Source organism: Balaenoptera acutorostrata, chromosome 13, assembly GCF_949987535.1.
Source record: "Balaenoptera acutorostrata chromosome 13, mBalAcu1.1, whole genome shotgun sequence".
Lineage (NCBI taxonomy): Eukaryota > Metazoa > Chordata > Mammalia > Artiodactyla > Balaenopteridae > Balaenoptera > Balaenoptera acutorostrata.
In genome coordinates this window covers 54,008,412-54,068,783 of record NC_080076.1, presented here as the reverse complement: position 1 = coordinate 54,068,783, position 60,372 = coordinate 54,008,412, and the positions used below count along the sequence as shown (strand labels likewise).

At 44.1% G+C, this 60,372-nt stretch overlaps 1 protein-coding gene across 2 annotated transcripts; it reads left to right on the top strand.

Moving 5' to 3' along the window:
- Positions 1-1,034: 1,034 nt before the first annotated feature.
- GATA6 (GATA binding protein 6) lies at positions 1,035-31,857 on the top strand. Of its 2 annotated transcripts, none has more exons than XM_057527413.1 (7): positions 1,035-1,286; positions 2,680-3,842; positions 8,168-8,334; positions 12,458-12,583; positions 13,723-13,810; positions 13,903-14,006; positions 30,469-31,857. In XM_057527413.1, exons 2-7 carry the CDS (start codon positions 2,717-2,719, stop codon positions 30,634-30,636), a joined length of 1,779 nt encoding a protein of 592 aa, XP_057383396.1. In that variant the 5' UTR covers positions 1,035-1,286; positions 2,680-2,716; the 3' UTR covers positions 30,637-31,857. The 2 variants fall into 2 exon arrangements, with proteins under 2 accessions (XP_057383396.1, XP_057383397.1); XM_057527414.1 differs by lacking the exon at positions 1,035-1,286 and adding an exon at positions 2,124-2,186.
- Positions 31,858-60,372: the final 28,515 nt, after the last annotated feature.

The window sequence follows — 60,372 nt, the reverse complement described above, 5'->3', positions numbered from 1 at the left end:
ATTTCCAGTCCCTTTGCTGGCTAAGGACCGTATCAGTTTGTACACAGTTGTGATAACCATTTGGAGGGAGCGAAGAAGGGGTGTGTATGTGAGGATGGGGGTGGGGAAGCGGTATTTCGCGCTGGGACCAGGGAAGGTGACCCCCTCCTCTTTCCAACGACTTATCTGAGACTTACCTGAAGTTCTCCAGGGAAAGCTCAGAGCAAACGGGACACCAAAACTCGGAGAGCACCTCCGGGGGTGACCGGCGTGGAAACCCTTTTCCATTCTGCACACTTCATGGACTAAGCTTTACGTACACCGTGACCCCCAAAGTTCCCGAAGGTTAGGTGGGGAGGGCTGACGTGAATCTCCCGAAACTTCCCAGGAATTTAGTACATTTCTAAAAAGCAGGGCAGGGATAGGGAGCTGGGCACTCGAGTTCCTTTTTTCCTAGATCACAGGAGACGAGACCCCCGACGGCCACCACGACCTGAGTGAGCCTCAGGGTCCCGAGAAGAGGTCGGGAAAGTTTAAGGTCGGTCACACACAACTGCGGAGCTAAAAGCTCATTTAATGTGCAGGGAGGAGCGGGGAAGGCCAGCGGAGGAAAGCACTTTCCCCCCTTATTCTGGGGGGCGCGCTGACCAGGGAGCTGGCACGTCTCTCCCGCTGCGGTGGCTGCGTGGGGCTGTGCACGGTCAACTCCTCCAGCGCCACCGCCGCCCCCCCCCCGCCCCCTTGAGCGCGCGTGTAACTGGGGGAGGAGGAATGGGTGTGGGTCGCCAGCCAGGTCAGGCGTTCTGCCACCTCCGCCCCTCCCCCCGGCGTCCCCGGGATCGGCGCCCCCTGGATGGACTCGCCCCTACTCCCAGGACGGTGCTCGCGGCTTAGCCCACACCCGCAGGCTGCGCGGGGCTCATTGTCTGCTCGGGCTGCGCGCTCCCCTCCCCCCGCCGCCCGCCGTCTCCTCCCCACCCTCTTTTCTCTCCTCCCCTAGCTCCCTCCTCCTCTTCTTCCTCCTCCTCTTCACCTCCAGCGCCCAGCTGCTCGCAGAGCGCAGTTCCGACCCACAGCCTGGCACCCTTCGGCGAGCGCTGTTTGTTTAGGGCTCGGTGAGTCCAATCAGGAGCGCAGGCTGCAGTTTTCCGGCAGAGCAGTAAGAGGCGCCTCCTCTCTCCTTTTTATTCACCAGCAACACCGCGCAGACCCCGGACTCGCGCTCGCCTGCCGGCGCCCTCGGCCTCTCTCAGCGCTCTGGAGCCCCCTCCGCCACGGCTGTTCTCCATGCGCAGCGCCCACCCGAGGTTCGGCTGCTTCCTCTCTTGCTCGATCTCTCCTCTTTCCTCCTCTGCACCCCCCACCCGTCGCTGGCCCGTCGGCCTCGGCTCTCCGGCCCTCTGCGGGCCGCGATCGGCTCCGAGGGTTTCTACCTTCTCCACTCCCAGCAGGCACCCAGGTTCCCGGGACACCGCGGACCGACTTCTGGTGTCTTTTCCTCTCCCCGAAGCGCTTATCTGCGCGCAGCCTTATCTCCGAGTTATCTTGGCGCAAAGGGGCGGGAGCCGGCAGTCAGGCGGGCAGAGACTTCTTTCTTGCTATCTAGTCCCGGTCTGTGTGTGGGTATTAATTTTAGTATGGTTATCTGCGATGAGCCCAGGCGATTTGGAAAAGCAGCCCCGAGAAGGCCAGTCCGGCTGTATTTCGCCTCCCTCCTCCACCCCTTCCTTGTCTCCCTGTCATTCTTCCTGCTCTCCCCTTTGGGGTGGCCTCGGGTCCGGGGCGGTCTCGCGTCCCCCCTTACATTTCCCCCTCCTTTTCTCTGCGCTCCGCTCCACCCCGCTACGTCCGATTCCGGAACGGTCTGGCCTTTCCGCGGCTGGGGATGACCGCGGGGTGGGCCGGGGTGGTCTGGCCGGCGTGGCGCGGCCGGCGTGAGTGCACGCGCTGGCGGCTGCAGAGGCGAGCCGTGTCTAAGGTGTGCGGCGACGCGGGGACGCGGGTTGGGCAGGAGACTCCGGCCCCGCGCGCACCCCGAACTGCCTATGTCCCGAATGTCCGAGACTGCAGTCTCCGCCCTGCGGCCCCACCTTCCAGGGCTGGGTTGCATTTGTCTCTGGGGCTCGCGTTCTGTCTCGTCAGCGCAGTCCGGGAAGCTCTGGGAAAGCCAGTATGGGAGAACGCGGCGGTTTCGTTTTCGGTAACAGGTTGCCTTCCCTGTGCTAATGATTTTCACGCGGGCAGCTCTCATACTGAGGCATTCCGGGCGAGCGACACCCGTACAGAGGAATAAGGCAGCGCCGACACGCACTTAAAAAGTTCCTTTGTGTGCCATCGGCCGGGGGGGAGCCACTTCGGGGCGGAAGGAAAACCTCGGCCAGCCTCGCAGTCACCCTTGGGGTCTGGCGCGCGCGCTGATGAAGGATGCTGCGGAGGGGGTGGGAGGGGAGGGCGAAGGGACCCGAGCCGTGCGGGTGAGGGAGAGCTGGTATCCGGGTCCTGGGAAGATCCTGTGGCGGCTGCGCAGGCCCCATGCCCCTCTCCTTACCCACCCTTTGAGCCCGGGGCAGAAACGGGATCTCTGAGGAATCTCATTAGCTAGAGAGGGGAGTGGAGGTGAGATGTTGTGCAGCCTGCGCTTTGGATAACTCCTTTTTTATTTCTCTTCCCGACCCTGTCTCCCTCCCCATCCGGTCTCAGGAGCTAGAAGTCAGCTAGGAGCGGCGCCGGACCGTGGATGGCCTTGACTGACGGCGGCTGGTGCCTGCCGAAGCGCTTCGGGGCCGCGCCTGCGGACGCCAGCGACTCCGGAGCCTTTCCAGCGAGGGAGCCCTCTACGCCGCCTTCCCCCATCTCCTCCTCTTCTTCCTCCTGCTGCTCTCGCGGTGGGGAGCGCGGCCCCGGCGGCGCCAGCAACTGCAGGACACCACAGCTCGACACGGAGGCGGCGGCGGGACCCACGGCCCGCTCGCTGCTGCTTAGTCCCTACGCCTCGCATCCCTTCGGGGCTCCCCACGGACCTTCGGCGCCGGGGATCTCTGGCCCCGGGGGCGCCCTGTCGAGCTGGGAGGACCTATTGCTCTTCACTGACCTCGACCAGGCCGCGACCGCCAGCAAGCTGCTGTGGTCCAGCCGCGGCGCCAAGCTGAGCCCTTTCGCCCCCGAGCAGCCCGAGGAGATGTACCAGACCCTCGCCGCCCTCTCCAGCCAGGGGCCCGCCGCTTACGACGGCGCGCCCGGCGGCTTCGTGCACTCGGCGGCCGCCGCGGCTGCGGCCGCGGCCGCGGCGAGCTCCCCAGTCTACGTTCCCACTACGCGCGTGGGCTCCATGCTGCCCGGCCTGCCGTACCTCCAGGGGGCGGGCGGCGGGCCAGCCAATCACGCGGGCGGCGCGGGCGCGCACCCCGGCTGGCCCCAGGCCTCCGCCGACAGCCCCCCGTACGGCAGCGCAGGCGGCGCGGCGGCCGGCGGGGCCGCGGGGCCCGGCAGCGCCAGCTCAGCCGCGGCGCACGTTTCGGCGCGCTTCCCCTACTCGCCCAGCCCGCCCATGGCCAACGGCGCGGCTCGGGACCCGGGGGGCTACGCGGCGGCCGGCGGCGGGGGCGCGGGCGGCGTGAGCGGTGGAGGCGGCAGTCTGGCGGCCATGGGCGGCCGCGAGCACCAGTATGGCTCGCTGTCGGCCGCGCGGCCTCTGAACGGGACGTACCACCACCATCACCACCACCACCCGAGCGCCTACTCGCCCTACGTGGGTGCACCGCTGACGCCCGCCTGGCCCGCTGGACCCTTCGAGACCCCGGTGCTGCACAGCCTGCAGAGCCGCGCCGGAGCCCCGCTCCCTGTGCCGCGGGGCCCCAGCACAGGTAAGGGTCGCGCCGCGGCATGGGAGTCGGGGCGCGAGGGGGTGTGGAGTAGCTACTTGACTTGGGCCCTGTTTCCAGGGCATTCCTGTCTGGGTGCCCGGAGTCTGGCCGCGTTGTTGTGGTGCTTCTGTTTTGAACGAGAGAGACTAGATGCGCAGATATGCCTCAGTGTCCGGGAGGAGGTCCAGGGACTTGATGGATAGTGACTGCAGTGGGCAGTTGGAAGAAATGAGCCCAGGACGGAACGGACAGGGCCTGAGCTTGGTCGCAGACTCCAGTTTGCGTGGGTGGAAGCGTGAGAGTCCATTTGGAGGGTAACTTCAGGAACGTGTTGGGCATACGATTCACCCTCTCCTCCAATACACACAGTCTCACGCAATTCAACTCTCCCAAGGTCGGGAGTTGCGTGTGTTTTCCTCAAGGAGAGTGTTTAAAGAGGTCCATGGTGGAAAAGGACCTAGTTGGCATCTCCCTGACCCTCAGTGAGAGGGAAAGAAGAGAGGTCAGCCTTGTGACTGTCCCGAGGGAGAGCTGGTGCGGGGCCCTTTTGTTTGGCATCCGCAGGCTGGCGGGGTGTCGGGCTGCTGCTCCCGCCTGCGCCCCCCAGGCTGGGACCAGGGGTCCAGGAGAACTCACACCTATTCTTCCTCCGGAGTTCAGGCCAACAATGTTTCAGTTTCCAATCCCACTCATGCTTTCCATTCCAGTGTCTGGGGGCAGTTTGGAGTGAACTGGGAAAACACAATTGTCAAAATTCCTGCAAATGCCCCATCTTGAAGAGTGTTTGTCCTGCTCTTCAAGGACAAGGGAGGGTGTGAACTGTTGTCTGGCCTGACAGACGCAAGTTGGCTTCTTTCCTCAGCTTCAGCGTTCTGGGTCCTTCTTCATGCTTTCAGAGGTCTCTCTTTGTATTTAACCTGTTTGATATAACCTGACAGTCTCCTAAGACAAAAAATGGGCTTTTTTGGCCGTTGTTTCTTTGAGGGGAGCTGTGGGAGTCAAGAAGTGGCAAAGATAAGGAGGCATATCAGCCTAAGGTACCCTACCTGGCGCTCTCACGCCCCAGGTCTGGGCTTTGCGGGAGAGCCCTTCACTTAGGGACAGCAAGTCTTTTAGGGACCCTAATTAGTGAGGGTCAAGTGAGGCTCTGCCAGCCTTTTGTGCAGAGACAGCCTGGGAATGCTAGTGGCCTGAAGGTGTGAGGGACCTTATTTGAATTGCCCTCTCTCAGTAACATTGGGCTGAAAATCCCCTCTCCTCTCCCTGCAAAGCTGGTCCTGGAGACCATCTTTATGGTCTGTGTTTAGAGTGGGGCGGTGGGGAGGGCTCTGTTGAAGTTTGGAGACTTGAGAGCACAGAGCCCTGTCACCCTTCCTGCTGCATAGGGACCCACATCTGGCTCCCGGGAGCAGAGAGACAGGGAGAAGGATCTTCAAAGGATGGAAGGGGGTGGTGTTTAGGCTGTGAGGTTTCTGTCAGTCAGGAATCCAGCAGGGAATCCGAAAGGTTGTGTGAGTTGGGTAGGGGGCAGCTCTGGCAGCTTGGCGACGCACCTTAGCGTGACCTCCGTTTCCCTTTGCCCTCTTCCAGCATTACACAGGACAGAGAAGCAGCCCAAAAGACATAATCGGAGTCTTTGGATGTTTAAAGTAATTGGTTTTGTGAGAAAAATCCTTTTAGAGGTGGTAGCGTGCAATTACAGACAGGTTGTAAGTTTTTCAATTTAAACTTAGCCTATCCTTTCACTAATTTTTTTCCTTTCTGGGTAGAACACTGCAAAGTTAGAAAAATCTTGTGTAGACTCAGAGCATGTTTCAAAAAAAAAAAAAAAAAAAGGAAAGGGGTTTGGGAACACCCAGCTTTTGCATAAAGAGTCTTTAAAGAAGGCAGGAAGCTGCTGAGAATAAGCCAGTCTGGGGGTGGGGGAGATGAATGACCCTAACTTTGCTTGTCCATTACAGGTGTTCCCATGCTAGAGAGACCTCGACCCCCAGCACCTCTCCTCCCGGCTTCCTAACTGATTCTCTGCTTCTCCACTTTGATTTTTTTTTTTTTAAACAAACCATTTTTGGAGGCACTCTTTTTCGAGCAAATGGGCAGGGCTAAAACCTGAGCCCTGAGCTTTCTCAGCCTGCACAGTGCGGGGTGGAGTAGGGGGCTGTTCTCTGGGAACCTGCTCCATTCACCTCTCCCTGGTGCTGGTGATGGTGGGGAGTTTTGGGGTGAGTTCTGTCTCCAGAGGCCAGTGCCCTCCCAAGCTGCCGCTGAATTGGGTTCCATTCTCGGTCCTGGGATGACATTCGCTGGCTTTGCCCTTCTCCCCTGAGTCTGTCACTGCCCAGGGCCACCCAAAGCAGCCAGGTTAGGAGACACAGGATGAATTGGGGGGAAATGGTGAGAGAGCTTCCAGCACCATCAGATTTCATGATTTATAAAAAGTAGCTTTTTCTTATTTTAGTTATAGGATTGCAGCTGCTGAATGAGGAGTGGGGAAAAGTGTGGAGGCAATGGGAGCTGTAGATTTTACTTTATTAAAAATAAGCAAACTTCCTAAATTTTATTTATCCAAAGTAGACTTGTAAGTTTTGTCTCTGGGTTTTCAGCTGACTAAAGAGATTTACCTGGGGCATTCACACTGTCTTCTCCGGGATGTCTTTATTGTTCCCAGCCGGGGAGAAGGAGGCCAGGCGTAGGGCTGGGTTCTCCAGGGAATGCCCCAGTTCTCCATGGAGAGGGGCTCTGATAGGTAACATTTTAAAGTCAACAACAAAGACAAATACCTTGTTTAACTTCAGTGTCCTTGAAGTCCTGAGCATTTTACTGATTACCGTAGTCAATAGTGGCTTTTAGGGCGGAGAAGAATAAATCTTTGTGATGTGTTCTAAGTTGCAGTATCCCCATGACAACTTTGAACTCGAGTTATGTGGGAGGCTAGTTTCTTTTAAACTTATTTCTTGAGGAGGAAGGAGACTTGTTTTGCAGGGTAAATAATATTAATGGAATGAAAGATTTTTGTATGTCCAAATCGCGTTTAAATATCTTTACAAAAGTTGATGGTAGACACAAGCTGTAAACTGCTCCTGAATAGAAAGGGAAAGAATAGAAAGGCTTGCTAGCATACTCTTCAAATAAACTTTAAAGTGTAATGTTTATTTACTTTAAAAATTGATTCAAAAATGCTCCTTAAAGAAAGCCAAATTGTAACATTTAAATTTTCTATAATATAAATAACTCTAGACTGGAGATATTTTAAAGTCTATTTAAAAAGTGCTTGATAAGAACCTATCTCATTTTAGATAATTATTCATATTTAACTGATTCAAGGGGAAGTAATAAATGTTAAAACCATTTACTCTAAAGGCTTCTTTAGAGTAAATTAGCAGGTTTAGGTTAATTGTGAACTCCGGAAAACTAACCAAGTAGCCAAATGACAAATATAATTTAAATAGATGACATAAGTTGAAATTTTAGCGCAGGAAAATAGGAAAAAATTTATTTAGCATTGGGACAGTCCGAGTAATTTTCTGAATTGGTAAAGCATCAACCATTTGTAGATGTTTTGTAGATTGAAGCAGTAAGACCCACTTTGAAATCATAATATTTTAGTATTTGGTCCTTGTGGCATGAAAATCAAGCTTAACATTTATCTCTGTGTTTATTAATCTCTTAGTGATATCCCCACCCCCTGAGGAGACCTGAGTCATTTCTAATTAATTGGCAAAAGTGCCCAAGAACAGTATTTCTAATTTCACTTGTCTATTTTTTTACTGAGGAAGAGGAAGAGTAGTAGATACAGCAAATACTTTCAAAAAGTTAACTTGAGATAGAAGTAAAGAAGACAGCCTCACTTTGTCCGGGGATATTTGTGGGTTAGGGCAGGGGTCAGTGATCACTGTTAATATTGCAAGGCTTGCTGGGGTTTGGCAAGTGGTATATTGTAATTATGATGGATTTCAGTTTTGAAAAGCTTGGGAACAGCCGGAAAGAAGGGGTCAGAGGACCCAAACCGACCTCCCCGCGGCTCAACTCTGAGGTCCTTGGAGACAGTAGGCAGATGATTCGGGCCGGGCTTCCAGCTCTGTCTCCGACTGCCCTGGGGTTTGCACTGGGCGCGCCCAGGGGTGCAGAAGTATTGGACAAAGTGTTGGTCAACAGGTCGATCGCGATGACATCAACAGCCGGCTCCCGGCCGGGCCGCCGAGCAGAAAGCACGGTGGGGAAGGCCGGCACTGGGGCTCGGGGTGCTGGGGTGTCGGGGAGGCCCGCGGAGACGGACGGACGGACGGGCGGGCGGGCGGGACCTCACCGGCTTCTCGTCCCCGCAGACCTGCTGGAGGACCTGCCTGAGAGCCGCGAGTGCGTGAACTGCGGCTCCATCCAGACGCCACTGTGGCGGCGGGACGGCACCGGCCACTACTTGTGCAACGCCTGCGGCCTCTACAGCAAGATGAACGGCCTCAGCCGGCCCCTCATCAAGCCGCAGAAGCGCGTGGTGAGTGCGAGCGCCGCCCTCCCCTGCGGCCCGGCCCCAAGCGGCGCTCTTCCCCTGGGGCCGGGGTCTCCCCGCCCGGCCCCGCCCGGCCGCACCTGTCCCCGCGGGGGCACCCGGGGCGGGCCGAGCGCCGGCCCGAGCGGTACGCCCGGTTCTCCGGTAGTTTGAGCGTCCACGAGCGCAGGTCCCGAAACCTGAGACCGGGGAACGGAGGCAGCCCTCCCCCCAAATTTACACAAGGAGAGTGACGTCCTTAAATGGAAAAAAAAAAAGAAGGTGTAGTGTGCTACCATCTTTTAAAAGTACCAAAACTCCCTATATTTACAAATTTCTAGATGTACTTGTAAATGCACTGAAATAGTTTTGGAAGGAGATAATAAGGAATGAGTAATGTTAGTAACCTCCAGGGAGAAAAACTGAGGCTACAGCCCCAGGTCAGGTGAAGGAAGGAGATTTTTTTTCACTGTTGACTCTTTGGTCTGGTTTGGAGTTTATTCTTGAAAAAAATCATGCTTCTTTGTAACATGCCCCCTCAAATGGATATGACAACAGCGAACCCACAGTCCCTTTCTCCCCACAGCCTCATCCTCTGGGACCTCTTTGACTCTGTCCCTTCTACCTCTGGGCCCCTTCCACCTCTTCTCGGAGCCAGACTAGTTTTAGCTCCAAATTCCATCCGTCTTTTGGACTGTCCTTGAGTCGGGTGAAAAATTTATTTACTCTAACCTTTGTTATTTTGAAATGTGGCTGTTCAGAGAACTACATAGAACTTGAGAAGAAAATGCAGTCTGCTTGTTTTTTGCAAGTAGAGGATTTTCACCATCCCGACACATTTCACTATGTTTTATTAAAGTGTGGGAATTCTGATTTTCTTCAGGGATTAATCTCTTATTGTCTTGTGTGTTGTTAAGAAGGAAAGGGTATTTACTGCTGTAGTGATTGGAGAAAATACATGAAAGCTTTCACAAGCCCCACCGTAAGGCTAACATTTGTTTAGCCAAGCACTCATACTCTAATACCTTTTAAAGTAAAATATTTTACAGTTAGATGCCAGACATCTTAAGTATCCAAGTAATTTATTTAATTGTTATACTCTAATTAGCAGGAACAAATGCTACACATGTTGTTTGTGTTAAATAGATTAGAGTGAAATTGCATCACAATGTAAGTCTGACACCTTAAAGAGAAGCAATTAGTTTTATGGTTGTTTTGTTTTTAATGCATTTAAAATAAAGTGGCCTAGGTTAATTTAATGAGTGTATGTGTCTTAAACTTGTTACAGTCTCCCACAGCTTAAACTTTTCTTCAAAGGGCATCCTTAACTTCAGTGCCTGACTCCCTGTGGTTTTCATTTTTCTTACTTGCATCATATTTAAAAAGAAAAAGTACTGCCGGAAAATATTCCAAGGAAGTTCCTTGTTTTCATGTATTAGCCAATGTATGAACAATGAAACTGATTATTATTTTTTTGGAAAGGCGCATTGAGCTGAGTCCAGAAGGTAACATTTTCTCAAGATTGAGCAAAAAAAACTGGCAGAATTTAGGTTCTAGTGGCATTTTAAATTTGATCTAGTAACATCCATATTTAGATGGCGGCATTAGTTTTGTGCACTTACCAGTAAAAATAACTGTTAACAGGAAAAAAACCCCAGTTTTTAACATCTCTGAATCTATTAGTTTTCCTTCTGTGTAGCAGGTGTCTTGGCAGTGACCAAGGTCAGCCAATGTGCTTTGTATTTTGTCATAAATGATACCAATTGAAGGGTGTGTCTATCAATTAGTTCTCCTTGTGGGCTTCTTATTTATTGTTTTGCTGGATCTAGTTAGTTCTCAGAATGTTGAACCCAAGTTTGTTTAGCTAGCAGTACAGAACCAATCACTGAATTTGAACTTGTAATACATTGCAAAATAAGAGATTTATGGTGTAACTTGAATTCCTTGTCAGTGATGAATATAGCTGAGATCACTTGTTACAGGAACTTTTATAACCCACTCACCTTCATTTCACATGTTTATGGGGACTGGCTTCACTTATGATCTGCAGTTGACAGTCATAAAGTTCTTTGTTATAATGGCAAATTCTGATAACAAGTTTGCCTCACATTGGCTCCAAATTCCACTGGAAACTGTCATAAATGACCTGTTTATAAAATGAAACTTCCTGTCCCTAGCTTACTGATTTCACATTTATGAAGAGAAAGGAGTGCTCTTCTGGGAAATTATTTTCTTTTAACCATAAAGAAAAAAAAAAAAAGCCCTGATATGTAAGATTTTATGTTTTCATTATTTTAACAAGCAATTTCCCAAACAGTTCTGTCAGCCAAACATATTCATTTCAACCAAAGGTCAAATTGATTCTTTCTTAGCACCGATTTCTTAAAAAGGTGCCAGTACTAAAAGGCTTCCCAGTGTCTCTTTGGTTTTACAACTTGTCTGTAAAGAGTATGCTACAGCAGTACAACAGGATGTGAGTTATAAAAGCAAAATTCAGTTTTAGCTTTTAAATTTGTCAATGAAGATTTTGGAACTCTCTGTCTTTTAATCTGAATATTCAGTGCATGCTCAGTCTGTGTTTTTGTTGTCCATTCTTTATAACTTCTTTTCTTAAATTAATCATCATGGCCAACTTCCCTAATTCTGTATCTTTCAACTTGCTTTGGTCCCTGGATTTTCCCCATAACTTTTTTATTTTTTAACTGAAATCACAGCAGGTTTTTAGTTGCCTATCTAGGTAATTTAAAAGCAAACTTAGATTTTTGTCATTCTAGGCAGGAACTTACACTAGCTTAAATAGCCCCTCTTTATAATTCACACATAATAATTTAGAGGAAATAAATTCCATATAAGGATGTTATGGGTATAAAGGGAACATAGAAATCAGAGTGACAGACTGTTGGCCTTTTCTGATAAATTTAACCCTTTGTATGAAAAAAAGTTGAGTACTATATTGACAGGCTAAATAAAATATAGCAGCATCACCATATATAAGACAATGCCAGCACTAACACAATGTTGTAAAATTTGCTAATCCTTTGTAAAATGGATAATACAAAAATTCACGCAATAGGCAGTCATGATGATAATTAATGAGATGTATTAAAATATATTTCTTGCCAAAATTTTTGTACATTTTCCAAAATCCACTTCTGTGAATATATATAGACCCTTCTGCAGTTTCTGGTTTATTCCTCTGCACAGATCTGAGAAATAGATTGATATCTCAGTTTTCAGGTGAAGCAGAGACTCCCCAAAGCCACTTAACATGTTGGCAGGCGGTTTGTGACTGCATTTCTTTCTTTTCTTTTTTTTAATAAATTTATTTATTTTATTTATTTATTTTTGGCTGCATTGGGTCTTTGTTGCTGCAGGCGGGCTTTCTCTAGTTTTGGTGAGCGGGGGTACTCTTCGTTGCGGGGCGCGGGCTTCTCATTGCGGCGGCTTCTCTTGTTGCAGAGCACGTTCTCTAGGCACGCGGGCTCAGTAGTTGTGGTTCACGGGCTCTAGAGCTCAGGCTTAGTAGTTGTGGAGCATGGGCTTAGTTGCTCCACGGCATGTGAGATCTTCCCGGACCAGGGATTGAACCCATGTCCCCTTCGCTGGCAGGCGGATTCTTAACCACCGTGCCACCAGGGAAGTCCCCTAGAACATCTTTTAAAAACAGAAAAAATCTAGAAGTTTCTCCTCAATGAACAATTTCCTCATTTGGGACCAGGTCTGCCAGAGCCTCTGACAAGACACACAGATAGAAAGCATTTCTTGTCCAGGAAGCTTGGTTTCCCTTGTGCGAGCAGAATTCCAGAGGAGAGGGCACAGAGAAACTCATTTCTTTACTCTTGTGTCTCAGCCCTCTGACAACAGTGAGTGCAGGCATTGGCCAGCATTGTGACTGCTTTAATCTATGCTAATGGGCTGGAGCAAATCAATCTTATGTATTGGATGGAGCACACTTTGGTCCAGGAAGGTCAACCTAATTACACGTCAAAGTTTTTTTCTCAAGGGACCTCTTATTTGTAATAACCAGGTACATGCTTGTTGATGGCAGGGACGTGATACATTGATGTATGTAGCATATGCATAAAAATCACTTATATGTGTACACTTACTTTCTTGTGCTGCTTTCTAGCCTTCCTCCCGCCGGCTTGGATTGTCCTGTGCCAACTGTCACACCACAACCACCACTTTGTGGCGCAGAAACGCCGAGGGTGAACCTGTGTGCAATGCTTGTGGACTCTACATGAAACTCCATGGGGTGAGCCACCTACTCTGCTCATGTGTATACACGTTCAGTGTCTTGTTTGTATATAGTTTCAGTTAAAAAAAATCAGCAAAGGAGAGGGCATAAAAGTGAAAAATCTGATTTTCTATATGTACCTCTGTGACTCGAGGGTCCTGTTAATTATAATAGAAACTTTTATCTTACTAGTAGGAAACAAAAAATACTGCCAATTAAACTGTCACACAAATCCATAGTAAGACATCCCAATTTCAGAAATACTAAAATGTGGGAAAGTGCGTTTTAGAATTGATAAGATGGTAGTAAGCTTTAAAAAAAAAGCTGTAAAGTCGAAGTATAGTTGATTTATAATGTTCTTGTTAGTTTCAGGTGTACAGCACAGTGATTCAGTGATACATATGTGTGTGTATAATATTATATACATATAATATATATGTATTCTTTTTCAGATTCTTTTCCCTCATAGGTTATTACAAAATATTGAGTATAGTTCCCTGTGCTATACAGTAGGTCCTTGTTGGTTATCTATTTTGTATATAGTAGTGTGTATATGTTAAAAAACTGTACACTTAAAGAGAAAAAAAAGCATGGAACCAACTAGAAATTCACACTAACTAGTTTATAGCTTAAAAAATGTGAATGCAATTAAATACATTTATACTATACAAAAGAGGAATAGCTATATTTGATAGCTATAGTTAGATTCTACATTTTAAGGATAGCACAAGATATATATGTCAATTTTAAAAAGAAAATTATCCTTGGTGCATGTAGGGAGAAGAATACATGATCTCTTTGAAATAAAAATATTTATTTTTATTGTATGTATTCAGTGTTTTTACACTGAATGTATTCAGTGTTTTTACTCTGTAATTCAAGTTGTTTAAAACAATAACCATTAAGTTGAAGGAGTAAGTTCTCCCTGGCAAATCACCCTCCCTGTTTTTTTTTCTGGAGGAATCTCTGCATTTGATGGGGAAAGTGTAGTCTTTGTGCAGTTCGAATCTACGAAGTGTGTGCAAAAATTGGATTGACATTTATGCCAAGTTCTTTTAAATGAGGGCTTTCAGTACTGAGGTTGTGTCTTTAGTTAGTTTGGTTTTTCTTCAATATAATATTTATTAAACTCATGGCCTATGTGAACAATTTTTTAGGTGCCTCGACCGCTTGCTATGAAAAAAGAGGGAATTCAAACGAGGAAACGAAAACCTAAGAACATAAATAAGTCAAAAGCTTGCTCTGGTAAATATAACAAAATACTATTTGACTGTCAAGTATTTGCCAAACTTAGCAGAGTATATGTATATTTATGACGTTAATTTTGACTGTTGCAGGTAATAGCAATAATTCTGTTCCCATGACTCCAACTTCCACCTCTTCTAACTCAGATGACTGCAGCAAAAATACTTCCCCTACGACACAACCGACAGCCTCAGGGGTAAGTGTTAAAACAGTATAGACTCCTTCTAGGCTAGTGGGTTGCTCTCCCGGTATATTATCTCAAATTTTATCTTATCTGGTAGTACAATAATCTAAACCAACAGTTCAGTTTTGTTAGCTGATACCTAAGAATAGTTTTTAGAGGAAATTACATTTAAATGTCAACAAAATGACAAACTTAAGTACTTTACAAACCTCTTAATTAAGATCTACATCATTTTTTTATGGTTAAATTAACCCAAGTAAAGGCAAGAAGTTTTGGTTTGAAGTGCTTTAAATTGTTTTATTTCCAGGTTTTTATCTGAGTTTATATATGTATGTATATGTATATACATTTCTAATGTATATACGTGTATTATGTATTTCTAATGTAGATCAGGAAAAGTACCAGCTCAGTGGTTTTATATATCCCAGTGCCCATGGCATTTAAATTGCTTTTGCTTATCTTATCAACTCCAGCCTTCTTTCTTCTCTTCCTTCTTTACATTAAAAAAAAAAAAATCATCCACCCAAAGCAAAGCTCATCACAATTAGTCATGTGATGTGCTGCTGTATTCGCTGATGTTCACCTAACAGTCCTCTGCTGGGCTGGGCAGCCTTGCCATCTTCTAATGCACCTTGATTGTACCCAGGCTTATTTCAGCCTGGTGATCAGCCTGTGAGCAGTTCGGTTTGTGCGTGATTCGCGTCTCTGAGGACAAGGGTGCCTGGGTCTTTGTGAAGATCACAGGCTTCGTTTCAGTAAAGCTGTAATTGAAACTCAGTTTTTCTCAAATGAAGAGCACTTTCCCACCCTAGCGTTTCCCAAATTTACCTGGAATGCCCTTTTAAAATGACCGGGCCGCACCCTGGTCCTCAGCGATCCAGGGCCCGACCTGTGCGGCAGCATTTCACAGCCCCGGGTGAGGATTACACTGAGACTGGTTTAGGACGAAACATTAGCATTAAAATTCCTACTTAGTAATTCTTTTCTACATTTAATTTTGCTTTATTTGGGGTACTTTGAAATACTACAGATTCCTGGGCTCCACCCTGGATTTTCTGAGTCAGCGTCTCTGGGGGTGGGGCTTGGAAATTTGTGTTTTTGAACAATCGCCACAGGTGAAATTGAAACTACTGCCCTCGAGGTGTCTTTGAACCAGGAACCACGGAGCTGGTATTTTTACTGGCTTAAACAAACAAAAATTAAACATTAAAAAAAAGTTGTTAACTGCTTAAAAGTATATTTGATATTTTTCTTTGACTCCTCCAATTCAAACTCTTTTGGACTCTTTTTCTTTAATGAACAAGAAGTTTGTTCAGAGTTTCCAAAGGGAAAAAGCCTTTTTGCTGTTTTTGTTTGTTGCAGACACACGTTCTTAAAGAACGTTTCTAGCCTTTATAAAGGTGAACTCTGGTGAATGACTTTTTTTACAGGAGGGTAAGATGTAACTTCAAGGGTCTAAAGTGGTAAATAGAAGTTGTGAGGAAATGAAAAGGTCAATATTATTTTAAAATATCCTTTATTGTGCCCTAAGTCCTCAGAAGCAATTACGCAGCTTAAATCAGGCGAAAGGATGTTCTGGTTTTCTGAAGCGTTGAGGGATCAGCTAGGGTTTCAGCCTCAGTATCTATCTCCTGGCTAAAAAGTGGATTGCTGCCAGCTCCAACTCACTTTTGTTGGCGCTACAGTCCAAGCTTAGTGTGGCAAAAGCTAAATTTGAATGATAAATGGCACAGAAATAGAGATATTTGCCCAGCAATGGGCTTTGGAACCTTAGTGGGCGGAGTCTGTTTTGCCCTTGTGGTTTTGTGATGTAAAATTTCAAAATTGGCTATTTGCAAGTCCAATCAATTTTGCCCTCCAGGGGAGGAACAGTGCAAAGGCAGTGACAGAGTCAGGCCCAGGCTTGTCTGGAAGAAGGACCTTGGGAGTCCAGCAGCTTGTCCCACGGCATCTTTGGTGTCCCTGCATCTGTCTCTCACTTGGGACCCAGCATGCCAGGGGCGGCTCGTCGGCCAGTGCCTTCGGATGAAAGGCTCCGTTTTCTACCGGAGGCCAGGAGGCAAAGCAATTTTAGTATTAAAAAATATATATTTTAAAAAGTACTTTAGAGATTGGGGGAGTTGGAGAGCAGTTCCTTACAAGGTCTTTTCGCTGCACGCTCCCCATCACTCCCGGCGCCCGGGCAGCCTCTGTGGGAACCAGCGGTGTGAGCTGCAGACCGGGGGGTGGGCAGTTCTCCGAGCCCAGGTGGCCTCAGAAATGCTTCCTGACAGCTTTTGCCGAAGCTGGTGGGGTGAGGTCAGGGCTTGGCGGGGGAGGGGAGGGTGGGGGGGAAGGATTGCCCATCATCCCCTCCTCCCTCCAGGGACCCGCCCTTCCTGGCCTGGGCTGGCACTGGGCTCGTGGGTTTTCCCCGGATGGCCAGCCCATCACGGAGTCTCCCAGCATCGGTGCCTTCCTGATGTGGGTGTTGACTGCCCGGCAAAAGCCAGTAGACTGGCTGCCTTGGGAAACTGTCCCCTCCAAGGATAATTGTAGCAGACTCAGTGGTTTCCCCAGGAGTGCCAGTGTGTGTCCGTTGGTCCCTGGACACTTTTCAGACCCTCCTGGGCCGGCTGGTTCTTCGTGCGCGTGGCTAGCGGCGGTGCCGTGAAGAGCCTGCTGGAGCCGTTATCTGTGAGCAACTGGCAGAAGTATTTGTGAAAGGCGTCTGTGTTGACAAAGACGTGACATTTTCCCATTTTGGTCCCAGTTTATCACGTTGGAGGGCAGCTGGCGTTGTGAATGACTGCTTTATAGGATTTTGTGAGCGCTGTAGGTGAGGGGGATGTTATTATATCCACACAGCAAGGTTGGGTCCTTCTTCGGCTTGGCGTTTAAAACCTCCAATGATGATGGGTCTGCCCCGTGGATCTCCAGCGGCCCCTGTGACTGACGGGGTGGAAATTAGTCATGCAGGGTTGTCCTCGTTTAATAGGGACAGCCAAGCTACAAAACAAAGGACAATCGTAGGCATACTCCCAGTGGAACAAGGAAACGGGCCACAAGCTCTACTTAGAGACGTAAATGGCAACACACCTGCTCCTCCACCTTTCCTTAATGACTGTGATTTAAAGCACAGAGACCGTTGCAGAGACCGTATGAGACTTGCTGTTTTAATTCCCCTCTGAGAAGTCAGCTGTAGGAGATCACCAGTGGGCATTCCTAGAGGACTTCTTTTAAGTTCTGACGGCCCTGCATGTGGGCATATTCAGTGGTGGTACTATTGTGACCTGGCACCTGAGCAAGCCTTGCTGGAGCTGAGTATTCTGGAGCACACGAAAATCATTTTTGCACTGCTCTGAAGCCTCATTTTGTTGACTTTGTGGCATGTCTTAGCTTTCTGTATGTGTTGCTCCTTTGTGTTTTAACTAGACCTCTGTCTCATTTCTTCTGATGGTCATCAGGTTGCTGACCCTGCTCCCTTATGACTCAGTTTCTCTGTTGCAGGCTGTGCAGGTGTGGTGTGTAAGTTCTGGAGGTGGAGGGAGGGCAGTTTGTCTCCTGTATGAGAACAGGAAGACCCGTTGCTGCTGCCGGGCAGCCTGGTATTAAAATAGCCCCTGTCTTGTTCCTTTGGAATTCTTTTTTAAAATTATTGCAATAAATGATTTATTTGCTTTCATTTATATAATATTTACTATTCATTAGACCTTATTATTTTTCATTTTTCTTTTCCTTATTTTCTCTGTATTTAAAATTTTTTTTTAATTATTTATTTTTGGGGGCCTTGCCATGTGGCATGTGGGATCTTCCCCGACCAGGGGTCGAACCCGTGACCCCCTGCGTTCGGAGCGAGGAGTCCTAACCACTCGACCACCAGGGAAGTCCTATCAGAATTTTATAATCAGTTTCTTGTATGGAATTCTTTGTGTTTGTTAAGAAATGTGTTGAACTTAATTTTTGATACAGTTGATTAATTTTGTGACTTTTGAACTTAAAGATAAATTTCCTCCCAATGTTTTGTTTTTTCATTCAGTCTGAAATCTTCTTTATCTGTAGATTTACTGAAAAATGTTTATTTAGTTGACCTAAACAGACATCAGATTTTCTTTGGCATTTATAGGCTCTGTGGATTGTAAGAATATTTAAATTTTTCATTGAATTCCATTTATTGACTGATGTTTTATGTTTGTTGTTATTAGGAGGCAAATATGGTAACATTCTATTTCAGCAGTTCCCAAATAAGATTTAATAAGTAGTCTCTATATATTCTATCCCTCTTAGGACTTGTAACTAAAAATTTATAAAACTGGGGAGGATACTTTACATATATACACACATATATAAAATGCGTATGTATATTGTATATATGTATGTAACATATAATATACAAAAACTTTATAATTCATCCCCCAATTTATAAAGTTATCTCTTAATTTTCTTTGGGACAGAAAGGATTAATTTGATAAAGTGAGCAATAAGACAATGGCTGAGGATGAAAAAATCACTGAACATATTTTGCCTGCCTAAAAGTAGTTCTGTAGATAATTATTTAACAAAAATTAAAGCCTACTTAAGTTTATATTAAAACTGCAAATATAATGTTGAAGTCATCATTAAACATATAATGTTGAAATAAATGGAGATGAACTCCATCTGACTAGCCCTTGCTTTATGGTCATTGTTCCATTTAAGAAGCATTGTGCTACGGGATGCCCTGTTTTCAGTGTAGTAAAACAAGGTCCTGGACATCAGATTGTTGGTAACGTGGTGGTCGTGGTGGGGACACGTGTGTGTAGACAGATCTTCCTGCTGGTCAGATTTGAAAGTGTTTTAAATGAGCAACAAAGTTGGGAGTCGAAAGTAGGGAGCCGTGAGTTCTGACCGCAGGGTTGGAAATGGCTTCTCAGAGGAGAGGAAGTTAGAATTAGTTGTGTAGGATTTTTTGCGGGGGAAAAATCGGGATAGCGGTTTCCAGGAAGAAGAAGAGCATGGTAACTATGATGCTTCAGGGACATAGTTTTAGGAATTCAGTGTGGCTGGAGTGTAGGGTATAAAAAGCCAAAGGCAGGAGCTGAGATGGATAAATTAGGTGGAAGGCAGATATTTAAAACTGTTTCAAGTCAATTTTAAGTCAGCCTTAAGTAGGGTCCACGCTATGTTCATTTCTAAATGATGGACTTTCTCTAACACCCACTGTGGTGTTTCTGTCCAAAAATGTGTTGTTATACTCCAACAACGAAAACATCCTTAACTGGGCACATTTTGATAATTGATGTAAACAAATGCTAGCATGCCTGTTTGTACATTTTACAAGCAGGGTTTCCTTTCACAATTAATAAGGAAAACTACCTCCTTGGAGCTGGTGATGTGTCCTGACCTGAGGGACTCCTTGGGGCAAGATGGTTTCAGGGTGGCTGCCAGGTGACCCTTCCAAATGGAGATGTGTTAAGGATGGTGTGTCTAAGTGTAATTCGTTTCCTCACTTTGTGGTTTGTTGTTGGTGACAGACAGCTTCCACAGAGAGAGAGGCAGGCATCCTTAGACGGAGACAAGGACCACATCTCAGATTCCTCTGCTGGCTGGTTCTCTGCCTTTGGGTGGGCCTTGCCCATGTTTGGTCAGTTTCTCAGTGTTGAATAGGTATCTTCATTCCTGCCTCATTTATCCTTCTGGGATGCTCTGTGCCTAGCGGGACCCATTTCCCTACTGCAGTCAGGCCTAGGTAATAGCTTTATTCAATGACCTTGTCAGAAGTAATACCTCTGAGCTGCATGGTGCTAAATCTCATGCTAGAAGTGGTTTGAAAGAGTTAAGTGCTTAAGTGCTCCCGAAGCTGAGGGGCAGTGATTTAGGGACTGACATTTGTTGGGATATCTGGATGTCTTTATAAGGCCTTCTGAAGAAAGGTTAGGTACTTGGCAGGTTAATATTTTATATTCTTTGTATAGATTTTATTTTATATGTTAATATTTGCATCCTGTGATGAAAATTGGAAAACATTGCTTGAGTCACATAGCTTATTTCTTTATTAGCAAGTTTATATTGCACTGTCTTTTTCTTTGAGTAGCTGAATCACTTTGGATTTACTTGACACTATGATTGGTCACAAAATAATAACTTCTATTATTATTAACTATTTCTGTAGTAGTTAAATACTTGAAAGGAACATTCATGAAGGACCTACATACAGTATGAGTTGCTTTCACGCAGGGGAACTTGAGTGTGAAGAAGAGAAGATTCAAGAGGCTGCTGGAGTGGAGACCAAAGTTCCTGCTTAACTCTTTTTTTTTTTTTTTTAAATACATTTATTTCTTTACTTATTTATTTATTTTTGGCTGTATTGGGTCTTCGTTGCTGAATGCGGGTTTTCTCTAGTTGCGGCGAGCGGGGGCTACTCTTCGTTGCGGTGCGCGGGCTTCTCTTGTTGTGGAGCACGGGCTCTAGGTGCACGGGCTTCAGTAGTTGGGGCACGTGGGCTCAGTAGTTGTGGCTCACGGGCTCTAGAGCGCAGGCTCAGTAGTTGTGGCGCACGGGCCCAGTTGCTCCGTGGCATGTGGGATCTTCCCGGACCAGGGCTCGAACCTGTGTCCCCTGCATTGGAAGGTGGATTCCTAACCACTGCGCCACCAGGGAAGTGCCCCTGCTTAACTCTTACCTTGAATGTTCCACGCTCGCCTTTAGGGTACTTGAGAGCCAGGCCTTAGTGGATTAATTACCGTATGGTTGCTTTGGGGGAGTTTCCTCTCTTTCTCGTACTTTCTCATAAGATTGTGGATGTAGGAAGGCAGGAAACTAGCTTCTGTCAAGTACCTTTTAAGTGCCAGATGTTTTATGTACCCTTTCTCTTTTATTCCCAATTATCACTGTACAAATGAAGTGTTTTTATTTACATTTTCCATTTGGGGGAGTGAGACCCAGTAATAGGCCCAAGGTTATCAGATTAAGAGGCAGGGCTTGGGTTTGGACGCAGGTCTGGCAGAGGCAGAGTCAGTGTTTTTACTCCTATGGCATACTGGATTAATATGCGATAGTATATGTGCTGCTGAAGCTTTTAGAGAGAAGAAATAACATGTTCTTAAAGAAATCTGACTAATTTTGGTTAGTAACTTCAGCATCAAGTACAGCTAGGAAAATAGCACCAGAGAAGTGATTTTCTCATGACCAAATACACAAGGCACATTGTATAAATTTTCTTGTTAAACATTATACTTATCAATAAAATGTATTATAATTCTAAGGCTTTGTTAGTTGGGTGATAGAAAAAAATAATAAGTAGTAAAATTTACTGTTGTTGATGTGCATGTGATGGTAAAAAGTCTCCCTTAAAATATGAAATACTTTAAGATCGTGGTATTAAAATCCTTCTGATGGTGTGATTTAAACCCATACACAGTGAGTGCCAAGTTAGTTGGAACTTTTAGAATGTCCAAATTGCCTTCAATTTAATTTTTACAAAATCATTAAAAAAGCATTTCTTAAGAGGCAAGTGTCCATTTTCCCCCCAGAGTTTATAGTCCAAGATACTTTTTTCTAAATGAATAAAAAGAGTTAAAAAGGCATTAATCTCCCACGAGGGTCGGCGAGAGAGTTGCACTTAGGTATTATTATTGCCTCATTTATAAACCAGGATCCGGAGTGACTCCGTAAGGTCATAAGACAAGCCCGCGTTGCAGCCGGGGCTGGAGCCGATGTCTCCCACCTCTCCCAGGGAGTTGGCAGTCATCACAGTTATTAATATCCCACTCGCCACTTGCTGCTAGCCATGAACATAAATATTTTGTTGGCATTTTATCTTCACGCTCCTTACGTGCCAGGCTCCCTTTCTTTTCTTCTTTCACAGACCCTTCTAATAACTCACTCACGTTCCTGTCTGACCACATTGGCCTTCGCCGTGAAAGTCACACGTCACCCTGGCAGGGAATGTGAAAGCATGTGGAGTTTGCATACTTTCACTTTGATCTGAAGGCCTTTTCTAGACTTCCCTCTTTTTTTTTTCTTGTGTGCGTGTGCGTGTGCGCGTGCGTGTGTCATGGGGAGGATGGTGATTAGAAATACATTTACTACATTAATATGACAATGTCCCTGTATGTATATTAGGAAACAGTAAAACTGTATTGCTCTTTAAATAGTTTATAACATATATGTCCACCCAGTTTATCACAGGACTGTGGTTTGTTTAATAACTGACTCATTATCACAATCTGAAAGGCAGAATACTAGGTAAAGAATAAGTGTGGGCTGCCTTTTCATATGGCCTCAAGTGAGAAGACTTCATCTCAGAACACAACTTTTCTTTGCGGATTACAGATGCTTTGCAGTTTTTTTTTTCCCCCTGCCTCTATAAGAATATACAAAAATTGTCACAAAACATGAAATAATGTTACGGAAAACACGGCCAAATTTAAGAAATCTGGCTTAGGATACTCTGAAATGTTATTGTTAAATGAATCTTCGAAGAAAATGAATTCCTTTACTGGAACAAAAAGTAATTTATTATGCGTTTCGTGGGTGTCTGCCAAAAGAGTTACTAGCAATATGAAGATCTAATGGATATGAATTAAATACAATCTGTTAACTCTGTTTAGACCTATTTGTTAATTTTCTCTGAAACTTTAATAATTAAAAAAAGCATCTCCAAAGATAAGTGTTGACATATGGGATCATTCATGATTCAGCTCCCTATCATATCAGGGCCAGTACTCAAAAGAGTTTGTGAGCCAGAGCAAAAAGAAATTATTTTATTGACCTCAGATTTTAAGAAAGCTTTGAACAAATAACAGGTATTGATTTCAATGTCATGTTGGAGTCTTCTGAGTGAACAATTCCAAGTCATTATCTGATGATATTTAAATGATAATTTACTTGGTGTACTGCCCCTTTTGGTAGTTGTTAGCGTGGCATGGTTTCACCAGAGCTGGTGCACACGCTCCAGAATCATATTTTTATCCTATTAAACACGAAATACTTTTAATTTAAAGCTCTCATTATGTTTAGTCCCTTGATTCATGGTGAAGCCTGAATACGGTCTGAAGTTTATCCTGGGGGTTCACGGATTAGCAGCTGGAAGGAAGCAGTCAGGCAACCAAGCGCTAGCTCCAGCTCTGTGTGTGACTATAGCAAACTGCCAAGGTTTTCCTCCTTCTACTAAAGGGGAAGAGTAATTCCTACCATCTGGTCCTTAGGAGTGTAGTGTAGCATAAGTGGGAGATGCCTGCAGACCACTTTGAAGCTCAAGAAGAATAGCACTATTTAAATATGACCTTGGAAGTTAATAGCGATGTGCTTTATTTGCATGGCATTTTTTTCATCCCAAGACATTAGACATAAATGTCATTCCCTTTCTTAATGGGGGGGAATTTAGAGATGTAAAGCTATTGTGTTAACAAAGTAACCATGTTTAAATACTTGTATTTCCCTGGGAGCAACAATTTTTCACTCGTTATGATTCTTAGCACTTTCATAATGCCTTCTTGTAAATGCTGCTTGGTTCTTGGACCGTGGTCTGCTTTGTCTAGTAGATATGGCCAGAGGAAGATGCTCATCTAAGCTCCTAAAAAGCCAGTCTTTAATAAGATCATAATCCACCAGGTTTTAAATCTTACCTCTGGATCTTTTACCACTGAATTTGACTAGAATAAAGCCATCCATTTTGATTCATTTCCGAAGATAAACTTTTTCTTTAGTAGGCCAATGACTTCAAGTTGTGGGACAAACCCTTCTTCTTGCAATTTATATTTGTACGTCAGTGTTTTACTGATAATCCCAGAGTACTTATAAACTTGGGGCCATGCCTTTGTTTATCACAACATGCTTGCTGTGTGTATGTACGGATGCATAAAACAGTTTGCTTCTTTGTCCAGAGTAGAGTGTGTGTAGAATAATTCTTTCCCTCCTTGAAGAGAACAGCATCCTGGCTATGGATATAACCCTGCCAGCTCAGGCCCAGAAGGGGCATGAGGGGTCAAGGGGACAGCCAGTGAGCTCTCCTCAGTAAGGAATTTGTTTGCTAAATTACAAAAAAATAAACTATTCTGCTAAACACTGAGTTGGGTCATCTGCTGAGGTGACCGTGACTCTCTTTTCTTGAGCTTTATTGAGCCGTTGCGGGAGACTTAGAGGGTTTTGTTGTGATTGATGGTTTTCACGTGTCCTGGTGGAGACAGAACCCGTGTGTGTTTGTGTATCTTCCTAGTGTTACCTCCTCAACTGTTGGGTCACTTTTGTGTCTGGTCCTGTTCCCTCCATCCAAACTGAAATGACCTTGGTTTTTAGAGTGGAAGTGAAGGTTTATCTGAAAGTATTTCTCCTTTGTTAGGAACTTAGACTTAGTTTTTTTTGTTTTTTTTTTTTAATTTATTTATTTATTAATTTATTTATGGCTGTGTTGGGTCTTCGTTTCTGTGCGAGGGCTTTCTCTAGTTGCGGCAAGCGGGGGCCACTCTTCATCGCGGTGCGCGGGCCTCTCACTGTCGCGGCCTCTCTTGTTGTGGAGCACAGGCTCCAGACGCGCAGGCTCAGTAATTGTGGCTCACGGGCCCAGTTGCTCCAGGGCATGTGGGATCCTCTCAGACCAGGGCTCGAACCCGCGCCCCCTGCATTGGCAGGCAGATTCTCAACCACTGCGCCACCAGGGAAGCCCTAGACTTAGTTTTTAATTTTTCTTTTGAGGAAGGATGCTATCAAACACCACAGAGTCTAACCTAGAGGTGAGAGAAGAGAGCTTTGGCAGTGAGGGGCGGGTGGCTTCCCCTCACACAAGGAAAAGCTGTAACCACAACTTGCTTAGATGTGTAGGAAGGACAGACCAGAGGCCATGGAAGCTGACAGCCCGAATCCAAACTGAGGAGGCAGTGTGATCATCTTCAAAATCCTGTGCTCTGGGAATGATCACTCACCCCCCAGCCTGCCGGGGGTGCCGAGGTTTGTTTCTCCAGATTGTGAGGCGGCATTAGGAGAGATTATAGCATGGCAGGCAGACAGAGCACACCCCAGCCGACTCCTTTTTGGTTTTCTTCCTCAGAACTGAAATTCATGTTTATAATTCACAAGCCAGAGAGCCTGTGTAATTCTTCTGGAAAGGCTGTGTCCTTTAAGGGTTCCCTTTGCTCTGACGTGTCTCCTTTCCAGAGCTGCTTCGTGGGTATCGTGGGAGGCTGTCTCTGGGCCTGCCTGTAATGGGACGTGACAAGTAAAGGAAAAGAAAGAACTGACATGGTTGGTGAGCCCCGTGTGAGCCAGACACGGCTGGGCATCGGCTAGATGAGCTCATCAAGTCAGAAATCCTTGACTTCTAGATACGTGTCCGAAAATGAGCGGAAGGCTTATTTTCACAGCAGAACAATCTGGGTGATCCAAAGATCACTGTGCTGCCTCACGGGCCAGTGGAGATTTTCCACGTCCAGGTCTGCAGCCGCGACTTGTCCCTGAAGTCATTTATTCCTTTAGGAGGGGGGCGTCCGGCCAGTTGCTGTGGGTCCCCCACCTGACCCGGCCTGCTTGCGGTGCTAAGCCCGGCCTGGGTCGGTGCTGATAACACATTCTTTCAACAGGAAGTACCTCCATTTTCAGTCGTCAGTGGGAGGGTGGAGGCCGATAAGCTGGGAGTGATAACACAGAACAGATTTCTGCCCCACCCTCGTCTTGCACTTTGATCAGAGAAAGAGCCAGGACCTCGCCTGTCGGAGCTGCCTCCCAAAGAAGGAAGGATGGCTCGGCTGTGGGCGTTGGGCGCACTCTCCTCTACTGTTGTTCAGGAACTTTCGGGGGATTAGGCTGGTTTAGGTCAGTGCCGTGCCTGCTTTGGCTGTGTTGAGATGTCTGCGATCTGATCCTTTCAGGGATTTAAGTAGACGTGGGAAAACCTTAACCAATTGGCATTTATATTGGGGTGTGTGTGTGTGTGTGTGTGTGTGTGTGTGTGTGTGTGTACTGGGTCCAGGGTCCTAATTAGTTATCTCTGATTTTTTTTCCCCAGATTGAACTGATTCTTGAGAGGTAGCTCTTGAATATCCCCAATGAAGGGAAGGCACTTAAGATGACAATGTGACAAGCCAGGTTTTCTTAAGGAGAGTTGTGCTAATTCTAGTCTTCTTCTGCTGTTAGAATGCCAGTTTCAAGAGCTCAGGTTATACTGATGCACCCATCTGTGTACTGTGTTTGGTGTTTTCACGTACCTGGAACTGTGTTTCACACGTGCATGGCTGGCTGGGTTCCAGCCTATGCCAGGTGGCTCAGAGGTGACCTCAGGGGTGCATGGGGGCCCATCTGATCCTCCCTCCACTCTGATTCCCCCCTGTTTTTCATGCTGCTTTATGACTGTCCAGGCTGGCTCATTTCTCAAGTATTGGTGCCTCATGTTTCTGTTCCTCTCCCCCAGAGTTAGATTGCAGTAAGCCACTCAATTAAAATATTCAAAAGGAAGGTATAGATGGCTGACTGGTTGGGCCCTCTCAGGTGGTCCCCAGTCTCCCACCCTACCACTGGGTTCTCTTGAAATACTTTTGCATGCACATGGGTAAGTTGTAATTATGACCTAGTTAGAATTTCTATCCTGCTGTTTTTCACTTAACATTGCATTACAGGATTTTTTCCATTTTGTTACATGATCTTATTTTTAATAATTGCATAATAGTTCATTAAGCAGATATCCCTTCGTTCCCAAACCATCCTCATATTATGAGACATTATATTATTTCCATGGTTTCCACTATTATAAGTAACCCTGCAATGGATGTCTTCCTGTGGGGAGCCTTTCCGTCCCTTTGAATTTTTCCCTTGTAATCCATTTCCAGAAGTGAAATTACAGAGCTAAGCAGGGTATAAAGTTCTTGATGGCTTTGCTAACTACCTTCTAAGGCGTGCGCCAGAGTATAACCCCGCCAGCCAGGGATGAGGGGGCTGGCGTTATCCATCCCATCTGATCTCATCATGATGATCTCATTAGGCATTGTGACATGAAATTTCAAGTTATTTTTTACTGAGGTATGACTGACATAGAAAAAAACACTGTGCATTGCAGCATTCCGTGTTTAAATAGTATATCCCCACTTAAAAATAAGGTTCTCAAACCTTGGGCACAAGTACTTGTTTTATTTTTTTCTGACAAACTCGGATGTTGCTTTTGATTTCAAACGAGCTGATATTTTTTTCAGGAGCTCATCACTCATGTAATTTGGGGTTTGCCTGCCATACAGCTTAACATTTTTGTCTGAACAAAGAAGACAATAGGTATTTCAACAGTAGCTTTTGAGACTGTTGTTCAGGTGTAAGACTAATAATATTCAGGGTGTTAAGGTTTCTTTAATGCGGCTTATTTGAAAAAGGGCCGATGAGCCTTTTTTTTTTTAATTTTTATTTATGGCTGTGTTGGGTCTTCGTTTCTGTGCGAGGGCTTTCTCTAGTTGCGGCAAGTGGGGGCCACTCTTCATCGCGGTGCGTGGGCCTCTCATTATCCTGGCCTCTCTTGTTGCGGAGCACGGGCTCCAGACGCGCAGGCTCAGTAATTGTGGCTCACGGGCCTAGTTGCTCCGCGGCATGTGGGATCTTCCCAGACCAGGGCTCGAACCCGTGTCCCCTGCATTGGCAGGCAGATTCTCAACCACTGCGCCACCAGGGAAGCCCCCCGATGAGCCTTTGAAGGGCTGCAGGAGCACCTTGCTTTCTCTCTGTGCAGAGCTGTCAATGATGATTAGAATAAGGTCACTGTTGAGGTGGTTTTCACTTAGCTCTGGCTGAGTTCGTAGGGCTGCTCCCGCCCAGTGATGGCGGCACCTTGCCTGGTGAAGGATGACATTGGGGAGATTCAGTTAGGTCCACGCTCCTTCACTACAATAACAAAATTCTCATAGTATCAATAGCATACACGTATGTAGTCTTGCCTATTGTCAGACACTTTCACGAGGGCTTTACGTACACTAATTTAATTCTTTTGCAGCAACCTTCTGACATATGTGCCTCTTTATTTCCATTTTCTAGGTGAGGAAACTGAGGCACAGAAAGTTCTAGGTCAGACCCTCTAGTTTCTCTCTCCCACAGAATCTTTTCTGACTCATTGCTTAATATCCTTCCCTTTCAGCTGTCTTGTCTTGTGAACAGACCTCTCCACATCCTGCATGCTTCCAGTTTTGAACACCCTTTCCTCACCCACAACAATAGCTTCCCTTCATGGAACATTTAACATGGCAAGGCATTCTGACGCGCCTGCACACATTAGCTCACTTAATCATCACAAACATACTTGAGGTAGGGCCAGTTTCCCGAGGAGGGAGCTCAGGAGGTGGGTGGCTGAACCAGGGTAGGATCTGAAAGTCCAAGCTGGTCCCACCGTGCAGGCTGCCTGCGGCTGTCCCCAGGCATCCTTTCCCCTCTGCGATTCCTTCTCTGACCTCTTGTTCCACCTCCCTGTCTCAGACACTCATAAACTCACGATAACTGTTGAGTGGTCTTACTTTCGAGTGCGTGCGTGTCCTAGTTCCCCACACAACCTGGGAATGACTGTCTCTCGTCCCCAGGGCCGAGGTGCCCTGCTCATGTTTCTTGTTGTGACTTGTGGTGACGGCGGACCCCTCTGCTGTCTCAGCATTTCTGGCCACTTGGGGTGGGCTGCTTCCTGGGCCAGTCCAGGCACCCCCTCCATTTCAGAAAATAGCACTTGCTGTGGTGAAGTCAGATTTAGTCAGATAAATGCAAATGTCCCTTTTTGGGGAATAGGTAGATAATAACCAAGCTGGGTATGACATTCGTCATTTATAAGGGAGCTCACTCTTTCTACTAGTTGTATGATAGCTCTTTTCTAAAATGAAGACTCTTTTTGTAATTGAATATCATCCTTTTGGGTATTTCTTTGGGGGTTAAATCTGGATCTATGTTGAGTCTGCTTATAGCCGAGGTTCTGAGCTAAAAGTAATCACCGTATTTGTACGTGTAACTAAATCCATAGCTTTAGTTCGTTTGACAGGATTATTTCATCTATTTCACAAGAATCTATTTTAAATTGTAGACATCTCAGTGAGTTTGTGAAATTTGCCTTTTTAGGCACCCAAAGCCCTTGTTTACATCTTTAAGTCTGTATTATTTAAAAAGAAGTTTGGGGGCAGGGGTAGGGACTATTGTTGCTGGATTTGCACAGACCTCCGTTTTTGCCAGGAAAGGGAAGGATTCGTTACCTGGGGAGGGGCCACACTTGGTCTGTCCAGCTGGGAGGGAATTGCGATGGGCGGACAGGGAGTTCCGTGGTCAGACCTCCCGAAATCCTACCTCTCGGTCCCATAGAGTTATTGTGAGGATCAGAGAGAAAACCAGATCTTCTCCGGGGGAGGGTAGGACCACGCTGACCACTAGGCCCCTGAGTGGAGCCGTGGAGGGTCTGGGACCCTTCCTTCCATTCAGTTCGCTCAGTGTCTGGTGCCCCGTATTTCTCTGAAGTGGACGTAACATCAACTTGGCCAGACAGATGGATGTTTCAGGATTTAACGGGATTGTGAATGTAGAAAAGGAATGCTTTGAAAAGTACAAGATGTTCTACCTGTGTTGAAAAACAAGTATCCAGTCGTTTATGGAATGGAACCCTGAAAGCTCAGAAGAAATAATGGGCTTCAGAGCTTTTAGAAGGAAAGAAAGCATGATTCACAAGTATGTGATTATGGCTAGACTTAAAAGAAAAAAAAGTCAAATGCAACTGTTTTCTCAAACCATAGTCTAAACATGATTTTAGTTATTTTGGTTCGATTTTACTAAATTATATCATGTTTGCTATTTGGCTTTTCCTATTTGGATGGAAGGAAGGATTGAAACAAGAGAAAGGTGACCTTTTGCTTCAAGAAATAATTGCCACGATCATGACAGATATAGGATGTTAGCATTTTCTTTATCACATGGTCTGCTTCAAACATGGCCTGTGCTTTTGGGAAGAATTAAATCCTGTATATGCATGGGTTAATTTTCCATGAAGTCAGTGCTCAAAAATTTCATTTATCAGGTCTTGCTGAACTGTGTATCTTTCCTTCTCAGACTTTGATAGAACTGCTAAGCCTCGTGGTTCTGCTGTGTGTGTGTGTGTGTGTGTGTGTGCGCATGTGTGTACGCGCAGTGCTCTGCCTTTTCTCTTTTGCAGTGATTAGATTGTGTGGGCATCCTTAAGGCCTGTTGACCTACGTGGTATGGTTTATTTCACTGTCAGAGATCTGAGCGTTTGGCACTTTTTACAAATAGGCCACCTCCAGTTCCCCTTTCCTACCTGCGTCCAGCTGCGCATCTTGCCTGGTGGTTCCTGCCACGAGTTAATGACGTGAATAGGACGCCGTTTCTAAGAGCAGAAATCGCCAGAGTTAGGTCAAGGGCACCGTACCGCCCAGTGAGCAGCTCTGCCAGCTGTGCTACCATCTCACTTGTCCCCGAATGTTTACCTAGCAGGGACCAGCTGCCTGACAATTTATTGGTAACTGTCTCTCCCCTTTTCTCTCTCCTTCCCTCTGTCCCCGTCTTCCATCAGGCAGGCGCCTCGGTGATGTCTGGAGCAGGGGAGAGCGCTAATCCCGAGAACAGCGAGCTCAAGTACTCAGGTCAAGATGGGCTGTACATCGGCGTCAGCCTGGCCTCGCCGGCCGAAGTCACGTCGTCGGTGAGACAGGATTCCTGGTGTGCCCTGGCCCTGGCCTGAGCGGCCGCGGGGAACAAGAGGAGGACACGGCCGGGGCCCGCGGGACCGCCTTCATGATCTTCTTGGCAAGCAGTCCGGACTGGGCTGAGGATGCTGATTGGACATCTTCCTCTGACACAGGATTTCCGTGCCTTTATTTGAAAGAGATGTATCTCCCGCGAGGCTTGCTCAGCCTTTACCACCCCGGCCCTGTCTTGAAGACCCAGGGAGAAGATGGACCGCCTCGGGAGAAGGGCCGGAGCAGCTCACGGCCTCCCCAGCCACGGCCACTTCCAGGGTCGGCCAGGGGATCTGATGTCCAGTGTGCCACTTCCAGAAACCTGGGCTAAGAACCGGGGCCTTGCCTGCTAAGGAATATTGAGAGAGATTTTTAAACAAAAGTTTTATGTGTATTGCCCCAATTCATGTGCGTCTTCTGATCGGTTTTGGTTATTCCAGAATTTCTTCATACCTTTTCCGCCCCCAGATTTCACATGCATTCGTGGAGAAGACCATTTGTTTGGTACACGCCTCTGGAGGCTGGGTCGGTTCTTGAGGTCTCCTGTCAAAAATATCACTCGGTTTGCAGGACTGCATCGTAACTGTAACATACACTGTGACTGACGTTTCTCTAAGTTCATATTGTGTGACTGACCTGAAGTCAGTCTGAAGTTGTAAACAGGGTAGCAAACAAAAGATATTTTTCTTCCATGTATACAATAATTTTTTTTTAAAAGTGCAATTTGCGTTGCAGCAATCAGTGTTAAATCATTTGCATAAGATTTAACAACATTTTTTTATAATGAATGTAAACATTTTAACTTAATGGTACTTAAATAATTTAAAAGAAAAAATGTAAACTTAGACATTCTTATGCTTCTTTTACAACTACATCCCATTTCTATATTTCCAATTGTGAAAAGAGAAATATTTCAAGAACAAATCTTCTCTCAGGTAAATTGCCTTATCCATTTGTTAAGGATTTTTGTACAAGAACACCAATATCTCCCCTTTATTTTACTGTGGAATATGTGCTGGAAAAATGGCAACAAAACTTTACTACCTAACAGATAACATTTGTAAATACTCTAGGCATCTGTACACACTATGATGCGGTCTCTGTAGTGTGACTAACCCACAGGCAGGTTGGTTTACGTTAATTTTTTTAAAAATGGGATGTCATATGGAAACCTATTTCACCAGAGTTTTAAAAATAAAAAGGGTATTGTTTTGTCTTCTGTACAGTGAATTCCTTCCCTTATAGTTTCATTTTGATACTGTATGTGGCTATAGCTATTCATATAAAGAAAGTGCATGTGATGTTTGCAAATTGCCTTACGGCCTTCTTTTCAATGAATTGTCCTTTTGGAGCTGTTTTGTACCTTGGTTCATTTGAAGTTGGCACATGGAGTCAAGTTATCAACTTTCAACTTGCATTGGGGACAACTTCATAAGTGAAAAGGACCCAGTATTATTATAAGACATTATCTGTGATTATAAGCATTCTGTTTAGGATCAATCCTTAAAAACATTTTAAAAGGCCAGAGTTTCTTTTCCTCTGAATGAAAAATACTCTGTGGCCCAGAAACAGAATGATTTCCTTTCTAGTTCCTCCCTTTTACAAAGTGCTGTGATATCTCAAAAGCTCATCTGAAGTTAAAGTCTTTACACTCAGCGGAAGATATAAAATGATTTGAACAGCCCCTTTGTTTTTTCTATGTTGCTGCATGGATTTCAGGAAATTAGGAGGCTGTTTCACAACACAAAATGATGGCATTTCATTTTGGCTCCCTAACTGTGGCGCATTTTTCATGTACTGATTACAGCGGTCTATGGCGTCCAGTCTGAATCAGGAGAAGGGAAGTCTTCCTTTGTGGTGGGCTGGTGCTGGAAGCCAGACTCAGGCCTGGGATGTGTGTGTGTGTGCGTGTGTGTCTGGGGAAGTCGGTGAAGCTCGCTTGTACCCTGACACCCTATGGTGGGCTGGGACAGTGGTTAAGAGAGCAGGGTCTGGAGTCAGACCACGAGGTTTCAAGTCCGAGCTCTCTGTGACCTTGGGCAAGTTACCCAGCTCTCATTTTCCTCATCCGTAAAATAAGGCATATAACTCATAAGATTAAGTGAGATAATCCATGTGAAGTGCCCAGCATGGTGCCTGGCACGTAGCCAGCACTAAGTGTTAACTTGACTTTGAAGGAGGGTGGCGTGAGCTCTTAGCACATGGGTGTTTGGATGTCTGACTCCATGTGGAGTATCTGAAGTTTATGGCCTGTGAGAGTCTGATCTCCCTTGGCTTACCTGCACTTTTGAACAAACCTGGGGAGAATGAAATGAGGGATCCCCACCAGCCCAGGTGGTGGCAGAGATGGTTGCTTCAGAGATATTAGTCTGAGTTTGACAGATTGTTTTACAGAACAGGGATGGTCTAACAGCAGAAGGAAATTACCCCCACTGACTCATTTTTTCCCCCCTTCCTCTTCTTACGGTTCTCATTACTTTGAGTGCTTTCTGGTGGGTTGGGAGATGTTAGAGTTAATATGTTTTGATTGGAAAATGAATTTTTCTTATTGGGTCTTCCAAAGGATCTTTTTTTTTTTTTTTTCTGGGGGTGGTTTCAAACAATCCTAAGATGCCATTAGGTTCTAAAGTGCCTCTTTTTTTTTTTTTTTTTTTTTAACACAAAGTGGAAGGAATTTGTGAAATAAATTACAAGGGACAGAAACGGGGAGAGGGCTTCTTGTGGCCTGTCCTAATACAATGAACTCCACTAACCTGGGCCTTTTCAATAACTTGTTTACCTGTACTTGTATAAAGCATAAGTTTGATAATTTTTTCCAAATACACAATTTCAGCACTCCTCCCCCAAAGTATAACATACAAAAAAACAAGTTATTTCTCACTAGGGAGTACATTTAAATAGAGGTCCAGTCTGGATCTTGGCTTAAAGGCTCCTCAGACCCATTACTGTGCATTGCAGAATTTATGTCCTCTGTCAGCCGTGGCTGATTTTAGGTCATCTTACATAAGTGAGGGCTCTGTCTGGGGTCTCTCCTCAGGGTCACTTCGTGTTGTTTCCCGGTGCCTATGGGAGGGTCAGGAAAGCAGAGGGAACCATTCATTTTCCCCTGCAAATAAATTAACTTCTTGCTCATGGGAAATGTTTTCCCCAGTCCTTGGAAATTTGATGTAATTTCAGATTGTAGATAAATTTTGCTGCTGGGAGGGCAATACAGCAAGTCTTTGGCTCTGCCAGATTCCAGGCTGCTTTCAATTCGAGGCAGTGTGGTGGCTTCAGTATATATACCGGCATTGCCCACGGGGTCTTCGGATCCCCGTGACTCTGAGGTGTGTGGAGAGAGGGTGGGAGGGCAGAGCAGGGATCAAACATTTATTCAGAATAAGGCAGCTCAGGCTAATTAAAATGCGTTTTGTTTCTGGGTTGAAATAGCAGGTCAGTTTGGTGACAAAACTAGTTACCTTCTGTTGTTTGGAAGCTCTGATGGGCCGTCAGATAAGTTTGATTATTTAAAAGGAGAAACAAATATTAATAAATTTGCTAGGCCAGATCTTTCAAAACACAGTCCATGGGCAAAAATTTGGTACCTGCAGCTCTGGCCAGTTGAGACCCCAGGATGGATTCTGTGTGGCTGAATCTTTAGCTGGGGCTGGTTCTGAGCAGACCTCTCTGCGGTGGCCTCTGGGGAGGGGTGTGTCAGGGACAAAGGGATGGCTGTGGGGACCTGCAGAGGAAAGGAATCATGTGGTGTTTTCAGTTGGTTCAACTGCAAGATATTAGGCTAAGAGCCTAAGTAAGTTCATAGGAACTTTGGATAAATAAATTACGGTTGGTAGTTCCAAACAGCTTCGAAATGAAAGCTAGGATGATGGAGGTACAGCTCTGAGATTCAGGTCAGAGTGGGCAACCCTTCCCAGCACTGTATAACATCTCCCAAGTCTGCCCTGGAGAACTAGGGGGACAGCTGCTACTTCACCATTTTTCCTGCTCAGCAGCTGTTACAGGGTTCCACAGTTGAAGTCACTATTTTAACGAGATACTTATTTTACGTAGTGGGCTTTTTCTTTTTTTTAAAGAATGAACATTTTAAGAATGGCTAAAATATGGCAATTAAAGATGAAATAATGCTTAATTAGTAGAAGGGCTTCTATTTCAGTTATCAGTGGTCCCTGTGGTAAGATAATCATCTAGGTATCACTGAACTTTGGGGCAGGTCATTTCCTCTTTCTGGACCTCAGTCTCCACAGCAACCATAAAATGGAGAAATCAGGCAGTGTGGTCTCAGGGGTCCCTTCCATCTGCATTTGCTGCCCACAGTCCCATGTGCAGATGGTATGCAATGAAGTGATGGTGGGTCTGTGGTCTGGTCTGGGCTCCCTGAGTCCATGACCAGGGAAGCTGGTGGGTTTGGGATTCCCTCTGAGCTCTTCTGGTCCCTTCACCACCTCGGGTTTTTCTGTGGAGGCAAAGCCCTTCTGTTGCCTTAGGGGACAGTGAGGGTGACAGTCCTGGTCATATTTATGAGCACAGGGGCTTGGTAAGAGGTGCTGCCACCCCCAACGCCAAACCTGCTTGGTTTGGGGCTCCTGACATAAAACTTATACAGCGATACAGACCCAGACCGGAAAATGGAAACGTCTGGCTGCCGAGCAGTCCACAGAACTAGGAAAAAACAGCTTTGCTTTGCTTGGCCCATTGCTTCAATATCTTGTAGTTGGTTTTTTATTTCTTGGAAACAACCAACTTTTCATTGTTGTTTGCCTTCTGTGTCTTCTCTTTAGCCATTACAGAGTTTTCCCTCCTGTCTCTCCACCCCTTCCCTGGGTTTACCCTTATTTTTGTGAATTCTTTTCCTTTAGTACGCCAAGACTGGTCTGAAATAATAATAGCAAATATTTATCTAGCACTTACTATGTGCCAGTTTCTATACAAAGTGCTGCACATGTATTGATTTATTTAATCCCCATACCAAGTGAGTGAGGTGGTACCATCCCCATTTTACAGATGTGTCTGCGGAGGCACAGAGAAATTAAGTAACTTGCTCAAGGTTACACAGTGGCAGAGCTGGGATTTGAGCCCAGGCATTCTAGCTCCAGAGCACATGCTCTTAATCACTCCACCATATTGTTTTTTCACCTTGATTTACAGAGGAATAAATTGAAGAACACAGAGGGGGAGCCAGAACTGTCTGAGACTTGAGGCTATGCCCTTTCTCTCTCCCCTAGCATCTCAGAAATACACAACTGTGATTTGTAACACAGCCATGCCTAGATTGAAGAAACCTAGTAAATGTACATGTTTCTTCTAGACGTAAGTTTCTTTAGAACACAGAAGGTGGGTGCGTAGTTGTTAGCTGGAAAGTAGTGAATTTGGAAGTGTGCTGTTTTTGAACATTTCACTTATCTCTTTTTCCTGTAACTTCAAGTAAGGCTTGTTATGCTCTTACCTATTTCAAAAGATTAGGGTAAAGCATTTTGCAAGGTATGAAAAGCTAGTGAAATGATTAACAGTGGTTAAAGCCAAACACCAGAGAGAACAAGCAATACTTCGTCGTGGTGTAAACTCTTTCTATGCTAGGTTGTGCCAGAACATTTTTTTTCAGGAAAACGTGTGCAAGATTTTGGCAGTGGTGTCTTAGGCTTTATCTTTTTAAATAGGTGTTCATTACTGCTTACATCACTGTTGCTATTATTATTTTGGTAAGTTGCATTACCAGTGATGCTCTCTGTTGGGGCTTCTCAAACTTCTCTGCATGAGAATCACACACAGTGCTTGTTAGAATTGCAGCCCCTGACTCCTTCCCCAGAGAATTTGATTCTGCAGGTCCTGTGTAAGGCTGAAGAATCTGCAGTTTGTGGGCCTTTGCGTTAATTGAAATTTCTTGAATAGTACACAATTTAAAAGTTATAAATGTGAGTACAGTGAAAAACAATTGCCCTTCTCATGCCTGTTTCCTAGCTACTCAGTTCCTATCCCAGATATAACTTCTTAGTTTTTGTACTGATTATATGCATTGACTATCCGTGCATATACAAGCATATGTAAGTAATAGTCAATATTTTTTTAAAACACATGTGGTAGTGTACTGTACACATTGCTTTGCATTTTGCTTTATTCACTTAGTATATCTGGGTAGTTCATTATTTAATCAGTGCCCTACTGAAGAACATTTGTTTCCAATCTTTTGCTATTCAAGCAATGTTGCAATTATTATCCCATATCTGTGTCATTTCACTCATATACAAATATACCTATGAGTTTCTAGAAGTGGCATTGTTGAGTCAAGGGGTATCTCTACTTTTTAAATTTTGATAGAAATTGCCAAATTGCTCTTAGAGGATTTTCCTACTTGCACTCTCACAGGCAATTTTGAGTGCCCTTTTTTTCCTTAGTCAAATGAGCCTGTTATCCAACATTCTGGTTTTTGTCAATTCTGTATCTCTGAGATTTGTTTTGCATTTATCTTATTGTGACTGAGATTGAACATCTTTTCTTATGATAAGAGCCATGTGTAGTTCCTTTTATGTGAACTCTTTGCCCATTTCTGTTCATATTTTTACTTCCTTTTTCTACTGGGTTATTTATCTCGTTGATTTGAGAAGTTCTTTGCATGAAGGAAATTAGCCCTTTGTCTGAAATATACTTTAAAGATATTTATTCCTGGTTTTTCATTTGACTTTGTTTATGTTTTTAAAAAATCATGATGATCTTTTCTTTTTTTAAAGGTAATTCAGTTTATCAATCTTCTCTTTTATGATTTTGGAATTTTGTATAATATTTGGGAAAACCTCCTCCACTGTTAAGATTATTTTTAAAAATCCCATGTTTTCTTCTAGGACTTCTGTGGTTTTGCTTTCAAGGTTTACATTTTGTTTTCACCTGGAATTTTTGTTTTTGGTTGTTTGTAATATGTAGAGTATACATATATTCAACCTTGTGTTTTTCCAAATGGCAACCTGATTGTCCCAGCGTCATTTCCTGAATAATCTATTTACCTCCCACTAATTCAAAATGGGAATTAAAAAAATGTAGATTCTCATATGTCTATGTATTCTTGTATAAATTCTTATGTGGATATATATTTAACATAAATTTTTATGTATATTTGGGTTTATTTCTGGATTTTTCTATTCTGTATCAATAATCTGTTTATTCATGCTTCGATATCAAATTGCTTTGACTATCATACTTTGCAATATATTCAGAGGGCTAGCCCCTTCTTATTAATCTTTTTAAAAATAAGAGTTTGATCACTATTTTTGCTTATTTATTTTTCCATACAAAATTTAGAACCATCTTGTTCAGTTAAAAAAATGTCCCATTGGTATTTTTATTGGGATAATATTAAAAATTTAAATTAACTTAGGGAGAATTAATATCTTTTTTTGTTAAGTTTTCCTGTCCAAGATGAAGTGTGTGTTTTCATTTGTTCAAATATTTTTCTGTGTCCCTCATTAACATTTTAAACTTTTTTTCATGTAGATCATGTGCATGTTTCCAGGGAAGTTTATTCCTAGGTGTTTCACACTTTTTGATGTTAGTATAACTCTTCTCATTGGTTGTCAGGTATGCTGAGTATATTAAGCTTGTTTCCCAGAATCATTCTGAATTTTGATATCTTTTTTTCAGTTGATTCTCTTGCGTTTTCTGGGGCAATATGCAGTTTCTACTTGCACGGCCAGTGTATTGGGTGTTGGTGGGAAACCGCTGCTCTTGGTGTTGTCTGATTAAGTGCACTTGTTCACTTAAATCATGGATTTGTATAGCTTTAGAGATAGAACGGACCTTGCTGAGGTCCTGCTGAGGAAACTGAGTCTCGAGAGGTTAAGTCCTGTGTATCAGTATGGAACCTGGGTTTCCAGAGTCCTTGCTCAATGGTCTTGGCTCTGGGCTAGGCTGAGAGATCACTGAGTGAAACTTGAGAACCAACCACTGTGAGCAAAAGCTTGGCCTTTGGCAGAGCCTGGCAACTTCTTACTACTCTGAGCATTGCTTCATTCATCAGTTTAGGAATGAACAAGCTACTGAGACTTGGGCCAGTCTGGTTTTTCAAAGATTGCGTACATCCCCAAACACCAGCTCTGAGTTATCTCCAGGGAGCAGCACAAATGACCATTGGTCTCCAGTGAATCATCAGGCTGCATCTGCTGGAATAAGTGAAAGCATTGTGAGAGCAGGAAATCGGGACAAACACCTACACTTGCTAACCCAAACAGCTTCCCTTTCTGAGCCCCTGGAGATCAGTTATCACCAAATGGAGAGATAGACTCTGCAAAGTTTTTGCAGGCCTCACAGCTTGTAAATAAGAGACTGCATTCTTCATTCTCCCCTCGTGTTGAATCTGGCAGAGGGGAGATCTCTGGCTCCAATCAGCTGGGCAATGACCAGTAGCTGGGCTGGCTGGGAGAGAGTGATGACTCCAGTTGAATGAACTTTGTAAACCCACTCTACTTAATTCAGAGCACCCTGTATTTTGAGAACACAAGGCATCTTTTTCATGGAAAATCATGCTGGGAGCACCTGCTGCTATATTTCCTATCACTTATAAAGCCAAATACCAACTGGTCCCTGTGGAACACACTGCTTGATTATACGATATTTAACATTTCTATAACTCTTATCCTATTTACTCTTTCTTACACATTTATTATTCTTTGTACTTTTACCAGGACTGCCGTTTTTTAAAAAAAATTCTATTCTTCCATTTACATTTTGTTAATGACTTGAGTCTACAATGAACATTTCTGACTCTTTGATACCACTAGATTCAGTGATGGACTTTCCAGTTGGGTCCTTCTAAGAGAAATTCCCAAAGGTGCCTCCCCTCATTTACAAATGGGCTAGAGATTCTTTTATTTTGGAACTGACGGTAGGAAGCCTTTGGTTGCTGGTTATATCTTGGATCGGGGCTGTGGAAGGAGCTACTCCCGGTTCAGCCTTCCTTCCTTGAACTCTTTCAAGCATTTGACATTGTGGCCCACTCTGTTCTTCCTGAAGCCTCCCCTTTTGACTTTCATGATGTTATAGATAAATCAGGGGCTCGATAAAATGTAGACACTGTGGACTTTGGAGCCGTGCAAAACTGGGTTAGGATCCTGGCTCTACATACCAGCTCTGTGGCTTGACCTGGTTACTTAACCGCTCCAGGCTTCAGTCTCCTTACTTCAGGATGAGCAATGTTACTACCTGATGGCAAGACTGATGGCATCAGCCTTGAAGCCTCACTCAACTTCAGCTTTGTGAGGGGAGGAGCAACGTTTGCAACCCCAGGCATGGGGCTAGCGTGGTGCCTTCACGAGACAGACACTCATTGCTTTCTGCTCCCTGTGTGCAGCCTAGAACAACATCATTCATTCATTCATTCTCCATCTTTTAGTCAGGATTCTCCAGAGAAACAGAACCATATGTGTATGTTTATGTGTATATATATATATATATATATATATATATATGTCTCTTTCTCTGTGTGTGGATATCTATGTCTTTCTTTCTCTCTTTCCTTTCGTCTTATCTAAAGATATTTATTTTAAGAAATTGGCTCACTTGATTATTGTGCAGGCTGCCGAGTCTGAAGGTTGAGTTGATGTTGGAGCCTTGAGTCTGAATTCTTGCTAGAAACTCAGGCAAGATTTCTATGTTGCATTCTTTTTTTTTTATTAAAGTATAGTCGATTTACAGTATTGTATTAGTTTCAGGTGTACAGCAAAGTGATTCAGTTATATATATATATATATATATATAACATACATATATATACGTATATATATAACCTGTATATATACTTTTTCAGATTCTTTTCCACTGTAGGTTATTACAAGATATTGAGGGACTTCCCTGGCGGTCCAGTGGTTAAGATGTTGTGCTTCCAATGCAGGGGGCATGGGTTTGATCCCTGGTCGGGGAACTAAGATTCCACATGCCATGCAGCCAAAAAAAAAAAAAAAAGATCCTTAGGTTGTCTTGTATTTTCTATGGTGACAATCATAGTATCTGCAAATAAAGGACAATTTAAAAAAAAGATACTGAGGGTCTTCCCTGGTGGCGCAGTGGTTGGGAAGCTGCCTGCCAATGCAGGGGACACGGGTTCGAGCCCTGGTCTGGGAAGATCCCACATGCCGCGGAGCAACTAGGCCCGTGAGCCACAATTACTGAGCCTGCGAGTCTGGAGCCTGTGCTCCGCAACAAGAGAGGCCGCGACAGTGAGAGGCCCGCGCACCGCGATGAAGAGTGGCCCCCGCTTGCCGCAACTGGAGAAAGCCCTCGCACAGAAACGAAGACCCAACACAGCAAAAAATAAATACATAAATAAATTTTTAAAAAATGAATAGGATATTCTTTAAAAAAAAAAAAAGATACTGAATACAATTCTCTGTCCTATATAGTAGGTCCTTGTTTATCTATTTTACATATAGTAGTGTGTATCTGTTAATCCCAAACTCCTAATCCCTCCCCTCTCCTTTCCCCTTTGGTAACGATAAGTTTGTTTTCTTTTTTTTTTTTAAGACAATTTTTAAAAATAAATTTATTTATTTTATTTATTTATTTTGGCTGCATTGGGTCTTCGCTGCTGTGCACAGGCTTTCTCTAGTTGTGGCGAGTGGAGGCTACTCTTTGTTGTGGTGTGCAGGCTTCTCATTGCAGTGGCTTCTCTTGTTGCGGAGCACGGGCTCTAGGTGCGTGGACTTCAGTAGCTGTGGCACGTGGGCTCAGTAGTTGTGGCTCGTGGGCTCTAGAGCGCAGGCTCAGTAGTGTGGCGCATGGGCTTAGTTGCTCCACGGCATGTGGGATCTTCCCAGACGAGGGCTCGAACCCATGTTCCCTGCATTAGCAGGCGGATTCTTAACCACTGTGCCACGAGGGAAGTCCCGATAAGTTTGTTTTCTATGTATGTGAGTCTGTTTCTGTTTTGTAAATAAGTTCATTTGTATCATTTTTTTTAGATTCCACATATAAGTGATATCATGTGATATTTGTCTTTGACTCACTTCACTTAGTATGATAATCTCTAGGTCCATCCATGTTCCTGTAAAGGCATTATTTCACTCTTTTTTATGGCTGAGTAATACTCCATTGTATATATATATTACCACATCTTCTTTATCCATTCATCTGTCGATGGACACTTAGGTTGCTTCCATGTCTTGGCTATTGTAAATTGTGCTGCTGTGAACATGGGGGTGCTTGTATCTTTTCAAGTTAGAGCTTTTATCTTTTCTGGATATATGTCCAGTAGTGGGATTGCTGGATCGTATGGTGACTCTTTTTTTTTTTTTTTTAAAGGAAACTTCATACTGTTTTCCATAGTGGCTACACCAGTTTACATTCCCACCAAAAGAGTAAGTAAGAGGGTTCCCTTTTCTCCACACCCTCTCCAGCATATATTATTTGTAGACTTTTTTTTTGAATTTTGGGATTTTATTTTATTTATTCTTTTATACAGCAGGTTCTTATTAGTCATCAATTTTATACACATCAGTGTATACCTGTCAATCACAATCTCCCAATTCATCACACACACACCCCCACCCCTCCACTTTCCCCCCTTGGTGGCCATACATTTGTTCTCTACATCTGTGTCTCTATTTCTGCCCTGCAAACTGGTTCATCTCTACTGTTTTTCTAGGTTCCACATATATGTGTTAATATACGATATTTGTTTTTCTCTTTCTGACTTCACTCTGTATGACAGTCTCTAGATCCATCCACGTCTCTACAAATGGCCCAATTTCGTTCCTTGTTATGGCTGAGTAATATTTGTAGACTTTTTAATGATGGCCATTCTGACTGGTGTGAGGTGATACCTCACTGTAGTTTTGATTTGCATTTCTCTAATAATTAGCAATGTTGAGCATCTTTACATGTGCCCGTTGGCCACCTCTATGTCTTTGGAGAAATGTCTGTTTAGGTCTTCTGCCTCTATGTTGCATTCTTGAGGGGAGTTTTTTCCCTTGTGAGACCTCAGTCTTTGCTCTTAAGGACTTCCACTGATTGGATGATGCCGAGCCACATTATAGAGGGTAATCTGCTGTACTCAGTCCAGAGACTGGTGTTAGACCAAACAACTGGGTGCCATAGCCTAGCCAATTTGACACATAGAATTAACTGTCACCGTCTACAAGCTTGGCCATCGAACCTTAGCAACCGGGCTTCAGTCTAAGGTTAAAGGGCTTAATTGAAGTGGACATTGTGATGACACAGCTTGGAGAGGGCCTTAGGGATCTGTTAGAACTCACTCAGGATCAGTATTCTGTGTTGGGTATTACTTGGGGACTCTCTCAAGGTTCTTACCAAGGGGGAGTTTTGTAGAAGGGGTGCTGTGCAGAAGTGTAGGAGCTGCCTATTGCCATCCCGTCACTTCTGGGCTCGGCTCTTGCGTGGTCTGGCTGTGTGACCCAGGGCAAGCCACTGGGCTCTTCTGGGCCTCAACTTACTTGCTTACAAAGGGCGACATTTAGACTTGATGTACTTTAAGTTCCTTCCTCACTTTTCAGCACTGGATTTCTCTACTCCTCTTTTGGTACAAGATTTGCAGAGACTTGGTAGGAATTTACAGCTTGTGATTGCTTCACTTCTTTTGAAAATGGCCCCTTGTTTTCAAATAGCATTAAGAATTGATGTCACATGTGTTTATTGCCCAAAAAAGTGATGCCTTTTTTATCACTGTGATGTGATGATGTCATTGATCTAGTGAGTACTTCACAGGTATTTTTAAAAATTAATTAATTAATTTTTGGCTGCATTGGGTCTTTTTTTTTTTTTACTATAAATTTATTTATTTATTTTTGGCTGCGTTGGGTCTTCGTTGCTGCGTGCGGGCTTTTCTCTAGTTGTGGCAAGTAGGGGCTACTCTTCGTTGCAGTGCGTGGGCTTCTCATTGCGGTGGCTTCTCTTTTTGCCAAGCACAGGCTCTAGGCGTACGGGCTTCAGTAGTTGTGGCTCGTGGGCTCTAGAGAGCAGTCTCAGTAGTTGTAGCGCACGAGCTTAGTTGCTCCACGGCATGTGGGATCTTCCTGGACCAGGGCTCGAACCCATGTCCACTGCATTGGCAGGTGGATTCTTAACCACTGCGCCACCAGGGAAGTCCTCATAGGTATTTTTTGGATTAAAAATATTTTTAAAAGTATGTCTCATTAAAAAGACATGTTCATAGTGGAAGCTCCAGGGTAAGGGATAGGTAGACTCCAGGGTAATTATAGGTAGACACACCCTCTGCATTCATTTTCTTGAAGTTTAGCAATCTGTAAAGTATATTGGAAAGAACCCAGGCTTTGGAAGAAGACTGAACTGGACTTAAACCTAAGCTTTTCCACTTACCAGCTGTGTGAACTTGGTCATAGAATTTAACTTCCCTGAGCCTCAGTTTACTCACCTATAAAATGGGAGTAATGGGATGTCACAACAGGGTTGTCATGAAATTAAATGAAATGCTGTGTGTGAACTGCCGAGCATAACACTTGGCACAGAGTAAACTTGAAATAAAAGTGAGTTCCTTTCTCTTCCCTTGGATTTTTTCTGATGTTCTGGAACCCTGCAGTGCCACTAGTAGGTCTGAGGCAAGATGCTCACTTTCAGAGATGTCAATGTCTGCCTTCTCTTAAAAAAAAAAAAAAAAGGAACCCCCACATCAGGATGTGGTCACCTTCTGAGCCTGTCAAATGTGAAAAAGGAGGGTTAAGTCATGTTGCTTTACTTTTACAACAGACGGTCTGTCTTCTAGGAATTGGCCGTTCTTCCATTCTAGGAAGAAGTGATGAATCATTACAAGAAATACTGTTTTCTTTCTCAAGTACCTTATCAATGTAAGTAATTAAAAATAGAACCTTCAGTTGAGAACAATTTTGGGAGGCATCAGAGTGGAGATTGCCATCCCAGGGTTGGAGTCAACATCTTTGAGTTAGTTAATCCTGGCTTTTAATCCCTGTCACTCTCTCCCCAAGGCCTCGAAAGGTTCGTATATTGAAAAAAAATTACTTAAAATACAACTTTATGGGGGAGAATGGATACAGGTATATGTACGGCTGAGTCCCTTTGCTGTGCACCTGAAGTTAGCACAACATTGTTAATCGGCTATACTCCAATATAAAATAAAAAGTTAAAAAGAAAACAAAACTAATCACTGGCAAAAAAAAAAAAATACGACTTTACATCAAAAGACTTAGAATACCATCAGTGAAAGAAATAATGGTGAATAGTGTTCTAACTAAATAACTAACTAAAAACAGAACTCTGTGGGTACTGGAGAAAAGCCCTGACTTGCCTGGAAAGTGCCGTGGTGCTGGGGCACTGAGGCCAGCCCACACTGCCCTCTGGCAGGCTGAGCACCAGGGCTTACAACACTTTTTACAGCATCATTTGTGCTGGACCAGGATGGGCTCACTCTCTCTCTCCACTTGGTTTCATTCAAGCCCTAAATTATTGTTAGTTACCATTAATCACTTTCTTTCAACCTTTCTGCTCTTCAGAGAAGATAGGTTCTCAGTTATTCTTTCCTTTGATTGTGGCTGGGGGTCCTGTCACTGCATTCTAAATGTAATTGTAATGGGACTTCCCTGACAGTCTCGTGGTTAGGACCCCGCGTTTCCACTGTAAGAGGCCTGGGTTCAATTCCTGGTTGGGGAACTAAGATCCCACAAGCCGAGCGGCCGGACAAAAACAAAAAAAACCCAAGACAAAAGTCACCTCATTAAATGTGATTGTAATGGACACTCCACAGGTAGCTGCAGTAGGGACTTGGTGTCACGTGTGCCCTTAGATCCACATCTTCTTCAGGTTGGTTACTAACCAGCCACCAGTCTCAAGTCCAATTTTACGTGGAGTAAATGAAGACGTTTCCAACAGAGCTGATTGTGACCAAGGGCCAAGGGTTTTGGGTTCTTTCTCTTCTTTTCCAAAGTGGAAAGGCAAGCTCCTCCTTCACCAGACTCTGGATCTTTCCCTACAGTGGATGGCTGACATTTATATGGTGAGAAAAGAGAGAGAAAGAGCGCTAAAGAGGTCTTGAGTGGGTGTTTCTGTAGAGCCCGTGCCCCGTGTTACCCCCCATGTAGTTTGTCACCTGTCCGACAGCTTCTGGACTCTCACCTGGGTGGAGGCCACGGTAGGCGGGACCCCAGGAGGGAGTCCTTCGTTCTGCTCACCTGGTCTGCCTCTCCCTTTGGGCATGGAGGGCAGGGGTCCCGGTGGCCCAGCCTCTGTCCTGAACACACAAAGGCTGGGACTGGCCCAAGTCCTGTTCACAAATTCTTGAAGGTTCACTGCTCACATTCCAACAGGGTCAGGAAACAGGAAGCCACACAAAGGAAAGAAGTACAGAGGGAGAGACCTAAAGACACAGAAAAGATACTCTCTCAAATCTGGTCTAGTAATTGGCATTCAGCTAACTTCAGGTAGAGAGGACAAGGGAAACAGAGAAGACTGTTTAGATGAAATTTTTTATTTTAATGAAATATACAATCAAAAGAGCATATATGTGGCGTATAATCAGTTTAAAGAATAATTATAAAAATAATGAGATACCAAGGTACCCACCACCCAGCTTAAGAAATAGAGCATTACCAGTATTTTTGAACCTCTTGTGGGGCAGAGGGGCAGTTTTCAGTTACCTGTGGCTAACTTAACCCACAGCCAGATGTCTGAATCCACCAGACATTTACATTTAAATATGTCAAATTATTACCTCTTTTGACATTCTCCAGGTAAGAGTTGGTTTTAGTGGCTTGAAAGATTCCCTACTTCCCCAAAACCTATTCATTAACCTCTCCCTGACCTCTGCCACTATTAAGGATTTCCCCCAATTTCTGTCTGCCAAAAAATGGGTTGATAATCCATATAGGGAGACCTATTTCCAAGAATAACATCCATTTAGCTACCCGATCCTTCCTAAGTTCTGTGATGTTGGAGCAAGGAACCCTTACAGACTTGAGGAAGCAGCAATACCCCCCTTGGCAGCACAGATGAGGGACTTGACATTTTCGAGCCTTTCAAGGAAGAGGGATGGAAGGGTAAGTGGCAAATAACGATTTTCCTCTCTTTCATATGCAGAATTGAGGCTTGCAACCAAGAATTCTCTTCTTCCTTGTCTGGCCTTTTCCAGAGGGATGTTGTAAATGGTTTCATCCGTTCTGCATGGGTGACCTTGGGAACTACAAGCTGAGTGTTTGGATGGTGCAGGTAGGTTAGGTCATCTTCAGACAGGTGGCTGAGAGGCCATTCTGAGCAGCACTGACATCTACCTGCCACTCAAGGTCAAGAAGCATCTTCCATTGCTCATCACTCAAAAGCAGTGATGATGTCACCCACACACATCATTTTATGAGTGTATCTGCCAATCCCTTATTTCCTAGGTGTCACCAGACATGGTTTCTAGGATTTTTAGGTGTCCCTCACCCCATTCCTACACCTTTGCCCGCCGGGCTGAATCTGGACCGACTTTTAGCTCTCTTACCTTTTGCTGCCTCTTCCATAGGACTTTGAGTATGATCTGGATATGAGACCCAGATGGACGTAAATCTGTGTTCCTTGATCTTGTTTTGGAGTGACCCTCCCTCTCCCTGGTCTACTTCCCAGATTCCAAAGACCTTACACTACCAGGTGGAGCTTTTTGGTCCTGGACTCAGATGAACTTCTGGGCTTGGGGCTTTTCTGGGGAGATCTTTTTGGGTTTGGCAGTATCATTGATGGGCAGGGTCCAGGCAAAAGGATAAGAAGCTCCATCTTTGTTATTCCTCTCATCAAAATGTGTGCCACTGTGCAGAAGGCTAGTCCTGAGAGCCTCAGGGCCTGAGTGTGGGACCTTGTCCTGAGTCTACTACAGCTTACAGAGGGCCTCAGAGCCATTAGTGATGACTGGAGGATAAAGTCATTAGTGAGTCAAGTAGAGGCTAAATTGTCAGCTAAGAGCAGGTGATGTGAAATTTTATATGAATATAGTTATGTGCATTTTTCTGGAGAAAGGTTCATTCATCAGATTTCCAAAGGCACTTGTGACTCAAAGTAGATTAAGAACCAGTGATCACTTCTGATTGCTGGTTTGCAATAAAATAAGAAAAATAAGGAGATACCATTGAGTTTTTCATAAACCTAAAAATTTTAAGAATGCCCTTTATTCTAGGATTATGTCCATTCTTTTTTTTTTGGCATTAAAATATTCTTTCCTTTTACAGGATAATGATAATAGTGAATAGTAACTGTAGAAAACAGTTCTTTCTCAATAAAGTATGAAGTTGATAACACCCCAAATTATAATTTCTTTTTTCTTTCTCCCTTCCCTTCCCTTCTCTTCCTTTCCCTTCAGAGCTGAGCTATGATTTTAACCCAAACCCACTTAGCTGGAAAGCTCCCAGCCCTGCAAACACAGCTTGAAGCCAGAGTTTTGCTTCTCAAGGTGTGGTCTGGCAGAACGGGTGTCACCTAGGGACTTGTAGGAGCATCTTGGTGCACCCCCGAGACCTATTCAAGCAAAATCTGGATATAATAAGATTCTCAGGGGATACATATTCACATGAAACTTTGAGGAGCACTGGTTTAAATGACTTTAAAAAAACAAACAAACTTGTCCCACATGTTAATAAACATCAAGTGTTTCCTGGCTTGATGGTTGAAGAAGAAAAGCATCACACTAAGAATGACAGAGGGGTGTTTTGGTTGTGGAGAGCAGAGTCCTTGCTTGCTGAATGGTTTGTGAATTTCCTATCCCCTTTTGCAGGCTTCCTTCCTTGAAAACGGAATCTCTCACAGAATGCACAACACCAGGAGTGAACCTAATGTCAACCTTGGGCTGTGGTGATGAAGGGGTTCAGGTGTTGTTACTGATGTGACACCCGGGTGCAGACATCTGCAGTGGGGGGCTGTGCGTGTATGGGAAAGGGGGTACGTGGGAACTTCCTGTACTTTCCACTCAATTTTGCCCAAAACTGCTCTAAAGATATATGTTAAAAACAACAACTACAATTGAATATGTGAGCCCTGAGCTTTGCCAAAGATGGGGCAGCCAGTAAGATAAAGCCTGTTAAATTCTTTTTTTATCCGTTTGGATAAAAGGTGCTTTTGAAAGAGAGGATTTTGTCAAGTGCCATGATCTCATCATCTGGCAACATCAGTGGGAGAGGATCCAAGGGAAACCCAGGGTGTTGACATGTGGGTGACTCAGGGCCCGCACCGCTGACGGTGAGCAGCCCGGGCTTGGAGTTGGTGGGAGGGGGCCATGCGGATGGTAATGAGGCCTGGAGGCTCTGGCCGTGGGCTCCTACCCGCCCACAAGTGCCGGGCGCTGGCCTCAGCTTCTCTCCACTGTTCTGGGCTGCGTTTCCTCTTTGTTCTTCAGTGGATGGTTGTGACCCGTGGTAGCTCTTTCAAGGGCTCTGCTAACACCAGGCAGCCCGAACAGCCCGAACCTTAGTTTATAGACATTCCAGCCCAGTTCCCACGCTGTGCCCTCACCGTCAATTCCTGGGGCAGTTAACATGCCTGAAACACGCCCTTTTATGAGTTTTGTTCAGTTTTTTGGTTTATTTAATAATATTACTAACATATGTATAAAGCTTTTAAAAACGTTTTATTCCTGTATCTCATTTGATTCTCACGACGGTGTCTGGTAAACGGAGGGGTGAATGATAGCATCAGGGTGGCTGGTGCTTGTCCTGCAGATAATGAAGAAGCAGGCATCCAGCGAGGGGAATGACTAGCCCCAGCTGCATGCTGGTGGGCGACGTGGGCGACGTGGGTGACGTGGGTGATGTGGACAACATGAACCACGGTTCTCAGGACTCTTCCTCTGGCATCCCAAGGTTTCTGGTCTTCTAAGCCCTGGGGTCCCACTTATGCTGCTTAAATACTAATTAGGTCAGCAAAATAGGTGACGCTTTACTGGTTAGCCATCGAGGGAGAAAATTAACCCTGTGTGTGTTTGCATTTGTGGGATTTTTCCAAAGATAGAACTTTCAAAGAGATTTAGGATCAGGGTGGAAAACAATATAACAAAGCAATTTTAAAAGGACTTTTAAAAGGACTTTTTTTTTTTGGCTATGCTGTTGTTGCCAAGCGCTTAAATAAGCCTTATTTGTATCCACGGAGCTAAGTTTTAAGAAGCAAACTACCTGGGAAAACAAGGCTGAGTGAAATGTTTAGGCGGGGCTCAGGGATGCCAAGCTAGGGTCTCATCTGAACAGAGAGGAAACTGGGTGAAACCACGAGGCCCTCAGGGAAGCCCGATTATCAGGATTTGAGGCAAATGGTCCAGGTGGCTGTTTAGCGTCTTCGAATTTACAGCTTCCATTCCAAGCCAGTAACTCAGCTGGGCCCCCCGGTGACCTGTGTTCCACACCTCGGCCCAGTTTTCCCGGAGGTGGCTTGTTCATTAGCAAATGTGAGAAATTACTAATTAGCACCCCTCTACCGAATTAAAGCAGTGGAGGTTATAGGTGGGTGTTTAAAAAGAAGACCGATTCCTCCTCCCGTTCTCTTCCCTTCTGAGCTGCTTGGATTAACACGGGAAGAATGCCTCCACTAATGAAACCACCATAGCATTCAAGACTTTTAAAACCGAAAAGATGGATGTAAAAAGAATGCTAAGAAAGCTTGAAAAAAATGAAAAAACTCATAACACCCCCATCCTAATGTGATTGTAGCATTTAGCCTTTGTCCACACGGGGCATTTGGTATTGTGGCAACCTCAGTGTAACATAACTATTTAGTACTGTACTTTTCTCTCTTAATATGATATCATACATATGCGTTGCCTTCATCATGACGATTTTCAGTGTCTGCGCCATATTTATCACGTTGACACTTTGAATGTACTAGCCAATTCCTTTGATGAACATTTTGATTCCTTCTAGATTTTCTGTTATTGAGCTGGTCGGCAACATTTTGGTGTGTCGATTCTTTGTCTTCTTCGAAATGGTTTCCTTAAGGAAATAGCGGCAGCGACAACTGGAAACAAGGCAGCTGGGCAAATGGTGCCACCCTTCTGCTTCGGTCCACGCTAGAGGGAGATGCTCGGCGCTTTCAAACCGTGTCACGAGGCTGCTCTTTGAAGTGCTTTATCAGTCGCTTTAAAATATCTGTCCTAGGTTCCTACCTACGCTTCTGCCTTCATTCTCTCCTACTCCCTCTCTCATTGTCATTCCTCAACCCAAATCTGCCTCTTGGACTCCTCGCAAACATCTGTCTCCCCATCCCTGGAAGGGTCTCGTCTGACTGATCCATCTTTTCACTCCTGGCTCCTTTCTGAAGATCTGTTCTCGGAGGGATGGAGAGGGTAGGGGAACAACATACATTTGAATTGTATCAGTCTCTGGATCTGATGTCTTAGCTCAATATTATTTCTTATCCCACTTACTTCACGAGCCCTCAAGGCAAGGGCCTGGCCTCTACATGCACCATGGAGAACAGAGAGCCCTGCTGGCACCTGGCCAACGGGGAATGTTGTCGTTATAAGGTGTCAGTGATCGGAGGGTGTGCAGAAATGTTCAAGGAGGTTGGACCTGTGCTAGAAATGAATGGGGCTTCCTGGGAGGACCACTAAGGGAAGAGGCTTCACAGGAAGGGGGCGGTTCTGAGCTGTCATCTGTGTTTTCAGAAAACGCGATGTCTGGGGCTTCTGCTACTGGGGGATATTGCCACTCGAGAAGGTGCTTGGATGGGGTGCTGGCCACTCAAATATCGCTCCATGGAGCATTTTGAGTCCCGCCAAGTTGAATTCAGGGGAATGACAAGCAAATAGCTTTGGGATAATCCTTCAATGATGTTGAACAGTGGGACCGGAACTCCTTGACAGTTTCTATATTTTAATACTCGAAGTTTCAGAACGGAGGGTGAACTTGAGAGAGGATTTTTTCAGGTATAAAAATCCCTTGTTCGGGCTTCCCTGGTGGCGGAGTGGTTGAGAATCTGCCTGCCAATGCAGGGGACACGGGTTCGAGCCCTGGTCTGGGAAGATCCCACATGCCACGGAGCAACTGGGCCCGTGAGCCACAATTACTGAGCCTGTGCGTCTGGAGCCTGTGCTCCGCAGCAAGAGAGGCTGCGATAGTGAGAGGCCCGCGCACCGCGATGAAGAGTGGTCCCCACTTGCCGCAACTAGAGAAAGCCCTCGCACAGAAACGAAGACTCAACACAGTCATAAATAAATAAATAAAAGAACATGAATTTCTTTAAAAAAAAAAAAATCCCTTGTTGGATCAAGCCAGCGGGACCATCCATTCTCTGTTGACATCCATTCTCTGTTATCCTTTTTGACTTTATCCTAAGATATTAGTGATATATACTTAACCTTCCTAGATAATTTTAGATAAGGTCTTTCATGAGTTGAACAGAAATTACATCAAGTAGGAGAGAAATCAAAACCCTATCTGGTAAGGGCCCTTACTTCAGGTTTTACAACAACTTAGCTGAGTAGGATGCTTCTACAAAAGGGTTCTTTCTAATGCAGAATCTGTTTTTGTATTTGAAATGTGTTGGTGGTTATGAATTTGCTGTTATGTTTCTATAAGTTGCATAGGAGGGGTACCTATACTTCTATTTCCATATTGTTCTATAGCTCAACAAGCATTTTAATATACATTTTCTCTTTATTCTTTTAACAACTTGTGAAGTAGATATAGGTCTGCTTCCATTTATAGAAGTGGATGGTGAGGCAGAAGAAGGTAAGGGATTCAGGCACCCAGTTGTTAAGTCAGAGTGTGAACGCAGTGTTATGTGTTTGTCTAGTGTGCTGTCTCTCTGACATGGAAAGTGATGGTACCTTCTAGTGTAATCTCATCCTTTTTTGTCTTTGTGAGTATTCCGTGATTTGCTCCCACTGTCTCTTCTTACAGTCTTTCTGTCTGTCTCATGGGTATCATTCTTGTGTTGTTAAAATACCAGAGACCCCACTGGACTTTGTATTGCTGAAATGGTCAATACAGGAGGCCCAGAAATGACAGCCTTGGGTATTTTCAGGAAACAGAATTGGAAGAGGGGAGGAAAGGAAAGCCAGGTCAGCTAAAGAACCCATTAGACACCACGTGAGGCCCACGTGAGGCATTTAAACAGAAATGTTCTGACGTGTGGGTTGAAGGAGAGTTGTCACTTCTAAGGTGTTTCTGGAATGCTGTAACTGCTCCAGAAATGCTGCAGAGCTGCCGTGATAATGCTGATTTGATCTCCAGTAAATTGTGGCCCTACCAGGAATGAACATTTTTGCCCTCTGCTAATAGAGAAGCATAAGTGTTTAAATTGCATTTTAATTGAATTACATAAATTGCTCATCTTGTCCTTAGGGTCTCTTGGTACATCCAATATCACTACTGTGTGACTTTGGGCAAGTGACTTCACCTCTCTGTGCCTCAGTTTCCTCATTTATGAAATGGCAGTAATATTAGTCTCTACCACATATGGTTATTAGGTGGATGGATTGTGTTTAAGTGAGTCCCCTAGTCAATAAATATTAACTATTATTGCTATTATAAAGGCTAACTTGTCCTCACACATATTATCAATGCTAGGTTTGCTCTACCACTGGTAATGAGTACATTTCCTTTTTCATTTTAAACAATTGTGGTAAAATATACGTAACATAGAATTTACCATCTTAACCATTTTTTAGCATATGGATCTGCGGCATTAAGTACATTCACAATGGTGTGCAGAACAGGCTATTTTAAGTGGGGAGTGGACCAGGGGAAGGATGGGTACGGGTGCTGTATGTGCAGCATCCAGAGTGAGGGTCTTGGCCCCTCCTTTCCAAGCACAGCACAGCGCAGGCGCCAGCAGGGTGACCGGGCCCTGCACAGAGATCTGGGTGACCGTCGTCTGGAAGTTCTGTGAGCCACTGAGAGGCTGAGCCTGACATTTACGTCGCGTCATCTCTCCACTTCGTTTTTCTTCATTTCACTGGCTTCTTTTGCTCAATCACTTTTTGAACCTGGGAAGTGAAGGCCTGGGTTCAGATCCATTTTGCGGATATTATTTGTTTGAAAGGTTAGCAAATCAGTAGCAGAGAGAACTGTTTAGAAGATCTACGTTCCACGATCAGAGGTTCATGACTCCGGTCTTCCAGGGCGTCTGGATTAAGCCTGGCGTGGAACTCGGTGATTTTACTGCATTCCTTGAAATTGACCAGGCCAGAAGTTTAGAAGGTCAGTTTCTGAAAATCATAAGGTTGTGGGAACAAGCAGACTTTAATGAAAATGGGAAGCCTATACGCCTATTTCTCAGATTCTTTCTTCAGGTGGCTGGTGGCACCATCATCCTGTAGCTGGTGAGCATGAGAACAGCCGGAAAAGTGACTGATCTGATGCTTGGCACGTGTGTCTGCAAGTTCAGTCTCAGAGAGATGGTTTGAAATGCATTTATTCTCCCATGTATCCCTTCAACAAACATGTTCTGAGTATGTGCTAGAAATTGTAGTGGTCGCAGGAATTCTGCTTTTTAAAAGCATCTCGTCTCCCCCAGAGAGGGTTTATTGCAAGAAGTTTCTAAAATGTAACTTTTCAGGCAAATGCCTTTAATCCCCAGTGTTAACTTTGTTATTTAACTCTTCTGGACCTGTTTAGTTTACAGGTGTCAAACAGACACAAGCTTTTTACTATACGTGAGAGATCCTAGGTTGGCAGACTGTTAAACATCAAAGAGCATCAGCTGTCTCCAAGGTGGCTGTTCTAGAAGTTTCTTAGAGCTCAGAAAGTGAACTATTGGCAAACTAAAGGGTCCAGGTGGGCACACCCAGATGCAACCACCTAGGGGCTGGAGATTTTAGTTTAATTTTTTCTAGCTTTATTGAGATATAATTGACATATAACATTGTGCATGTTTAAGGTGTACAATGTACTGATTTTATATGTGTGTATACCCCAAAATGATTGCCACAATAAGGTTGGTCAACATATCCATCACCTTATGTAGTTACAATATTTTCTTTACGTTGAGAACTTTTAAAATCTACTCTCTCAGCAACTTTTAAGTATACAACACAGTATTGTTAACTCTAATCACCGTGCTGTACATTACATCTCCAGGATCTATTCATCTTATAACTGGAAGTTTGTACCCTTTGACCATGTTCACCCATTTCCTCCATCTCCATCCCCTGCCCCTGGCAACCAACAATCTGTTCTTCCTTTCTATAAGTCTGGTTTCTAAGTTTTAAAAATTCATTATTATTAACTAAGCAAGGGCTTAGTTGCTCCACGGCATGTGGGACCTTCCCGGACCAGGGCTCGAACCCGTGTCTCCTGCATCGGCAGGCAGATTCTTAACCACTGCGTCACCAGGGATGCCCAGATCCTCAGATTTTACTCAACTTTTTTTGTACCATTTTACCAACCTCTCCCTATTTCCCTCAGAGTGTGTATTTTTTAGATACCACATATAAATGAGATCATACAGTTTTTGTCTTTCTCTGTCTTATTTCACTTAGCATAATGCCCTCAAGGTTCATCTGTGTAGTCACAAATGGAAGGATTTTTCCTTTTTATGGCTGAGTAATATTCCATCTCATATATATCACATTTTCTTTATTGTAAATAATGTTGCAATGAACATAGGGGTGCAGATACCTTTTGAGATGGTGATTTCACTTCCTTCCAATAAATACTCAGAAGTGGAATTATTGCCAGGTCATATGGTAATTCTATTTTAAATTTCTTCAGGAACCTCCATACCATTTTCACTGCACCAATTTACATTCTTACCAACAGTGTACAGGGGTTCCCTTTTCTCCACATCCTCACCAACACTTGTTATCTCTTTTCTTTTTGATATAAAGATTTTTATTTAGCCATCTATCCATCTGTCCATCCATCCATCCATCCATCCATCTAGAAAGCATTGCATATGCTCGCAGGCATTAGGAATTTTCATGAGCAGGGAATCATATGTAGAATTTCCCCGTCGAGTCTGACCATGGAAACCCAAGTATTCCGTGGAACAGAGTTTTAGAGACGCTAAAAAGTGAAGTGTGCAATACTCTTGCATTTGCTTTAGTGCCTCTCCTATAAAACCTAAACTGACTAGGCTTTATATCTACCGGGGTATTTTTCGAAGAGTAAGATTTTTTGGAAAGCAGCAGCTAGACTTTGCTATATCCTAAGATGCTGTGAACTCTCTTCTTCTCCCAGTGATCTGTGGTGCTCAACTTTCAGTTTGGATGAAGAGAATAGAGACATGGGTATCTGAGTGTGCCAGGCCTCCCCTCCTGCATTTTCTAGATAAACAGAAACTGCCACCTTTCTTCATGCAGAGCCACCTGGCCTCTGGCCTCACACCTGGGATGTTTCATCTCGAACTATCTGGTGGACCTGCCTTTCCACTCTCTGCCTCCTACTCCTAATTGGAATCCAGGGAGTTGTAAATGTGTGCTTGGGTAGAAGCAAGAATTGTTCCACCACCTGGAGGTTCGGCAGGCACACCCCTGTGGTGTTTACGTTTGTGTGAAGGTGCAGAGATCCTGGCTGGAAACTCATGTCTTGGATTGGGTCTAACATGCTGGTGATGCCCGGGGAAATGCACCCCCCAATTTCCTGGGGTCCCCAGCTTCTACCCTCTCCCTGAAGTCACCTGTCTCATCCCACCGTGGATAGGGTGGTGGGGGATGTGGGGGAGAGGATGAGGAAGGATATCTCCCTTTACGTATTTAAGGGTCAAGGGGTCATAAATGTTTCCTTGGCTGAAGAACACTACTTCCTGATATGTTGCTTGCCTTGCTATTAGGTTTCTTAGCAGGAAGACATAGGTTCTCTTTCCCTCCCACAAATATTCCAAGGTGTGGAGATGGTCACACTACAAAGATATGTAATAGAAAAGAAGATGAAAATGGCTTCAAGTCCCTTCCTGCCTATCTGGAGGAAGTAGAAGAGTGAACCTACAAACAAAAATAGTTGTTTCTCTAAGTTCATAAAAATCGTCTTCAAAAATACAAATGGCTCCATTGTCCTGTATGATAACATGATGAGTGACGTGTTTAAAGAGCCACTTGGATGTAAGCTTTTAGTTTCACGCAAGTACATGTGTCAGTATCATCCTTATCAAAATAAGACAATTTATGTGAAAGTGCTCTGTAAACAGTAAAAGAAGTATGTATAGGAAGTGACTCTTGTTGTTCTTGCCCTGTTACGAATGCCACCTATTAAAGCTCTGCTTTTTGTGGGGTGGCTTTTCTAAGGCTGGCTTTTACTGCTTAAACCATGTGAATACCCACTCGATGGATCTCCGGAGGCTCCTAGGGTCAAAATATCTCTCCTTGTTGTGTTACCTCAAATTCCCATCATTTGTCCTGCTTGTATGTCAGCTGCACAGGACAATATAGTAAGGTATGCTCATTATAATGTAGCTTATTTGAAAATATAGCAGAGAGCAGAGTTTTAAGGTGTTGGGGCAAAGGACAGATTTATTTTGAAATGGGAAGGTAGGGAGAGGAAGCAGATGACCTGAGGTTGGTGGTGCTCTAGGAAGTAGAAGTCAGAGAAGCAGCAAGCACAGAGCAAAGGAGAAGGAACAGTGAAAACCCTATTCTCTATTTGTGGTTTTTCCCTGTTGTTCAGTTTCAGTGAATCTGGCAAGATCCTTGCCATTTAGAAGTTCATGATCATTGGGACAATGGAGATATAGATAAACATAGTGTAGACATTAACACATATCTATGTTAAATAAAGTATTTCCATTATTGTGCATGCAGTTAGTAGGGTGACGGATGGTGGGGAATTCTATGAAATTCATTTTCACGTAGGGTGCCTGAAAACGTCCTTGACTCCCAGGGAGTCAGCAGGAAAAAGCAGCCTTCAGGAGCCCTTACAGCATGGGAGAAGTTCTAGATGCAGGACAGGGGAGTCCAGGCATAGGATGGGGTTGAAGAGAGGACTTGGACCCCCATAAGATTAACAGCTGATCTTTCAGCAGAAGCTCTGCAGGCCAGAAGGGAGTGGCAGGACATATTTAAAGTGATGAAAGGGAAGAACCTACAACCAAGATTACTCTACCCAGCAAGGATCTCATTCAGATTCAATGGAGAAATTAAAACCTTTACAGACAAGCAAAAGTTAAGAGAATTCAGCACCATCAAACAGCTTTACAACAAATGCTAAAGGAACTTCTCTAGGCAGGAAACACAAAAGAAGGAAAAGACCTACAAAAACAAACCCCAAACAATTAAGAAAATGGTAATAGAAACATACATATCGATAATTACCTTAAATGTAAATGGATTAAATGCTCCAACCAAAAGATACAGACTAGCTGACTGGATAAAAAAACAAGACCCATATATATGCTGTCTACAAGAGACCCACTTCAGACATAGGGACACATACAGACAGAAAGTGTGGGGGTGGAAAAAGATATTCCGTGCAAATGGAAATCAAAGAAAAGAAAGCTGGAGTAGCAATTCTCATATCAGACAAAATAAACTTTAAAATAAAGACTATTACAAGAGACAAAGAAGGACACTACATAATGATCAAGGGATCAATCCAAGAAGAAGACATAACAGTTGTAAATATTTATGCACCAAACATAGGAGCACCTCAGTACATAAGGCAAATGCTAACAGCCATAAAAGGGGAAATCGACAGTCATAGTAGGGGACTGTAACACCCCACTTTCACCAATGGACAGATCATCCAAAATGAAAATAAATACAGAAACACAAGCTTTAAATGACACATTAAACAAGATGGACTTAATTGGTATTTATAGGACATTCCATCCAAAAACAACAGAATACACTTTCTTCTCAAGTGCTCATGGAACATTCTCCAGGATAGATCATATCTTGGGTCACAAATCAAGCCTTGGTAAATTTAAGAAAATTGAAATTGTATCAAGTATCTTTTCCAACCACAACGCTATGAGATTATATCAAATACAGGAAAAAAACTGTAAAAAATACAAACACATATAGGCTAAACAATACACTAGTAAATAACCAAGAGATCACTGAAGAAATCAGAGAAAACCAAAAAATACCTAGAAACAAATGACAGTGAAAACATGACAACCCAATACCTATGGGATGCAGCAAAATTAGTTCTAAGATAGAAGTTTATAGCTATATAATCCTACTTCAAGAAAAAAGAAAAACCTCAAGTAAACAACCTAAACTTACACCTAAGGCAATTAGAGAAAGAAGAACAAAAACCACCCAAAGTTAGCAGAAGGAAAGAAATCAAAACGATCAGATCAGAAATAAATGAAAAAGAAATGAAGGAAGCAATAGCAGAGATCAATAAAACTAAAAGCTCGTTGTTTGAGAAGATAAACAAAATTGATAAGCCATTAGCCAGACTCATCAAGAAAAAAAGGGAGAAGACTCAAATCAACAGAAATAGAAATGAAAAAGGAGGGGCTTCCCTGGTGGCGCAGTGGTTGAGAGTCTGCCTGCTGATGCAGGGGAAACGGGTTCGAGCCCTGGTCTGGGAAGATCCCACATGCCGTGGAGCAACTGGGCCCGTGAGCCACAACTACTGAGCCTGCACGTCTGGAGCCTGTGCTCTGCAACAAGAGAGGCCACGATAGTGAGAGGCCCGTGCACCGCGATGAAGAGTGGTCCCCACTCGCCACAACTAGAGAAAGCCCTCGCCCAGAAACGAAGACCCAACACAGCCAAAAATAAATAAATAAATAAGTAAATAAAGGAGTTCCTTTAAAAAAAAAAAAGACTGTATTTAAAAAAAAAAAAGAAATGAAAAGGGAGAAGTAACAACTGACACTGCAGAAATATAAAGAATCATGAAAGATTACTACAAGCAACTCTATGTCAATAAAATGGACAACCTGGAAGAAATGGACACATTCTTAGAAAAGCACAACCTTCTGAGACTGAACCAGGAAGAAATAGAAATATGAACAGACCAATCACAAGTAATGAAATTGAAACTGTGATTAAACATCTTCCAACAAACAAAAGCGCAGGACCAGATGGCTTCACAGGTGAATTCTATCAAACATTTAGAGAAGAGCTAACACCTATCCTTCTCAAAATCTTCCAAAATATAGGAGAGGGAGGAACACTCCCAAACTCATTCTACGAGGCCACCATCACTCTGATACCAAAACCAGACAAAGATGTCACGAAACAGAAAACTACAGGCCAATATCACTGATGAGCATAGATGCAAAAATCCTCAACAAAATACTAGCAAACAGAATCCAACAGCACACTAAAAGGATCATACACTATAATTAAGTGGGGTTTATCCCAGGAATGCAAGGATTCTTCAATATACGCAAATCAATCAATGTGATACACCATATTAACAAATTGAAGGAGAAAAACCATATGATTATCTCAATAGATGCAGAAAAAGCTTTTGACAAAATTCAACACCCATTTATGAAAAAAACTATCCAGAAAGTGGGCATAGAGGGAACCTATCTCAACATAATAAAGGCCATATACGACAAACCCACAGCCAAAATCATTCTCAATGGTGAAAAACTGAAAACATTTCCTCTAAGATCAGGAACAAGACAAGGATGTCCACTCTCACTGCTATTATTCAACATAGTTTTGGAAGTTTTAGCCACAGCAATCAGAGAAGAAAATGAAATAAAAGGAATCCAAATCAGAAAAGAAGAAGTAAAACAGTTACTGTTTGCAGATGACATGATACTACACATAGAGAATCCTAAAGATGCTACCAGAAAACTAGAGCTAATCAATGAATTTGGTAAAGTTGCAGGATACAAAATTAATGCACAGAAATCTCTTGCATTCCTATACACTAATGATGAAAAATCTGAAAGAGAAATTAAGAAAACACTCTCAT

Excerpts from the sequence above, each read along its gene's own strand:
- GATA6 (XM_057527413.1), top strand. The coding sequence starts at position 2,717 with ATGGCCTTGACTGACGGCGGCTGGTGCCTGCCGAAGCGCTTCGGGGCC. Across the intron at positions 8,335-12,457 it reads TCAAGCCGCAGAAGCGCGTG|CCTTCCTCCCGCCGGCTTGG; the intron begins GTGAGTGCGAGC and ends GCTGCTTTCTAG. Across the intron at positions 14,007-30,468 it reads CACAACCGACAGCCTCAGGG|GCAGGCGCCTCGGTGATGTC; the intron begins GTAAGTGTTAAA and ends GTCTTCCATCAG.